At 38.8% G+C, this 51514-nt stretch overlaps 4 protein-coding genes across 6 annotated transcripts; 2 read left to right on the top strand and 2 right to left on the bottom strand.

Moving 5' to 3' along the window:
* Positions 1-5712: 5712 nt before the first annotated feature.
* Positions 5713-6371, bottom strand: MEE9 (maternal effect embryo arrest 9). Its single transcript, XM_077393980.1, has one exon. The coding sequence runs from the start codon at positions 6320-6322 to the stop codon at positions 5873-5875; it is 450 nt and encodes a 149-aa protein (XP_077250095.1). The 5' UTR covers positions 6323-6371; the 3' UTR covers positions 5713-5872.
* Positions 6372-12114: 5743 nt separating this feature from the next.
* Positions 12115-19531, top strand: LOC143889683 (WAT1-related protein At1g44800-like). Its single transcript, XM_077393979.1, has 7 exons — positions 12115-12533; positions 15238-15300; positions 15384-15500; positions 15866-16103; positions 16518-16676; positions 16866-17017; positions 19018-19531. Exons 1-7 carry the CDS (start codon positions 12334-12336, stop codon positions 19238-19240), a joined length of 1152 nt encoding a protein of 383 aa, XP_077250094.1. The 5' UTR covers positions 12115-12333; the 3' UTR covers positions 19241-19531.
* Positions 19532-22492: 2961 nt separating this feature from the next.
* Positions 22493-26589, top strand: LOC143890776 (F-box protein At1g10780-like). Of its 3 annotated transcripts, none has more exons than XM_077395459.1 (4): positions 22493-22663; positions 23398-24179; positions 25208-25488; positions 26048-26589. In XM_077395459.1, exons 2-4 carry the CDS (start codon positions 23444-23446, stop codon positions 26282-26284), a joined length of 1254 nt encoding a protein of 417 aa, XP_077251574.1. In that variant the 5' UTR covers positions 22493-22663; positions 23398-23443; the 3' UTR covers positions 26285-26589. The 3 variants fall into 3 exon arrangements, with proteins under 3 accessions (XP_077251574.1, XP_077251572.1, XP_077251573.1); XM_077395457.1 differs by having other exon boundaries at positions 26018-26589; XM_077395458.1 differs by having other exon boundaries at positions 22493-24179; positions 26018-26589.
* A 1741-nt stretch (positions 26590-28330) lies between these two features.
* On the bottom strand, positions 28331-46790 carry LOC143889682 (transmembrane emp24 domain-containing protein p24delta3-like). Its single transcript, XM_077393977.1, has 4 exons — positions 46327-46790; positions 29159-29368; positions 28673-28749; positions 28331-28586 (listed from the first exon to the last, which is right to left on the bottom strand). Exons 1-4 carry the CDS (start codon positions 46528-46530, stop codon positions 28442-28444), a joined length of 636 nt encoding a protein of 211 aa, XP_077250092.1. The 5' UTR covers positions 46531-46790; the 3' UTR covers positions 28331-28441.
* Positions 46791-51514: the final 4724 nt, after the last annotated feature.

Raw genomic sequence — 51514 nt, 5'->3', positions numbered from 1 at the left:
GAGCATCCATCAAAGTTCGAATAGTGGTGGGACTAAGATATAGTTCTTCCTTTTTCCCCAACCACTCTTAAGATCAAGGGCATCTTCATAGGGGTGCAACATGGGTTCAACCCGATTTTGGCACGGGTTGGGTTGGCATTTCCTTGGGTTGGGTTTTGTTATGTTAGGGTTGGGAAAACTAACCCAATTTATTTTCTTGTTGGGTTAGGGTTGTTGCCTCGGCAACCCGACCGGAACGCGACCTCCGTCCTCTAATTTTATCTTGATTTTTGTTGGGTTATTGTATTTTTTCTGTTTGGCCCAAGGTGGACGTGAACCTGGGTTGGGTTTGGATTGAGAGATTTAGAGGCGGGTTGGCTTAGTGTTGAGGGAATGCTATCTTGGGTTGGGTTAGGGTTCACCTCAACCCGATCCAACCCGACCCGAGTTGCACCCCTACTTCTTCAAACCCAATGGTTCCCTGCAGCACTCGGGTTGTTTCAGTTGGCAAACCAACGGTTCCCTGCAGCATTCGCTGGCTCAATGATGATTATTAGGAAATAGTTGTTATAATACTAATGTTCTTAATCAGAATAAATATTCTCATGCAATAGATAAAGGACTACAAAAAATCAATGGTTTAGTTTCCCCTCTAACAACTATAGGCTTGCTGTTTGAATCAAAAGATCAACCAAGGCCCGATAAGTCTCATTTAGGAAGATTCTTAGCATTTTTGGCTATTCATAAAAGATACCTCTTGGGCTGTCCTCTGGCCATTAGGCCCGTTTGGATACCCCTTGGATTTGGAGGTGAATTTGGATTTAATATTAAATCCAAACCTGGCATTTGCAAGCCTTTATAATGTTTGGATTTGGATTTCAGCGAAATCCACAAGAATTTCAAATTTCTCAGCCTAGTGTAATATTTTGGATTTATAAATCCGTTTGAGTGGTTATTTATAAATCTAAATCAGACCTTAGGGTGTTCCCACTATTTAAAATTTGATTGGAATTCCATGAGCATGAAATAGAAGAGGTTTTTACATGAATTAAATTACCGGTTTATTCAAGGATAAACTATGCAAGCAAGGTAACCAATTCCTAAAACAATTTATCCAAGGATTTCTATTTCCATGGAGAACGGCCCCATTATCTTGATCCAAGTAATTTTTAATCTCTTCATGAGATAGCTGGGATATAGCAAACATACCAACTAGATAGGTCATACGAATCCCAAGAATAGCTTATCCAAGGATCTAGTTGGCCACCACTAGTTCGAACAATTGATTCTAATCTCATCGAGATCAGATGATCCTAGCCCTTGATCAATTGATTTTTGGCATTTTCTATGGATACGCGCAATCACCTGTAAACCGATCATTTACTAGATGGACCTTGTATCACTCTGTACATATATCGGGTCCATGAATATTGTAGTCATGACAAGTCCGGCCCATTGCCCTTGATCCCACCCCCATTAGATGGTTCTAGACCTTTCATCAAGCATGATGAAAAAGGCGTTGTAAAATCTGTTTAAGCAGTTGATTTTTACACGCCTTAATGTTGCAAATGAGATCTCCATTCGGCTTCATATCTAGACGCATTGGTCACCCTATGATAGCCTATCGGATCAACGGTCCTGATCACCAAGCACACATGCTACATGCATGTGCATGTGAATTAGATCATGGCCACTTTGTTCATAGGGTTCGTTTTACTAGTTGATCTCTTAATTTTATCTTGTAAAATGGTATTGTTGGGAAAGTTGCCATGTTTCACCATGTGTGGGATGCTGGTGAAGGCAAAAAGGTCAAAATAGGAAACTGACTTTATTTAGGTTTTGGGAGACCTATCTATAGGGATGTCTCTGGTCAACACAAGGAGTGGCGGCAAGAGGTTGGGCGTGACTAGGCTCTTTGTGTGTCTTGCAGCAAAGGGGAGAGAGAAGTGGGTTTCTTCCTCGGATTTTTCCTCTTGGGTTTTCTTGGGTTCCTCTTGGGTCTTCTTCTTGGTTTTCTCTCGGGTTACTCACTTGTACAATATTGGGTTTGAGAGAAGCAAGGAAAGGGTTACAGGCTGTGGGTTTTGGGTTTATTTTTTTAATTCTTGTATATTCTTTTTCTCATAGTGGAAGATCGTGTTTCTCGCTCGTGGATGTAGGCTTGGCTGAACCACGTAAAATCTTGGTGTTCATCTTGTGGCTTGTTTCTTATTTTACTCTCCCGTTTAATTTGTGCACGATTGTATCGGATTTGCCTGGTGAATTTTCTCAATAGGCATGATTAATGTGGTATGTAACAGATAGTAACCCTACTTCACCCCAATCGTTTTACTTGCCTCTTAAAAAAAATCTATCATTAGGGTTTCCCTCCTAGGGATCACCCTTGAGGTCCAAGTAGGGTTGCAACTCGGGTCGGGTTTTCCAAAACCCTACCCTTCCCGAGAAATTATCCCGGGTTGTGTCTAATTTTCTTTGGGAAAACTTGGGATTCATAAACCCGAACCTACCTGAGATAGTTTCCCATGTTGGGTCAGATCGGGTTTTTATTTTTTAGCGTAGAATAGTGACTAATTTCGAAGATAGTAGAAAACAACAAATCTTCACACCAAAAATCTCTAAATTTAAGGAGGAAACTATATTTTCATATCACAAACTTTATCACCGCAAGGAAAACAATGATAAAAATATATTGGAAAATAATTTACCATGTTAGTCAAGTTATACTTAAGAAAGTCATAGTACACCTATATGAGTCAGCCAGGGTTTCGGGTTTTTTTTCTTTAAACCCGACCATACCTAAGATTGGATCGGGTTTTTCAACCTTAAGCCCGACCCAAGCCAAGACCCCTGATTTCTAAATCCATCCCAGGTTATTTTCTGGTCGGGTAAAACCCAACCCATGTTGCAACCTTGGCTCCAAGTATCCATGTAGATGTGATCGGCTCCGTCGATTCAACTGATGAACACAAGTCTGGTCCATACAACTGTCCTTACCTTGATAAGATGAGCCTGGACCCTTGATCGAAAACACTCCTTTGGAATTCCCCTCAAAGGGTCTCTTTGGAGAAAATTCTCACTCTCATATAAAGAAAACGACAGAATGAGAATCTCGGAAAGCGAATCCGCCAAGCTTTAGAAAATCCCATTCGCAACCGCAATTTAGCATGTGTTTACTATTGGAGATATTTTGGGTTTTGTAGATTACTTCAATAATAATAACAATGTAATTTGACAAATTCAAATAACTATTTTGAAGATTATGCAATCACCGCAATGACAATATATGTTAACCACAGATCCATATGTAAGATTAAATAAAATGGCTAAAACAAGAGAATGAACTTATCGATAATAGTTGTGTAAACAAGACTCAACCAAAATATAAGGGCCCGTTTGGATGCTGAGAAGATTTTGATTTGGAATTCTCACATTTGCAGCCCTTTTTGCGTTGATATTTGGATCCGGATCAAATCCTTGAATTTCCAATTCAGCAACTGACAGTGAAAAAAATCAGATTTCCAAATAATCTGTGGAAATAAGTAAATGAAAATCCAAAGATATGGCAGTTTCCTTCAACCTCTTGGCTCCTCAACCTCTTGGCTCCTCAACCTCTCCCCTGCAATAGGAAGTTCCCCCTTCCCTCTTTGTCTCCCTCAACATGAGCTGGCAGATCTATTCATTTTGTACTCAAAACTGGATTCCAAATCCAAATACAAACTATGAGGTATGCAAACGGGCCCTAATGGAATTGAAAATCAAATTTGAGTGGTAGAGGCACATTACGGATTAGCGCTGCACTTAAGATATATTATTGCTCCCACCATAACAGGTATGCAATCCGGTTTCTTTGTGACCTATCTCCAGGATACAACACCACTTCCTTTGTCTTTGACGATGTGTACGCATCGGTCTCAAACCTTGCGAACGTGATCTAATCCGATTTGCCCAAATGAAACGAAATCTTTCTAAAGCTTAGAAAGCTTGAAACTTGTAAAAAACACAAGTCCACGAGAAAAGAAAAGAACAAGTCTAGAAGAGAGAAGAAGCAGCTGCTATATACATCAAAGAATTGTATATAGCTGACAAATCTCGCATTCCTCAATGTCTCCCCCATAAAATATAAATCCCAATATTTACAGCAAAAGGTGTAAACATATAAAACATCAAAGTGGCTATAAAACTTACTAAATGCATTAAAATTTAAAACGTTATAAAACGATAAAAAGGTGCAAGAAAATATGTAATGGCTGGACTTCGAAATTTGATTCACACCACATAAACAAAAGCTTTTAAAGCTTTAAAGAGTATAAAATTCCAACATTTACACCCTTTTTTGGGCTTGATCAGTCATGAAAGACCGAATTGCCAAGTGGTAACTCATTTGGACTCAGTCCGTAGAGTTACTTGCTTGCCAGGCTGGCATTCGATGAGAAGGTAGGGGAACGTGCAAGTAGCGGAGTGTAAAGGATTGAACATTATGAGAAATTCCTTGTAATTGCACTTATCTTTAAGCCCAATCGATCTAGTGGGACCGTGTTAACAAGTTACTATCTGGATGGACTAAGTCAAAGAAGTGGCATTGCAATTGCCAATCGAGGGAAGGTGGATAATAACCACCTGGAAGAATGGAGGATGTGGAAATAAAGGATCTTAGTATGGAGAGTTGCCAAAAAGTTCCCTCCAAGAGAACGTGGGGTAATGAGGAGTGGTTAACCGAATAAAGCTATATAAGGAAGCATCTGTCTCCAAGGTAGAGGTCTCAGAATCAAATCCAAATATGTTTTAGTATTTATCTTATCTTTACTTCTCATGCACTGTATTTTTTACATTTTGTCGCTGGAGCTTATCTCCGGATTAAGGAAGCAATGAATTCATCTTCCCAAGTAAGTCTTTCTCTTTAATTCAACTATCCCTCGCACTGACGCTTTGTTTGTGTCATTTTGTTGTTTAGCTTGAATCGAACAGTCTGTTGACCCTGAGAGTCATTTACATTATGCTTGCATCGACGACGACATTTATGTTCTACGCACATCGAGGTTTCCTAACCAATCGTGAGTCGTTCACGTTCTGCTCGTGTCTACGTTTCGTTCACATTCTGCGTGTGTCAACATCCCCACATTTGGGGTTGCGTCTGTGCTGAAGGCAGATGAACCCAAGGAAGAAGTGCCGCCATCCCTTCTTCTTCTCAATCGCCTGAAATCCAATCCAAGCAGATGGAAAACTGGAAATGTTTCGGTCGTTGAACCTCTTGAATTGAGTTCCCAATTTCTTTCCTACAAGGAGGTTGGCACGCCAGAAAAGCACACACACTTACACACACCTTGCACACCTGGTGCACTGACCGCGCTGGGCATTTTAGGCCGAACATAGGATGATTTTTTGGAATCGGGTCGGTGTCGTGGGTCAGGTTTACCCAATATGATTCTTCTAATTCTTTCATTCTTTTCATTCTCCATCCCAGATAATCTGAAGATGAAGAGTTGTTGAATGCAATCTAAAGTGTTCAGTTTGAATCCTTAATCTCATCGGATGTGATTACACACCTTGTGGGGCCAATCTTGATGCTTAGAATTCAAGCCAGTCCAAGTCCGACTACCACTTCAAAAGGGTTCACAATAGCACTCGCTAAGGTAAACTTGAAGAACTCAATAATTGCAATTCAAAGAAACTAAACATTTCTGAGAGATTCATGATAAGCATGAATTCCCAAATTTCACATTCCTAAACCAGACCTCTCCAATCTCTCCACTTCACTGATTTCCAATTAAAGTTCACTTTTGATAGAAATCAAATACCAACATCAACATTACACAGAAAGGAAAAGATCCATGTTCAACTATTTAAAGAGAGCTCTATATGGAGACCCATTTATTCATACAGCAAAAAAAGAAATCTAAGCAGGGTGAACCTTAGAAGGGGTGATGGAGAATCCATTCCACGCTGATTTCATCGAAGCCATGGCCGACAAATTTGCTGCATCAATGTATTTCTTCGAAGCAATCGCCGCCGACTTTCCAACCGAATCACCCAGCTTCTTCACGGCCTTTGCGGTACGAACAAGGCTATTCAATTCAGCCTTGTAAGTGTGTTCCACTTCATGGTTGAAGCTATGGAAGTCTTCCATGGCCATGTCCATGAGTGACTCTAGGTGTTCCTCGGCTTCTCTCATCGAGATCTCGGCTTCTTCAGCTTCTTTCTTCCCTTCGACTTCCATGGCGGCCCACGAATTGTAGGCCTCTATGTCGAAGAGCTTCATCAGCTCTTCCATTCGCATTGGATCAAAGTTCTTGTCCTGCAATGCCTGTTTGGCTAGGAAGGAGAATTGGGAGAGAAGAGCGTCCATGTTTGTGTGAATTTTGACTCACTAGTGTTCATGAATGGTTGTATTAGAGAGGGGGGTACATAAAGGGGAGGGTATTTATGTCATTTTGAAAATTTAGGGATGGATCAGTCAATTTTCTTGAACTGTAGTGAGGGAGATGGGTCAGCAATTCTCTCACATAATTTCGTTGAAAATGACCAAAAAACCCTCTAACAACCATTATGAAGAAGGAAATTTATGGCATCTTAAGAACAAAGGGTTGGATCTGTAATTTTACTTGAAGTATACTCAGAAGTTGAGTTTAGATTGCCGGAATCGGAAATTGGAATCGACATCATATTCTAATTCCTATTCCAATAATCCCTAAAAAAATAACTTGAACCTTTACCCGTTAAAAAAAAAAGAAACTTGAAACAGCCCTATTCAATTTTTATTTAGAGGGACCTTCAATTTATAATGATATTCTACAGAAGTAATCATAATCATATTATTTCAAAAAAAAAAAAAAAAAAAATTTCCTAGAGAAATATATTCCGTTGGAAATGTTTTTCTTTCACTCCAAATAGAGCATAAACGGAATGAGAAGAAATTAAAATTAAAAAAATTCATTAAATGGGTAACAGATTCCGACGTTTTGCCCTCTAATTCCGGCCCGGTGTCATTTCCACCGCCTTGAATCCGTTCATTTTTATAAACCAAACGTTGGAATTGGGCGTAATTGGAATCAGATCCCAATTCCAACCACTGATTCCCGCAATCCAAACGCACCCAAAGAGGGATGAATGTCAGCATTTCTCAACTTAAATGGGTTGGGCAACTAAGGAACTGACTAAGAAGCCCTTAAACAACAAGCAGAAGGCATCAAGGGTATTTATGGTATTTTGAAAAATTAGGGAACTAGTTTGTAATTTTTCTAAAAATGTACTGAGGGAGAATGCCCAGCATTTCACAGCTAGGGGCTAGCTGTGAAATGACAAAACCGTCCCTACTACCCTTATGTAAAAGGTAATGGAAAAATGGGGAAAGTTAAAATAAGGTTTCATTGGATACCATGGCCTGGAATCTAAATGAGTGGAGTGTGGGGACACAACTTTATGCATTTTTCTCCGTTTTAGGAACACCCCTTCTTAACTTTTGATCACAAGTTGGTGTCGTGGTGGGACCCCAATAAGTTTTTCTTTTCCTTCATGGACATGGACATCATGAAATATTCATCCCCTTCACATTTAAAACCAAACACATGACATGGGTGGGCCATAGGCCAATGATGGAATTGGTCGAACAATCCTAGCCGTCCAATTGACAGACTACGAAATATACCCCAGTAATTACTGGTCATGATCTGCATTCAATAGCTAAACCTCTTTTGATCGAACAATTTAATTGATGTAATAACTATACAGTTCGATTCAAGTTATTCAAAAATTGTACATACCTAAATGACATGATTCATTGAATAGACTCGGCCTGGTTGGGTTTGATTGAGGCCAACCCTAGCCCAACCTTAGGACCCAAAACCACAACCCTAACCAGACCCAAATGACCCTCAGGTCGCGGAGGGTCAACCCTACCCCAATATGCCTTTAAATCTCTTAGCCCATGGAGTTGGAGAGAATTGGGTTTCGGGTCGTTCTGTGGGAAAAACAGGAAAATATACAGGAAATTGCAATAAAATTAGAAGGACGAGTTCGGGTCAAGTTGCCCTAGTCCTCAACCCTATCATAAGTTCTTAACCCAAAATTTAAACCGAGTTGGCTTTTCCTAACTCTAACAAGACCCACCCAGCCTGTGGAAATGCCAATCCAACCCAGACCGGAAACGGGTTGAACCCATCAGGTTCGGGTTATGCCCTAGCCAAAATTACACACCTATCATTTATTTGAATGAAAATTAGATGAGAGCCAGATATTTTATATGATACATGGCGTGTAAATATAACGGGGTAGAGGGACTCCCACCTTGATCTAAACCATTTATTTTTTGTCTCTACTAAAGATAGGTCGTGCCCCAAAAGTCTTCTGCATAAGATGATCCTAACTCTCAATCTCTCATATGTGTTTGATGGCCAATAGTTCAAAAAATGATGGAATAGAAATCTCGAGGTTTTATATGGTGTAAGCCCTTATAGTCCCCTACTTTTCAAAAAGCACTGTACAGACCACACTATAGGATCATCCAAACCGTAAATGTGATGGCCACAACATAAATAGGTTGTGCCCAAAAATTCATTTCTATAGGATGATACCAACTCTCAGATCTATAGAGGAATTGCATATTATGGAAACCTCTATAGATCAGAGGGCCAGGATCATCCTATGGAATTGAGTTATGGAGCACAACCTATTTACTTTGTGTTCCATCACATGAACGGTTTGGATCATCCTATGATGTAGTCCTTACAATAATTTTTAAAAATACGGGACTATAAGGGCTTACATCATATAAAAACTCAGAAATCTCTTCATAAATCAAAGAGTTATATCATCCCATGGAGAAAAGTTCATATAGATAGGGATGTTTATGGTGGGACCAGCACATTAATGGTTGAGAGAGAGAGAGAGGGGGGGCACTTTTTTCTTTTTTCCTTTTTCTTTTACTGGGTAGACAGTAATAAGACCATCCTAGAGAACTTTTTCTTTGTTTCCCTTTTCTTTTAAAGGGTTAAGACTTAAGAGAGAGACTATATCGACCCTGAGGGTCTTCCACGCTCAGAGCGCGTGGGAGCACGCCGCTCTCTTCACTCTCTACTCCAATTTTATCTTGTTTCCTGGGTTGCCTTAGGTAGATTGACTCTGCACTCCCCCATATAAAAAGTCCTTTCCATATGTGTAAAGGCATTGGAGTCCAAGGAAGAAGTGTTGTTCCCCTCTTCTTCTTAATCGTCTGAAATCCAATACCCGGGTTACAAAAATGTTCCGGTCTTCGGACCACCCCTTTCGATTTGAATTTCGGATCCTTGCCTCGGAGAGAGGCCGGCATGCCTGCACCTACACGCACGCGCACACACACCAGGACCGAAGGAGTGCCGAAAGCTACCAACACCATATACTTAGTAAGAGTTGCCACAGAAGCATACAGGGTTACATTTTTTTGGTCACAGAAGACAAAAACAAATGAAGAAACTTCGACTTTTGGACAATAAAGGTGTCGGAACAACCCATCAAGGTGGGTATGATGGAAAAATCATCTGCTTTCCCATCTTTTTTTCTGAGCTAGGCAAGTGAGGCAACTATACGGAGCCTTGGAAAATTACAACAAATGAGTGGAAACTTCATTGAGGTCTGCATCATCCACAATCGCAAGAAGTGTGAATTGCTAAAGTGACATACAAATAGAAGCATTCCATTGAAGTTGTCTAACATGTTATATTGTTGATGTTGATTGACAAAACTCACAACAAACATCGACAAACTCACTCTCAAGTCTCAACCACCCAAAGGACCTCCACAAGATTCATTTTCCTCCAAACTTTCTACTTCCATTCCAAGGTGAAACACATATGTGAAATGCCATGGCTGGCTCCCATTACTCCATCAAATTCGATTGGGTTGAATATGTCCATTCAATTTTGTACCTGATAAAATGCTAACAATTTAAGCCCATGTAAGCTGACGCCACCTTGATCTAACCGTTGATTTTTCCATGCCTTTATCATACGGATGGGATCTCAATTCCCCAGGGGACCTAAATCATGTGGGTCGCCTCATGATGTGGGACCCAAAAATTAATGGTTTGGATTGATCCGTGACTATTGGTCTGCTCAGACTTGCACTTACATAATCGGCCCACTCTTACAACTAATCAGACTAGAGTCTCTTACAAGCTAGAATTTGAGAAAGACTTAAGGACGTTTTCACAAACCATTGTAATAAGGAAAGGGAAATTATCCCAGCACTCCACTCTTTGATATGTGGCGAAAGCTTCTTGTCAGACTTTAAAGGGCTGTCAAAAGGTTATTTACAGTTTCCAAAAAGCTCTAACAAGGTCAAATAAAAACAAAACAATATATTACTTTCACAACATATCAAAATAGTGGAGTGCAAAATTCATTTCCCTAAAAGGAAAACACTTCCAAAATGGGAATCTGTTCTGAAAATAAAGATGAAAGTGATATTGATCAACGATTTGGCCTTTTTCTATGTGTTTTTGGTGTACGTGTGTAAATACATAAATAATGAATTTAACATATATAACACCATATATTAGGAGGGTCAGGTTTCTTTGGTTGCAAGAGCGTATACCCAAGCCAACCTAACTTTAACTTGGGCTTTGGACAAAATGCCCAAGCCCAAACTGAGTAAGCTTAAAGTTGATTGAATCCCAAACTACGGTTTTAAATTTTGGTTTCGGTTTCGGACGTCAAGGAAATGGAAATGTTCCGGTTTCAGTTGGAAATTTCGGTGGAAATCCTATAAAATCACGGAAACATTTGGGAACAGATGCAAATGCCATGGTTCAACTTCATTGGTTCCTATGCTTTAATGCACATAAAGAATTTCCTCTGTTTTTAGATTCCTGTTTTGCTGTCAACCATCTTATTATAATGGCTTCCACAGCTTTTTTTAGGTGTAAAGAATTAAAAAAGCAAAAAATCTTGAAAATCCATCTCGCTATCCCTGACCAGGAAATCTCCAGGTTTTCTTTGTTTAGTGTGACTAAGATTTGAGATTATTCGGAGTGACCCGGAGTCGCTTCACAAATTCTCATCAATCCATTTCCGCCTTTTTATTTTGGCCAGAATAAGTATCTGTTACGTACCTAGATAGGCCCCTGCTTCGGGTAGCATAAATTAGTTTAGATATTTGTAGTTTTTAGATTTTGCACTCTAGTTGTTTAGTATAGGTATAAGTCTTAGAGATGAGAGTTATCTAGATTGGCTTGGGTAGGCGTTTTAGCGGAAGGCGTCAAGTGGATTTTCTATTTATAAATAGCATGTAAGAAGTCTTCAGAAATGTGTCAAGAAAATATCCTAGAAAATTATGTTTTTGCACACAAAGGAGGGCATACCCTTCCCTCGAAGTTCGAAGTTCGGAGTGCAACTCGGATAGGGTGGAGGACTTGAGGCCAACCTGAGGAACCATTTACTCAACTCAAACCCAACCCGACCCAAGTTCCAACCCGACAAGGTTCAACCCAACCCAACCCAACCCGACAAGGTTCAACCCAACCCAACCCGACCGAGGAACCCTTTTTCCCAACCCAAACCCCACCCGACACGAGTTCCAACTCGAAAGCTTACTAATAACTTTAAAAAATGATAGAAAAACGATGGGTTTCACTCGGGGGGGGGGTCGGTCTGCTTAGGCATGGGACTAGGTGTAGGACTAGGTCATCCGCTTGATCCTATGGTTGAACAGAATGGGGCTTACAATCTCATGGCTCACCCAATTTTAATCTTTCAAACAATTTTTAATCTTGTTAGGAATTCATTCAAATCCTAACTATGTAAGCCATTGTTACATTTGACTGGTTTATTAGAGATAATGGATTTCCACGTTTGCCTTAATTTGAACGTCCACTTTTGCCTTTGAACATCACACATCTTTTCTTTTCAGATGTATATTAATATTTACACAAACCCTTCTTTTTGGGTGCGCATCAACCCCCTTTATGTCGGATAAGTTGATATGGAACCACCCCTTGCGATCCTATAATGAGCGCACCATAGAAACAGGCCAAAATCCACAAGCCAAAATACATCAGCATGCACTGAAAACCTACTAATTTCATGAGACTTGTAGAGTTCCTTTTGTTTTAACAATGAGAAAGAAAAGAAAAGCAATCCTATTGACGTACAGAGTGTTTTGAATGAGTGAGCTACTTTAAGTTGTGGCCATACAACTATTGCAAATGGGTTTTTGGTTAATGGATAAGGGAAAGATGAATCTTGTGGGCAAGAAAGGTGGTGAATTGAAATGGGTTCTTGTTTTTGTAGTATAAATGTATGAATGTTCTCATGGAATGTTAAGGCTAAGTTTTGTTGTTGTTGTGATTGAGTTCATTTTTTGAGGAGTTTTAGGGTTGAGAGGGAGATGGAAAGGCAGTCATGGTTTGTTGTTTTTAGTAAGATGAGGCCTTACATGGCTATGGTTTTGTTGCAGTTTGGTTATGCAGGGATGTTTATAATCAGCATGCTTTGCCTAAAGCGTGGGTTGAGTCACTATGTCCTTGTTGTGTATCGCCATCTTGTGGCTACCATTGTCATGGCACCTTTTGCATTGGTCTTGGAAAGGTATCTTTCTCACTGTCTCACTTTCTCTCTCCCTATCTATACATCGATAAATTCTATGATGAATGAGTGGGCCCAGGAGCGGAGGGACATACCCCGCAATGACTTGCAAAATCCCTTTTATAGTACTGATATGTGCAGAAATTATTACAGAAACTTAGTAAGCCCGCCCCCCACCCCGAAGATCAATGCAGGCAAAGTGTAAATTAGCCCCCCCCTCAGTGTAAATTCTTGTCTCCGCCCCCAAATGGGCCAACAAATACGTAACAGTGGTACGATGGAAGTACCACCCTTGATATTTCATCCAATATCAGCTTCTTAGAAACTGAGCTGGTGTTGGATGAAATATGAAGAATGGAATGATGAGTACGAGTTTGCACATCCATTCATCATATAATTTCTCATATACATATATGTGCTGTTGATATCGGCACTTCAATGTTTTGATAGGATGATGAATATGAGTTTGTACGCCCATTCATCATACAATTTCTCATAGATAAGCTTATCTACTCCTCCCTTTAAAAAAACACAGTGGGCCCACGCTGTTTGGATGATCCAAAGCATTCATTTGATAGGTCCTAACATAGATAGGGTGTGCCCAAAAAATCAGCACCAAAGGGTCATCCTAGAACTTCGTTTTGTGGGGCCTTGTGGTACCCAGAATGGACACTCCACGTTTATATGCGTCCATTTTGGACACGGTGTGCCCCACAAAATGAAGTTCTAGGATGACCCTTTGGTGCTGATTTTTTGGGCATACCCTATCTATGTTAGGACCTATCAAATGAATGCTTTGGATCATCCAAACAGCGTGGGCCCACTGTGTTTTTTTAAAGGGAGGAGTAGATAAGCTTATCTAGGGGAGAGACTAGAGACACTTTCCTCTATATATATATATATATATATATATATATATGTATATATATATATATATATATATATATATATTAGGTGAGCGTACTCGGTCGAGTAGATAAGCTTATCTACTCGGTCGGGTTAAAAACAGTGGGGGCCCACATTTTTTGGGTGATCCAAACCATTCATTTGAAAGGCCCTTATCTAGATAGGGCGTCCACAAAAAATCAACCCCATAGGATCATCCTAACCCATCCAAATGTGGAGGGAAAAATGGGAAAAATGGACAAACACAGTTTGTCCACAAATCTGCCCATTTTTCCCTCCACTGTTGGATGGGTTAGGATGATCCTATGAGGCTGATTTTTTGTGGACACCCTATCTAGGTAAGGGCCTTTCAAATGAATGGTTTGGATCACCCAAAAAATGTGGGCCCCCATTGTTCTTCACCCGACCGAGTAGATAAGCTTATCTACTCGACCGAGTACACTCACCTTTCCCTATATATAGTGTTGCTACTCAGTCTTGTAGCTAAGTTTATCTACTCGGTCGAGTTAAATACAGTGGGGGCCCATATTGTTTGGGTGATCCAAATCATTCATTTGAAAGCCCCTTGCCTAGATAGGGTGTCCACAAAAAATCGGATTGATAGGTAAATGATAACCTATCCAACAGTGGAGGGAAAAATGGGCAGATTTGTGGACAAACTGTGTCTGTTCATTTTTTCCCATTTTTCCCTCTACTGTTGGATGGGTTAGGATGATCTGGTTTTTTGTGGACACCATATCTAGGTAAGGGGCTTTCAAATGAATGGTTTGGATCACCCAAACAATGTGGGCCCCTACTGTATTTAACCCGACCGAGTAGATAAGCTTAGCTACAAGACCGAGTAGCAACACTTTTCCATATATATATATATATATATATATATATATATATATATATATATATATATATATATAGAGAGAGAGAGAGAGAGAGAGAGAGAGAGAGAGTTTATATTATATCCACACATGCGTAACTATTTTTATTTAAAAAAAAATATCAAAGTAGGTCCCATGTGGTTGGACGCTCCAAATAGGGGTGCAACTCGGGTCGGGTTGAGGCCAACCCGACCCAACCCGATTTGTAATTTTCTCAACCCGACCCAACCCGATTTCACCATTTGTTTGATTTCTCCATTTTATTTTTTTATTTTCATCTCATCCTAGTCATTAGATGTTCCCCAACAATAGGGTTAATTAGGACAACTTTCACCAAGTTTTTTATTTCTTTCTAGATTTGAGTTATATAATGACAAAACAAACATAGAAGTAAAATTTTTATACATATCGGAATTGGAAATCGGGTTTCGGGTCGGATCGGGTTGCCCGACACCCCAACCCGACCCAACCCGATTTCCAATTCGGGTTGATTTTTCCCAACCCAACCCAACCCGATTTTTAAAAAAACTTAACCCAACCCAACCCAAATTCGGGTTCAACCCGTCGGGTTTGGGTTCGGGTTGAACCCAACCCAAGTTGCACCCCTAGCTCTAAACCATTTATTTATTGCATCCTGGCTTATATAGGTTGTGCCCCAAAACTTCTTCATAAGATGATCCTAACCCTTGGACCTATAGAGTGATGGAATATTAATTATGTAATCCTCTACAGATCGAAGGGTTAATATCATCTAGAATAGCCTAATCTAAGTCAGGGCCTACAAATGAATGCTTTGGATCATTGAATCATATGGGCCTCACTTTATTTTTATTTTTTATTTTTATTTTTAAAATACTTGTGACTATGAGCCTCCCTATATATGTGTGTGTCTTGTGAGTCCATTTTTGGTTTATTTTTTACTACAGGAAAGTTAGGCCGAAGTTGACACTCCCCATCTTCTTAAAGATAACTGTGCTGGGATTACTAGAGTAATGTTCTAAACCATCTTGAAACTAATTTCTACTTCTCTTACATCACCCACCTAACAAAAGAAATGTTTTCTTATGTGTAGGCCAGTAATTGATCAGAACTTATACTATGTGGGCATGCAGTACACCTCAGCAACCTTTACATCTGCAATGTTTAACATCCTTCCTGCCATCACCTTCGTAATGGCACTCATCTTTAGGTAAGCTCATATAAAACTCTTTCTTTCAAGCCAATCCACAAAAAATTCAATATATCAGGGGTTTTCCTAGGCAGTTTCGCTGAAATCCATTTTGTGGCTCACTTTTGCATGAGAGAACAGCCACCTAACATGAATTAAATGAATAAGACAAAATCTGCTAAAAAGTTCTCTTATTCATTTAAGTCATCTGAGGCGGCTGTTCTCTCATGCAAATGTAAGCCGCAAAATGGCTTTCCGCAAATTTCCCTAGCAAATCTACATATACTACATATATCTATTATACACACAAGTGTATATATGTACGTATCATGTTTGTCATTTTTTCATATTACTAAGGACTGATCGATTGCAAGCTCGTAAATTAGGTTAGAGATAGTAAATATTAAGAAGGTACAAAGCCAAGCTAAGGTTGTCGGAACACTAGTGACGGTAGGAGGAGCGATGATCATGACATTGTACAAAGGCCCCATTCTAGAGATGGTGTGGTCTAGAGGACGGAGCCACCACGGAACGAGCAATGTTGCAGCCGATACAAACTGGATCAAGGGGACGATTATGCTCTTAGCCAGTTGTTCTGGTTGGTCTGGTTTCTTCATATTGCAAGTAAGTTATTAACTAATTGTCTATCTAACTTGCCTAATCTAGAAAATATTCATACCTGTTGACAAAATTATCTAAGTTGGATTTGTTGAAGTATAAAAGAATAAATAACACCTTCTCCAACAGCTTAAGCTTTCTGGTCATTACACATGGTATCAAAGCAAAGGTCCTGAGTTCAAACTTCTTTGATGTCAAAAATCCACATGCAATGGTCAGCCCAAAAGTGAGGGCACATGTATGTGCCACGTGTAGGCCAACACCCCCCCCCCAAAAAAAAAAAGGGGCCACACGTGGGGGGAATGTTAAAGTATAAAAGAATAAATAACGCCTTCTCCAACAGCTTAAGCTTTTGGAGTAACTTGTTCTTTCACAGGATTGTTAAATGATCTAATACATACTCTAATTTTGCTGGCTTAGTCATTCACATTAGAAGCATACCCTGTGGAGCTATCTCTTACTACATTGATATGCTTGATGGGCATGGTGCAAAGCGCAGCAGTGGCTCTCGTGATGGAACGCAATCCTAGCGCTTGGTTGATCGGTTGGGACATGAGGCTCCTCGCCCCTGCCTATACAGTAAGATTTTTTTATTTTATTTTTTTTTAAAAAAAAGGTCGTAGAATTCTGATTTAATTTCTAGAAAAATGAAGAAATTGGACCTTAAATATTAGAAAATGACTTACTTTCTAACTAATGATGTATATATATATATATATATATATATATACTTAAACTGCTACCTAAAAATTTTTCTTCTGAATGCAGGGAATAGTTTGTTCTGGTCTAGCTTACTACGTACAAGGAGTGGTAATGAAGGAGAGAGGACCCGTTTTTGTTACAGCTTTCAATCCTTTGTGCATGGTTATAGTTGCCATTCTGGGATCCCTAGTCCTGGGTGATGTGATTCACTTAGGAAGGTATGCATCCATGTCTCTTTATAACTTTATATTACAATCCTAAATGATTCTCTTGACTACCCATGGTAAGGAAGCATAAAATAGGTAATATCAATATCAAAATGAGGGATTTTCTAGGGACCATCACCGAAGGCATTTCGTGCTTGGGCTGTTGCATGTGAGAGCAGCCACATAAGTTCAGATTTTGTCTTATTCATTTAGTTCACCTGAGGTGGCTGCCCTCACTCGCAACAGCCCAGGTGCAAAATGCCTTCTGCAAGGTACCTAGTAGGGCTGCAACTCCGGTCGGGCGGGTCGGGTTTTGGAGAACCCAACCCTACCCGAGAAATATCTCGGGTCAGGTCGGGTCGGGTTTTTTTTCAGAAAACCCGCGATTCCCAAACCCGGCCCTACCCATGATAAATCTTGTGTTGGGTCGGGTCGGGCCGGGTCGGGTTTTTTCACGTTGACGCAATTTTTTAAGGAAAATTCTTGTTTGGCAAGGCAACTCAACTCATAAAAGCAGAAATTACACTCACATTACACTTGAATCAAACAATGATGTAATTACACTCACATTACACTTGAATCAAACCAAACAATGATGTAATTACACTCACATTACACTTGAATCAAACCAAACAATGTTGTAATTACAATCAAACAATGCTGAATCAAACACTTGAATCAACTCAACTCATAGAAGCAGAAATTACACTCACATACAATAACAGTGGGTGCGTGGGTTTTCACTTTTAACTTTTAACTAACAATAGAAAAAAATGTACATATAACTTATGTAACTCGGGTCGGGTCGGGTCGGGCCCCTTCAAACCCGGCTCGACCCGAGATTCATGCGGGCTTTTGAATGCTCAACCCGGCTCGACCCGAAACCCATGAAGCCTGAACCCAACCCAGGCTATTTTCGGGTCGGGTCGATGCGGGTCGGGTAAAACCCGGCTCGAGTTGCAGCCCTAGTACCTAGGAAACCCCTCAAAATGATATTATGTTAGTATACATTATTATGAAAAAATATTGCCTACGGGGCATTACTTTGATTGTAGTAATAATTAATTTAGAGGAGTGATAAATCGATCCCCCAAATGTGGGGTCGATTTATCACTGCCCTTAATTTAATTCCAATTGAAATTATATTTTAAAAATTCATAATTTAGAATTCATATTTTATTATATTTGAACGTTGTAACAAATATTTATATATATGGCAAAATGATATCAGCACAACCATGTTTTAATAATTGCAGAGACCCAGCATGTCTTTTCTGTTTTAATTGTCTTGTGAGGGCTTCCTGGGAACTGTTCTAACCTTTTTACAACTCTTTAAATACTAAGAGACAAGATGGGCTAGTGAAAATAACAAAACATGGTTGTCCTGATATCATTTCCCTGTATATCTATTATTTGTAATCAGTTTAAACATTTCGTAAAATAATTATTTATTATAATATTTTTTTAATTTAATATAACATTAACATTAAAAGAAGTTCCTATAAAAATTAAAGTTTATGTTTATCCATCTTTAACAAGAGTTTTTATATGATGCCCAACCGTGAAAATTACAAAGGCAGGGTGTCAAAACCTTGCCCCTTGATTTTTGATCTGGTCAAACCACCTTTTTTGACTTCCCACTTAGATCAAAAATCAAAGGGGCAGGGTTTTGACACCCTGCCTTTGTAATTTTCACGGTCGGGCATTGTATAATAACTCTTGTTAAAGATGCATAAACATAAACTTTAATGTTTATAGGAACTATTTTTAATGTTAATGTTATATTAAATTAAAAAAATATTATAATAAATAACTATTTTACGAAATGTTTAAATTGATTACAAATAATAGATATACAGGGAAATGCTATCAGGACAACCATTGACCATATCAAAAATCAAAGGGGCAGGGTGTTGAGGGTGTCAACACCCTGCCCTTTTAATTTTCACGGTCGGCCACCATATAAATTCTCCTTTAACAATATTTCTTACCTTTTTTCTTTTCTTGTACAGTGTAATTGGAGCAATTATCATAGTCCTTGGTCTTTATTCTGTCGTATGGGGTAAGAGTAAGGATCCAGTTACGCCATTGTCATTGAACGAGAAGATGGGAGCAGGACCCAAGTTACCAATGGCTACATCCGATGTTGTTAAGATGAAATCCGGCGATGATAGTGTTTCGAGTGACATTTTGATGCCAGAGATTTCAATAGAGAAACCCCTACAAGATAAATAGTTCTTTTGTATCGTAAATCGGTTTTACTAAGGCTCACTTTCTTTCGCCGTAAAAATGGATGTAAAACAAATTTTCTGCTCATTTTAAAGTGTAAAAATGGATGTAAAATTTGTTTTTACGCCCATTTTACGTCAAAAGAAACAGAGCCTAAATGTCTTATGTTTAGATTAATTATGTGTGATTTACGAAATTTCATGCAAGTGTGCAGCTCCGTCATCTATGTACAAATGTTAATTGTGATTAGAATACACATAAATAATCTAGTAATCTGTTTTCTCTTATTCTCAAGAACATGGGTTTTGGAAATACCAAACCATTGAGCAAGTGAGTAAGTCAAAATGAGTAAATATTCAGCCATTTCACTGCTGTTTTTCTGTAGGAGAGAAGAGCAAACAGGCAACTTTCTAGAAGATTTTGTCTTATTCATTTAATTCATCTGATGTGGCTATTCTCTCGAGCAAAAGTGAGTTATGATATGGCTTTCCGCAAAATTGCCTAGCAAATCCCTTGTTATATAATGGGTCCAATCATCTAGATAGATCAACCCTAAATTTTGGACCCACATGAGGAATATATGTATAATCGAGACCATGAGAATGACGACTGCCAAAATCAATGTGGTTGATAGTAGGGATGTAATCCTAGGTGTTTCTCAAGACCTTGTGGTTCGAATTCCCCAAGATCCTTAATTTTGTTCCTAAGTGAACTTTGATAGAGCTCATCAAATAAGGTTTGATTTAATGTTTCATAGACACATGGCCACCAAATCAAGCACTAATGTGAAATTTCGAGACTGAGCCAGAGCCCCATTCATGTTTTCTCAAATTGTATTGAGATAAAATGCCTCGTATTATCTGGGCATGGGGTCAGTGCATGACCCAGTTGGGGTTGATACATGTTTTGGGAAGAACCTAGCTTGCCCAAGATCAGTTCCATAAAATTGATTTAGCTGAGATTTATAAAAAGAAAAAAAAATTCTGGTTGTTTGCCTCATTTGATTAGTATAGCATAGGATACATTAAGGCTATAAACTAAATTCGGCATATCAACTTGTTGTTCCACTGAATATGTAATGGCCAAATTAAATTCAACCTAGAAATACAATTTATCTAAAATAGAAATACAACCTATCTAGATAGAAATATAATCCCATTCTGAAGACCTAAAATCTTAAATAGATTATAAGAAGAGATATAATCTACCTAAAATATCAGAAATCTCTTACTTTATTTACACAAGAAGAAAATATATCTCCAACTCGGCCCTATTTAATTTTTAGGGAAAATTAACTTTCTGACACATTCAACGATAACCTTGAAGTTTCAAACTCATCAACTACACCCCTTGACTTTTCAATGTGTATAAGGTAGACCCCCTCTCTTGAAACACTGTCAATGTTAATTAAGATCTCGTCTCTAGTCCGCCGACCAAAAACATAGTGGGCCCACATTGTCTGGATGATCCAAAGCATTCATAGATAGAGTGTGCCCAAAAAAGCAGCTCCATAGGATCATCCTAACACTTCGATTTGTTGATGGACCGTCAACCGAAGGCAGGCAACATCTACCTACACAAGCTCGATCAGGAGATAGGGAGGATCTGACAGAAGCACGAAATTCCGATTGGAAACACTATCAATGCTAATTAAGATCTCATCTCTAGTCGGTCGACTAGAGAGCCTTCTCTAGTCCGCCGACCAAAAACATAGTGAGCCCACATTGTTTGGATGATCCAAAGCATTCATTTGATGGGCCCTGACATAGATAGTGTGCCCAAAAAACAGCTCCATATGATCCCTAACACTTCAATTTGTTGATGGACCGTCAACTGAAGGGGTCTACCTTATACATATTGAAAAGTCAAGGGGTGTAGTTGATGAGTTAGAAACTACAAGGTAATCGTTGAATGTGTCAGAAAGTTGAGGGGGTGTAATTGTATTTTTCCCTAATTTTTATGGAGAGGGATGGAGAGGGGTTTTCAATTTATTATGAAATTCATCTAAATTAACCTTAATCATATCATTTAATATGCAGGGAAAATAGTTAACAGCTTGTTGAATGATCTTTGATGAAAATATTGGGAGAGATGCTATTTCCATTTTATTTCGTAATTTTTGCCAACAAATAGAAGGAAAATCTAAAATGGGCTAAAACAGCTTAAAGCTTGGGAGTGTTAAATTTGTCATTTTAAAATTTTTAACCGACTAAATTGACTTCTATTACTTTTAGAGACCTTTTAGCAATTATGTTTTAAAAGTAGGACCGGATAATATGATCTTCTTAGGGACATTTATTTTGCCAAGTAGGGGCTAATCGGCAAAAATCCCCTTTTTTTAAATAGTTAGGCCTGCATTATTCGATGATCTAAACCAATGCATTTCATTTATGATGCCCAACTTAGCTTCAATAGATTGTGCCCCAAAAATCATCTCAGTAGGATGATCCTAACCCCATGACATGTAGATGGATGAAAACCTCCACTAATCGGAGGATTAGGACCAACCTGTGAAAAGAACCTGTTTTATTGGTGTGTCATTTAAAACTCTGTTTAAAACTTTTACAACAAATCGAACTCCATTTTTTTTAGGGAAAGGTTTTAAACACGTTTAAAATGCGTCTTAAACACGTTTTTTTGGCCAACTTTCCAATTATACCCCAACCATATTTTGTAAATGACAAAATTCTAAACTCAGTTTCTTGTATTTACATTTTTTTTACTACGGTTTTTTTTTTAACCAGTACAGTATTAAACTCGAATTTTCGCCGTCCCTTTTTTTTGCCAAATCACATTTTGCTAACTATGAGTGAGGCCCATTGTATTTGTTTTTTTAAAGAAAAAAAATATTTGAGCGTACCTGGTCCAAAAAACAACAGCTCAACTCTGCTCACATGTGGGGTACAGGGAGTGTCAAATGACCATTGGATCCTGATGGTATTGACACCAATGGACTGGATTCAGGGGGCCTAACGAGATTAGCGATCACTTGGCATGTCCCACTAATGCAATGTTCATCTGGTGGGTCCCACATTGAGGTGATGTTTAAAGTTCAAACTTGAAATCCTAGCTAGGTTTGTACTTGTCCGTATCGGTTTGGGATTAGCTTTTTTCAAGTTTAAGAAACCCCGGTTTGAGAAGACGGTCGAAAAATTCAACTTTTTAAGAAGCGGGCCAACCTCTAACTTTGAATTTTGAATAGAAAAATACCCCCTTACATAGACGCGCTCTCTCATTACCATATAAAAATATCATATATTACAAAACCTACCTCTCTCCCTCTCTCATCTTTACTCCATTTACCATTTCCTTCAAAACCCATCTGCAAAACAGCCAAAACAAGGCTCACATCTCTACATTTCAGCTTCTCTACAAGGCTCCCATCTGTTCTTCTATGCTGTTCTTCTTTTGATCTGTTATATTTCTGAAGTGGGTTATTGCTCTTACTTGTAGACCTTTACTTGACTTAGTTCTAAATCGTTTTTCCTGTCCAATTTTTAACTTTAAAAAAAAAAAATTGTACGTTTCTAGAAAAACATGATGATTTCTTTATTGGGTTTTAATGGGCATATTTATCTAATTTCTGTAAGAAATTTCCCTTTTTTGATTTATTTATTTTTATTATTTAGCACCCTTTTGTACATTATGCCTACCATGGGAGATATTGAAAAACTAAATTTCCAGGTTCTCTAAAATTTCTCATAGGTTCTGTTTGGATTGCAGGAATTCTCTGGAAAAGTTTGGAAAGGAAAATTTTGATGAGTTTCTACTTTTTTAACCCATGAAAAAAGATAATTTGAACCAACTGTACTCAATTTTTATTTAGACGGACCTTCAATTTATGATGATGTTTGTTCAAATTAATTTTAATCATATTATTTCCCTCTAAATTGTGGTAAGAAAAAAATTTCCTTTGAAAAAAGTTTGTCAGAAATGTTTTTCTTGCAATCCAAACATGTACATGGCCATAGTAAATCCTCATTGAAGTCTCTTCTAGAGTTTTACATTTTCAATTTTTTTTTTTGGAGATACATACTTTAGACTAATTATTTGAGGTGTTTCACGCTGGTAGTTTAGGTCTTCTCTAAAGTTTATATGTAGAAATATTTGTACATTCTGATTGTTCTTATTGGGTTTCTTATCTCTGATTGATCAATTGCCAGATCTAAGAAAACCACCTTAATCTTAGTCGCCATAACCGCCAGAGTCATGGATGATTTACCAGATGCGCTTTTCCAGTACATCCTCTCCCACATAAGCAATGCTAAAGACATAGCCACATTCAATTGTATCTCAAAGCGCTGGAAAGAATCCACACCCTTCATTCGAAAACTCTACTTCCCTCGCAACTCATTCGAAGACAATTCCCCAACCTCCAATACCATTATCGAACGAATGATCTTATCCACTCTTTGGTTAGAAGAACTCACCATATACTGTCCTTTCTCTGCTACAAACCTTGCATTCTGGTTGTCAGTCAAATCCCAATCTCTTCGCCATATCGAGCTTCGAATGGACAGTCTAACTGAAAAAAGACTAATGCCTGAAAACCCAAGAATGCTTGATTGTATTGGGTTGTTAAAGGGATTAGAAACCCTTAAGCTTTGGGGTGTTCTGTTAACACAGTCTCCTAATTGGGGCGTATTTGAAAGGCTTCGGACTCTCGAAATAGTAGGAGCAAGGTTAAAGGATGATGTGTTGTCTGATATAATTCGAGCGTGTCCGAATTTAAGCACTTTCGCATTGCTTGGTTGTGATGGGGTGATTTCAGCATCGATTGCATTGGAGCAATTGGAGCAGTGTAGATTGGATTTTTATGGTAATGGGGATTGTTCGCTCACTCTTGTCTGCCCAAAGCTTCAACTGCTTGACATCCAAGGTTGTAGTTGGATTTGCCTTAATGAGAATCATTGCTTGAGGAGTCTCTCTATTGCCAATAATGCTGGTAATTATACGAATTTTCATGTGGGCTCTCCTTCCATTACTATATTTTTTTCGTTAGAATTGGAAACTTTAATTTCATGGGATTTCCTAGGGTCCATTGCAAAAGGCATTTCACAGAACGTCTGTTGCATGAGAGAGCAGTCACATAGGCTCACTTCCCAATAGATTGTCATTATTCATGAAGTGGCTGCTCTTTTATGTAACAGATGTTCCGCAAAATGCCTTTTGCAATGGACCCTAGCAAATCCCTAATTTCCTATGATTTGGCCGACACTTTGAATTTATTATTGACACATGTGTCGTGTCGTGTCCGACACTTTTAATTGTCTGCTAGAAGTGTTGGTAACTTTATATGCATGTATGTGCATGGGTGTGCCACTATATCTAGATTTTTAGGGGTTGCCATGTCAGACACCCCATATCTGTATTGAAATTCGGCACACAAATCTATATCTACAAATCAAAATTATATATACTTTCTATTTTAGCCGTGTCCCCGTTTCTAAATTTTGGGAGTTTGCCGTGTTTGACACTCCATGTCCATGTCGACATGCGACACTTGTGTCCGTGTCCACAAATCATAGCTAATTTCATATATATGGAAGATGCACAATCCTAATTAGGAAGTGTTGCCAAGGTGGTTTCTCTAAAGCTTCCTTACCTTTCATATGAAGCAAAAAGTCTAACATGGCATTTAAGCCTCTGTTGCATCCCAGATTTTCTCATGATTCAGACCGGATAAAATCAAAGATTTCTATAAAACTAGGTTGATTAAAATTGACCCTAATGAGTGTTTATATAGAACAATCAAAGGTACAAAGTTACAAAGAGATTAACAGAACCAAGGAAAAGGATAATGATAGAAATCCTACCTACTACATCTAGCTTAGACTAATTACTTATCTCAAGATTTAGAATAGCTAAATTTATATATCTCAAAGATAGTAGGTTTTAAAGCAAGGATTACAAATTTATCAGCCCTGTTTCTGTTTTATCTCTTTTTCTGATTTTGTTTGTATGATTTTGTAGGTAGAATTGAAAAGGTAGACTTTGGGAAGCTTGCTGGTCTTGAGTTCTTATCCGTAAGGGGTGTTCAGTGGCGTTGGAGTGCCATAAGTTCCATCCTTCATTGTGCCAACGAGGTGAAACATCTGGTTATGAAGATTGAATTCAGTGGAGATACCAACTGTTTAGAGCCCTTTCCAGAAATTAATTTTGTCAAGTTCTTCAACAACCACCCAAAGCTTCGCAAATTCGAAATCCATGGGGCAATGTTTGCTGCATTATGCCACAAAAACAGCTTAAGAAGTGTAAGTCCATATATAACAACCCATGAATTGTACTATTAGAAAAAACCCATGAATTGGGGTGTAACCATAGTTAGCAAAACACCATTTTATAGAAAAAATGGGTTTTATTGGCTTGCTGTTTAATACTCCATTTAAAACTTTTACAGTAAAAAAAAAATCCGCATTTTATTTTGAGGAAAACATTTTAAACATGTATAAAACGCATTTTTTGGCCAACTTCCCAATTTTTCCCTCATTATATTTTGTGACTAACAAAATTTCAGATGCATTTGCTTGCGTTTCTTTCTTTTTTTTTAACCAATACCATATTAAACTCGAATTTTTCCCATCCTTTTTTGTTTTTTTGCCGAACCATGTTTTGCTAACTATGGGTGTAACAGGGGTCAATTTTTTGTAATTCGAGTTGAGCTTTTACCTTAAATCGGGTTGGTTTCAAGTTAATTCCAATTCATATTTTACAAAAAGCTCAACTTGACCACCAACCCAAGTTGCGCCCTACTACGAAAATTATTCAATATCTATGTTTCAGGGAGTGATGAAAACAAACATTTGGTTGCAGCTGGATTCAAATTTTATGATTCCTTGCTTAGAAGAAGTCCTGGTCACTGTGAGATCCCCATTAAATGCGGAACAAAAGATGAGCACTCTCGAGTCACTGGTTAAGTACTGTAGTAAGCTGCGAAGAATTGTGATCAGGGTTTCACAGATGAAGAACTGCCATAGCAGCGCAGATGATTTCTTCGAGGAGGTTTGTCGATTCAGACATATAAATCATAAGATTGTCCAGATTGAATAAAACTGGACAGAGTTGATTCATGTTAGTTGTTCTCTCCAGTGTTGCCAATGCATTTTTGTAACTACAATTTCAAATGAAATTGTTGATATTTATTTGTTCAGTAGCTTTGAACAAGATTTGATCATTTGCTTTAGACAGATAGAAGGCATACTAGAAGTAATTTGTGGCCCAAAGTGATTAATGATTTGACTGATTGTCTTGCCAAATCAGGAGCTTCTAGCAGATCCTTTTACATGGGCCAATCTTTAAGCTCTGAAGTACCCTTGTAATCCATTATATTGAATCAAATTGTTATCTGTTGTCTTCATTCACGAGGTGGCTGGTCTGATGTGCGACAGTCCAGCCGCGAAATGCCTTTTGCGATGGACGTTAGCAATTCTCTTATCTTTATAGAAAAAAAGGGGTAGAACCATGAATCAGTAAACTACTGTTTTTTCACCTTTGGTTCTTTTGGATTGACCATTACTCTCCCCTTGGTGGATTGATGGAACTCCATGAAATTATATGCATTCATATCAATCCAATGGTCTTGACTTAGAACCCATTGCTTCCACGAATTGGAGCTGGCAGAACAGACTGTCTGCACCATTATTGTTGAAGCAGTCCTTTCAAATTTCTTATGTCAAAATTGATAGATACACCCCTGCTCGAAGATAAAACATGTTCAAAAAAGTTGTCATTTCTAGTATTTCATTTCTTGGATACAAAACTTAAACGGAATGATCAGGGTTCTTCTGTGGGTGAATTTTTTCACTGTCTCAATTGCACTTGGTCACCTTTTGGAGTTTCTAAGTTCGTGGGATCAATTGGACAATATGTTGCTATCAATCTACTGAAAACAAAGGAGGTGATAAAAAGCTACATTTAGGGCATGTTTGGCTACCATGCATCTGTTTTCATGATAAATCAGTTTCTCCAAGTGGAGATGAGGGGTGAAGTCCTAAAAATCTTGGATCGTACATGGACAATAGTTGGAGTCAGCGGTTGGATTGTAGATTCGTAGGTGTGGATTTACTTCACGGACGAGGTCTCTGGTTCAAGTCCAGGATGGCCCAGTTGCGCCAGGGAAAAGAATCGAAGAAGCATTTGACTCCTTCATGCATGCTCCACTTGGCTCGGAGGGTTAAACATATAACGATTAAGCACCTAGCCTATTCCCTTGCCTTAAGGGAGTGAAATGAACGTTTGTGACTTACTGGCGGGCAACATTCAACATTGTTGTTGTTGTTTAGTTGAGTGGTTTTGTAAATTCACTTTTTTTTTTTTACTTATAGATGGGTTGGCTGTTTGCTACCCTAATCCAGGAAACTAGTGTCTCCTGCTATGAGATGCGGCTAAAATCAGGAAACAAAAAACTCTACTCAAAATTGGATCAACCTTTTGTTTCCTGATTTTTAGGGACTTTACCGTCATCTCCACTTGGAGAAACTGATTTATCATGAAGGCATGTTTGGCTGCCATGAATTATTTTTAATGATAAACTAGTGTCCCCAAGTGGTAAGAGAGAGGGGTAGGACAGGTGCAGTGGCTAAAAATCATGAAACAAAAATCTCTACTGAAAAAACCTCTGTTTAGGCCTTGCTATGGATAGGCCATGCCATACTATTTCCTAACTATTACTTGCAACCCCGTAAAAAGATAATTCAGTATTCTTCTTCAATATGGTAAGCATCTAGAAGATGAAAAAAATGGCAGACATTTGCAAGAAAGTTCACCTCTCTCATAAGCATCCCTTAAATAGATAATGCTCCAGATAATCCTGTTCAATCAGTTCTGAAGTTGATCAACCAACGAATCACCCCAATTAAACACAAATTAAGCGAGAAGTCACAGTTCATACTCCATCCTTGAAACCCACAAAGTAGAGTGGGTTTACACCAAATCTGGTAGCCATGGATTCTGCTGTTAGGATATCGAAGTTCTAATTTGGTTATACCCGAAAAAACCCAATCTGAGTGAAGAGCGTTTATAATCTTCCAAACAATTTATGGGACCTGCCATTTTGTGGTTGTAAACAGATGCATCAATACAAGACCCACATGAACATGTGATCAAAATCTCCCCTTAAAAAAAACCTCTGATACATGAAGATATTGGGTTTTGAAGTTTTAATCTAACATTGAAAGATTTAACATAATTGGAGATGAAAATGATTGTTTAAATAAGCTTCTTCTTTTGAAAGAATCCCTTCAAGTGCCACAACTGCAAAGCTGAAACCACTATGCAGACACCCAAGGACATGATACCGAACCATGCAACTCTAGCATTTGTTAGTTCACTCACTTTCCTCATCTCTGCTTCCCTGTATTCATATATTAAAAGTAATCAAAATTAACATAGCATATATGAGAGGTATGCTCAGAACTTGGAAGAAAAATGACACAGTACCTGTTCTTAAGATATAGTAAATTCTCATGGATGGCCTCTACAACTCCTTCTAGTTTCCTTAGCTCAAGCTCGACACCCTAAATTACCAAACCACAATCAAAGATCCATACACACATATAATACATTAAGACCCTGTTTGCTTTGGATTTTGTGAACTGATTATGAGTGATTATTGGACTCAAATTTACGTATAAATTTGAGTCCGATAATAAGTTTTAGACTCACAATCGGTTCTCAAAATCCAAAAAAAAACAGGGTCTAAGATAAAACCACGATGAACGTATAATGTTACAGTAAAACAAGCGTAAATTTGAGATAAAATCATGATGAACGTATAATGGTACAGTAAAACAATCATAAATTTGAGTCCAATAATCAGTTTTGGACTCACAATCCGTTCTCAAATCCAAAATAAACATGGCCTGAGATAAAATCATGATAAACGTATAATGTTACACTAAAACAAGAGTATTGGAAGTGTCTTACCTCAATCTTTTCTTTTCTTGCAACGGAATCCCAGTCCCTTGCCGCAATTCCAATTTTCCAGTCAATGTTAACACTCGCTCCTCCGGCTTGATGGTGGCTATCAACCCAAAAACAAGCAAGGTAGTTGCCAGCCTCACTAGTCGTAAATGCAAACTGACCTGCCGTTGTGTTTTCTTTGTGATGAAGTGTGTTTCCGAATGGTGATGTTACCTGGAGAAGAACAGACCAGATAATGCTAATTAAGAATTATCAACAACAACAACAAAAAAGGCCAACAAACATGCAAAGTACACAAAGGATTGCTGGCTTCAAAATATCCTACTTCAGAAGAAAAATAAATGTCTCTTACTTTTTAATAATTAAAAAATGTACTAATAATGGGCTGATGCAAATTGATAAAGATTTGACGAGGGTTTCATGTCAGAATTTGATAACTGACACTGGAAACCCATTCCTCAGCCATCATCAGCTAGGGTTTGTAAATTAAAATCACCTTGTTGCGAATGAATAGCATGGTAGATTTTTAAACACAGGTCAACAACTTATAGCCTGCATCAAAAACTCAGAAGTTTAACTATCACTTCCTTCTCCATAAAATTATGGAGAAGGATAAGCAGAAGGCTACCTCCTCAAGTTGCCTAAATACCCAATGCAATTGGATGCCAGCTGGCATTGGAAGTGCCCCACGTGATGTGGATTTCTGATTAAGTCTGGCTTAGGTGGGGCCAACTAGTTAAGTGTAATCCAGAAACCATGACCCACATAAATCAATCTTAGAAGTTTGCCGTGCCTATTTGTGTTGAATATCCATGTGAAGGTTAGGAATTTATTTCTGTAATGCAGACTCTACTGTGTTATTGTTTATCCAGAGAGTCTGCAGAGGCGGTGCTTTGGGGCTAATGAGACATGATGATCCCGTGGAATAGTAGCTTTTTCATGTGGGCAAACAATCTTCCCGTGGAAGTGTGAACTTTCTCCCACTGTTTCCAGATCTCTTATCACTTTGATTGTGCAAGCAAAATGCATCATCTTTTAAGCAATTGTGTCAATTTATGTTGACGTTTTTTTTTTAAAGGATACAATTAGCAATTTTCATACACAAGCTGTTAATCGATAGGTTTGAATCTTTGAGAAATCAACATATCTTTTATCAATAAGACTTCCACTCCTTTTCTGCCTCCGGACAGTCTTGTCTTCTATCTAGCCATCACATTTCTACTGGTGTTTCTTCATTACCAGCCACCACCGCCCAAACTGTCCAACCTTTGATCAAACCTAGTCCTGGATCTGAGACTTTTTCTTTTCTTTTTCTCTTCATCTATAGGCCCAAAGCATAAACTTAGACCCAAACTTTGATCCGAGATTTAAAACCTCACCTTGATCCATTTCAGACCCTAATCTTAACTCTGAAATCAAACCCCGTATCTACTTTATCATTTATTTATTTTTTGTTTTTTTTTCGTGTATTCCCCTCTCTGCTCCTCCTGTTTAAATCACAGTAAGTCACCAGACACCTTGGTCCTTCCAATTTTCTGGTCGTCAAAGGAACAAGTCAACCACATCACACTTGGACCCAAACTTTGATCCGAGATCGAAAACCTCACCTTGATCCATTTCAGACCCTAATCTTAACTCTCAAATCAAACCCTGTGTCTACTTTTTAATTTATTTATTTTTTGTTTTCTTTTCATGTATTCCCTGCTGTTCCTTGTCTTTAAATCACAAATTCACAAGAAGTCACCAGACACCTTGGTCCTTCCAATTTTCTGGCCGTCAAAGGAACAAGTCATCCACATCACCCTTAGTTAGGCGGCTGAGCCACCTTGACAGTATTGATGAACTCTGCTGGAATTTATTTATTTAATTTTTGAATGGGGGCTGGAATTTATTTTTAAAGAATTCACTGGTCTCAATGGGAATAAATCCAGCGACAACATAACAATCCTTCACTTCACAGACGAAAGAATAGTTGCCTAAATCCAATATTAACTCTTTACATTCTTTCTCAATAATAAGAAACCTTGTCTTCGTTGACTTCATCAGTCCTACTCGCAACACGATACTTTTAGAAAATTCAGCTTCTTCCAAATTACGTATCTAAACTATTCTGAAAAAAACCAAATCATAGCACTTTGATCAGCATGCCACTTAACAGATCCTGTTTTTTACTAAAACCTTCTCTATTCCTCCCAAGCCTTACCTGATGAATATCAAATGCATGTGATATTGCTTACCATTACAGAAAGAGATCCTGTCTTGAACATTTTCATGTGAAATATAGGTGACTTAAATACACCATTACATGGTGTATATTTTGTATGGGAGGACTTTCCATCCACCTGTATTTTTTTAATTGGTTCTCTATCCACTTGTTATACCCTTCAGCTTATGTATGATAATTGTAAATTAGTTTAAGTTGATTATATTTAAAGGAGAAGACAAATCATGAGTGACATTGGAACTCTTTATTCCTCATTTTCGTGTGCACAAGTTTCCTAGTTGCTTCATTTCTTTTCTATTATTTTGGTTTTGCAGAGTTTGACATGGTATCAAAGCTAAGAAGATCAAGAACTTAAGATTATTTTCATCCCCTAATAGAGATTACCAAGGATTCAAGCAAGAGAAGACCTCTTCTCCTCACTCTTCTCCCATTTCTTTTTTTTTCCTGCCTTCTCTATCATCGAAGTCAAGCACCAAGGTGCTTACCTTCTCTACTATCAGAGTCGTTGAGGCATTTACCCAACCCATTCAAAACCCAATCATTGGATTCTCCTCACCGCAAGGAGTCCAACGGATCTGATCGTGCACGATTTGGAGTCCAAACGAAGGAATTATGGTCTTTCAAAGTTCCCGAAAACTCCCAAAAAATGCTGGAAACCCGATTTCGGACACACAAAAATTGCCCACACCACTTCAAAGCATGAAATTAAACCAACCCATTCAAAAAACAATCCTATTACTTGACCAGTTCTTTGGCTCAAGTCTAGTCCTGCTTCACGTATGTTTCTAGCTTTACTTTGAGGTATTATTGGAGGGGGTATGCTCAAGGGTAGAGAAGATCAACATTCCTACATCACAGTAGTCCCCTCCCGAATCGGGCATTTTGAAACTGAACTTCTATGGGTCAAGTATATAAGTAATCTGGGTCATGCAAGAGTGGGGGAATCATTGTTTTCAAAATCTTACGATTTACAATTCAAATCAACCTTATGGATTTCAATTTGAATCTCATGATTGAACCCAAATTTGTGAAAAACTTGTGATTTTTTATTGAATCGTATGATTTATGCGATTTATCAGAATCAAGTATAGCATAAAAGAAAATAGGGCTTTCTTTCATAAACCTGGCTTTCTTTCAAAAACCCCCAATTTTCTCCTGTGTTGAAGAAGCCCTCTAAAACCCTCTCGTGAGAAGGAAGAAGAAAGAGGAGTTCAAAGTTCAAACTCAAATGAATCGAACCAGTTTGAACCGCCATGAAGGAGAAGAATACGCACAAAATAAGACAAAAAGAAAGAAGGGAAGGACCAGTTTGAACCAATTCATTGAACAAGTTTGAACTAGTAGAACAAATTTTATAACTATTTCGATCCATCGGAGAAAGAAGAAGAAGACGACAAAGATAAAGATGAAAGAGAGCTTACCTGGGGACCGTTGTCGGGTTTCATCTAAACAAGTCATCTTTTGCCTACAGTAACTCATCGCCTGAAGCAGGAGAGGCGAGTTCATTATTTTTTCTCCACAATTGGTTGAGATTAGAAGTAGGTGGGGACTACAAGTCGGCAAATGCACTTTGTCCTTGTTCGTCAAAATTTCTCATTTTTCCTCTTTCTGAGTAAATGAAACATGCAAAGACAGGAGAATAAGAATTGCATGAAACAATTCTGCATCGCTTCGAAAAAATCATGCCTATTACCACTCAAGGTGGGATTTGTAGAAGCAGGTGTCTTGGCTCAGGATTACAGAACACGTTCTTTCTTCTATTATAAGGCCTAGGCCCCTAACTCTAGGGGTTCATTTTGAGTCAAATCTTTCTATAGATACATCATACCTCCCAAGCTGACACCTTTTCAATGGAGAAAGTTTCGATTGGCTATGGACCCACCAGAATCCAATCCTTATATTCAACAGTCATGCTCAAGAAAATCAACAAGACGAATAGGCTCAAGAAGCGTATGTTCCAGATGGCGGACAAAGGCATTATGTGTTTGAAAGAGGAAGAAACTATCATCATTTGATTCTTTACAAGTAAGTGGTATCCACTATCTAGCACTAGGTACATGATTGATCTGGAGTTTGGACTCTACTGCGTGACTCTGAAGTCGGTTATGGATTTTCTAGAGTGTTGACATATTGGATGGATTGGTAACTTGGGAGCTCGTTCCTTTTGTTGTGATGTGGCCGCTCTTCAGTAACCTGGATCGCTTGGAAGATTAAATACGATGCAGTCGCTTGGGCGACAGCTATGAAAGAGTTTTGGGGATGCACTTCTAATCTGATTCTTAGGAATTGGGGAACTATTATGATGTCTACAGTCGCGACCAGACGACTCCCTCCTCATCCTAATACCATGAAGCTGAATGTCGATGATTTCTCTCTTGCTAACCCTGGTTCAACTGACTTAGGTGGAGTATTTAGGGATAGGGATGGTGATATCCTTTACATTATTTTGGATCAATCAGTCAGATGCTGCTTGTCAGAGACGATGGTGAGAGTTTTGCACTATGGTTTACGTACCTTCACTAGCCTAATGGAAAGAAGAATGGAGGTAGAGGGTGATTCCTCTAATTTAATTTCTTGGCAAGAGGAAATAGTAGTGGACCATGGAGACTAGTAAGGTATATTAATGAGATCTTAGAGATGACAAGGGAGCCTAAGATTGCTTTTCCCCACATCCCGTGGAGTGCTAATGATTTAGTTGATAACTTAGATAAATCAAGAGCTTTGAGACCTCAGATGGATTAGGGACATTTTTTGTTAGTTAATACCCGATCGAACAAGGGACCAAAGCGCAGCAAAAGCCTCGGATTGAATATAAAACAAAAATTTGCAGTCCCTTGTTCAAAATCCAGGATCCATGGTATCTAGATTTTCCTTGGTGATCAAAAGTAAATACAATAGAGAGAGATGAACATCCCGATTACCCAACTGGTAATCTCTACTTGATTTACTTCCTGCTTGGCTTCGAATCTTCTCAAGAAGTGAACGCCTCGGAAGTCGGAATGATGGCCCCTCTTTGATCGCTTGGACTATGGAGGATTTCATGAAGAACTTTTCTTCAAGTGATGGAGGAAGAAGATCTTGAAACACGAGAGAGAGAGAGAGAGAGAGAACTTGAGAGAGAAAAGAGAGATACGTGTAAAACTTACAAGAGCAACAACCAACCTTCTCTCTCTTCCCATTCAACTTTTATAGATGTTGGAGACCTAGGGTTGGGCGTCCAACATGCTTTGAACATCAAACTCTAGTTTTGTTTCCTTTTTCAAAAATCCCTTTTAATAATTAAAACCATTTTAAAGGAAAACTCCCTTTTAAAGGGCGAGCCTTGGCACAACGATAAGGTTGCTCCATTGTGACCTGATGGTCACGGGTTCGAGTCATGGAAACAGCCTCTCTGCAAACCAAGGGTAGGCTGCGTACATCTAGCCCTCCCTAGACCCCGCAATGGCGGAGCCTCTTGCACTAGGCCGCCCTTTTTAATATAGAATTATCCAGAGGAGAGTTTCAAACTTTTCATCCAATGAGAATTAATTAAGTAATCTAATTAACTAGTTAATCACCATACACCACTACTACGATATATACACCTAAGTGCATACACCACATTTACGGTGTAAATCCTCCTTGAATCTCATACAGTCGATCCCATCCGTCCATGCAATCATCAGAGTTCCCTTCTATTCTACGGGAATTTATTTACTTAATCTTTCATATCGACTGTACTTAGGAGAAGCCTGATTCTCAGAGTCCAATTTATCTATAAAATCTGTCACCCAGATTCTCCAATAATCCTTAGGGGTCATATGAGTAATGAGTGGATCGTTGTAGGGATCTGTCGATCCTGCATGAATCATAGAGCCCCACTGCAACCACGCTCTGTAGTCCTATTACGGTCGCATTTAGGTAAGTGGCCCACAGCAAGATGTTACCATGCAGAAGACCGTCAGATCATCTGAATACCCCTAATCACAACACCAGGATGTTACCCTGAAGAAGACCATCAGATCATCTGAATACCCCTAATCACATCCTATGTGAACGACTCCTTCCTTCATATCCTCACCTTCCGGACTAGGCCCCACGAGGGGTGAACATTTACTACCCCCTTGAGCCGCACAGAGGTATACTTTCAATCTACACGCTTGGGCTCAGAAATGCATTTGCAAATTCCTTTGAAAACATAATATATATCATATATGCTAGCCCCTTGACCTGCACAAAGGTTTACCTTTCAATCTACACACCCGGGCTCACAAATGCATTTGCAAATTCCTTTGAAAACATTATATATATATATATATATATATATATATATATAGAGAGAGAGAGAGAGAGAAAACGGTTTCTACACACAAGTGTAGATAAGTTATCTACACACTAGCTTAAAATACAGTGGAGGCCCACATTGTTTGGGTGATCCAAACCAAGGTTACCTGGAACGCGGTACGGGAAGGAGTACGCGGTACGATGGTAGTCCGGTACCTGGTACGATGAGGGTATATATATATATATATATATATATATATATAATTTCATATATTTTTACATGAATGTCATTCCATAGTACACACTACACACATTTAATACACAAAATATAAAAACCTCGTGTATGTCATACATATTTTTTCAAAAAGAACGTTCTCGTTGGAATATATGAATATCCTTCCATAGTCCATACTACATCCATTTAATAAAAAAACAAAAAAACCTCATGTATGCCCTACATATTTTTTTCAAAATAAAGCTCTAGTTCCAATTCAACCCAAAATATATAAAATTTGTAGCTCTCTCCATCTCTCTTCTAGTCTATATGCATATCTCTCTCTTTCTCTCCCGCGGGTAGCCGCGGTTCGTCATTTTTGGCGATTCGGGTCGTTAGTGAACCACGTTTCGGATCGTGCGACCCCGGATCGCGGATCGGAGGGCGGATGGTGAATCCGATAACTATGATCCAAACCATTCATTTGATTGGCCCTCACATAGATAGAGTGTCCACAATAAATCAGCTCCATAGGATCATCCTAACCCTTCGAACCGTGGAGGCAAAAAATGGACAGATTTGTGAAGGTTTATACACGTCCATTTTACGTCCACAAATCGTAGTGTTGGGATGATCCTATCGAGCTGATTTTTTGTGGACACCCTATCTATGTGAGGGCCAATCAAATGAATGGTTTGGATCACCCAAATAATGCCCTTCACTGTACTTTAAGCTAGTGTGTAGATAACTTATCTACACTTGTGTGTAGAAACCGTTTTCTCATATATATATATATATATATATATTTCAAAAGGGGGCGCAGTTCGTGAGCTAGAGCTCAGGCTGAGCTAGAGCTACAAATACACCTTTTGATAAACAATTTATCAAATCTGGCCATGCTAATGTAAAGGCACGTGTTGTGATTAGAACTGTAAGACACATTCTTCTATATAAGGCGGAGGCTTCCATGTCAAGCATCCCTATTGACCTCGTGATTTACCCTATGAGTCAGTACCACCCTCAAGTGATCCCAAGCTAGAACAGCCGTTAGGTAGACCAAAGCCATAGAGCAGGCCCAAAGACCAATACGACCCTTCATGTCTAAGGACATATAAAGGGTCTTGTCCGGGTAGAATAGCCTTATCCTTGTTTCTTGTCCAAAGGCTATTCTAGAATATGATCTCGTTCAGTGCGTGAACCATTCACTGCACCCATTCTACCTGCTTAGGTTCCACTACCACAGTGATCGAGATTGGCCACCCCAATGCGTGTATGGAGACAAGGTCTGATGCTAGTTGTGTAAAGGAAGCGATGTCCAGTCTCAACCCCAACCAGGAACCTTTTAGGTCTACAAAGAACTGGAATATCATATCTCGCCGCCCCTTAGGATCTATGAATCCATGGGCATGATATTCCATCGATGCTACCTAAGGCCAAACATGTGTCAATGTAACAAAACACTCAACACTTTCCTTTAATGTAACCATTAGTTGTCATGAAATTCATTAATTTAATCTTATGCATTACATCATGACTAGCTTTTAGGGCGTGAGCATATAGTCTTAACACCTTTGCCCCCACATCCCTATGAGTGTTAATGATTTAGTTGCTAACTTAGCTTCTTCTTTTTTTTAAAGTTAATATAAATATAATCATTATTATATAAGCTTTGTCATCTTCCTAAAAAAGAAAAGAAAAGAAAAGAAAGATTACTAATTGTAGTTGACCTACCAATTTCTATTCATAGTCCTAATTGTTTTCAATTATTCATGTGAGATCTCAAGGAGGCCCGGGGCTTGTTTAGCGAGGGCATGAAGAAGAATGAATTAGCAGCTATATCAGATTTTCAGGTGAATAAATTGGTAAAGAGGACCCATTCAAGGATGATATTAACCATTTTGCTAAAATGTTATTAGTCTTTCATCTACAATAATTCACAAGTCATTATAGTGAAAATACAATGGAAAAATATGAGGAAAATGTGTCTCGATCAGGTGGAAATTCTAACGGAGTATTTTTATTTCTTTTGAACAATAAGATCGATTTAAGAGAGGTTCAGCTAGATGGACCAAAAAAACATAAAGTGGAGCTATGAAGAAAAACAAAAAAAGAATTAAGTCGCTCGACAATTAGGAAGAGATCAATAATGATCAAAGATCCCTTGTCAATCCAAAAAGGAAAAGAAGGTCCCCTGGCTACCCCTTCTTTGGCTACTGTATGCCTCCATCTCCCTCTTAATATGATAGAAAGGTTTCTGCAAATATGAGGTGAGATCAAGGGCCCCTTATATTTAATTTGCCATCCTCCGTGGGAAGTCTTGCCTAGATTGCATCCACCTTATTACATTCAGTGAATCACTTTCCAGCTATGTTGCATGGATTCGGATTCGTGTGTCAGGATCCGACACGGATTCGAGGTGTCAGATTCAGCAAACCCCAAAAATTAGGATTCGGATTCCGTAATTTAAAATAAAATAAATTTTTAAAAAATAAAAATAAAATTTTTAGATATATATGAGGAATAAGAGTGTGCGGTCAAGGGCCTAAACACATGGCTCCCACACTTTTTGTAGTGATCAAAACCATTCATTTGCAAGGCCCTATCATAGATAGGGTGTGTACAAAAAATCAGCTCCATTGGATCATCCTAACTCCTCCAAAAGTGGACGGCAAAAATGGGAAGATTTGTAGCAAACGGTGTCTGTCCATTTTGCCCTCCACTTTTGGATGGGTTAGGATGATCCTATGGAGCTGATTTTTTGTACACACCCTATCTATGATGGGGTCTTGCAAATGAATGCTTTGGGCCATCCTAACAATGTGGGCCCACATGAGTTTTTGGCCCTCGACCGCACCTAAGCTTGGTGCGGTCGAGCGCACTCTCTCATTCCTCTCTCTCTCTCTCTCTCTCTCTCTCTCTCTCTATATATATATATATATATATATATATATATATATATATATATAGAGAGAGAGAGAGAGAGAGAATAGAGCTCCTAAGGGTGCCCTCATATAAGCTTATATGAGGTGGCTCTCACAAAACATAAGGGGCCCACATTGTTAGGATGATCCGAAGCATTCATTTGAAAGGCCCCATCATAGATAGGGTGTGTACAAAAAATCAGCTCCATTGGATCATCCTAACCCCACCAAAAGTGAGGGCAAAAATGGATAGACACGTTTTGTCCACAAATCTGCCCATTTTGCCCCCACTTTTGGAGGGTTTAGGATGATCCAATGGAGCTGATTTTTTGTACACACCCTATCTATGATGGGGCCTTTCAAATGAATGCTTCGGATCATCCTAACAATGTGGGCCCCTTATGTTTTGTGAGAGCCACCTCATATAAGCTATATGAGGGCACCCTTAGGAACTCTATTCTCATATATATATATATGAAGGGTTGAGGCCTTAGAGTTTTTATTAAAAGAGTACGGGTTGTGCTTTCATATAAAAAAGTTAAGAAGGAAACACGTTTGAAGGGAAAATATACAGGATTCGGATTTTAAAAGAGATAATGATGAATCGGATTCACCCGAAAAAAGTAGGATTCATTCGGGACACGGCTATGCCAAGAATCCAGGTGTGTCCCACGTGAATCCATGTCCGATTCGTGTGTCGAGATGTGTCGACACGGATTCGGCATAGGGGGACAAAGAATCCATGCAACACAGCTTTCCAGGATAAAATGGCCATTAAAATGGAAACTAATATCTCAATCCCTTTTGCGAAGTGCCTCTATCTCCACTTCAGTGAATTCTCCAAAAAATCCAACTATAAGAAATTTCAATGTGATTAATATGGAAAGATTTTTTCTGTTGTTATTGTTGAAAAGTACTATGGTAAGAGTTTAACAATGGAATAAATCGTCTTAAATCTCATTTATCAAAAACAAAAGGGGTACTAAGGGGTGTACTAATATGCCTAACAAGGAAGCAAAATGCATGAACTCTTAGAGAGATTTTTCATAACTAGCTCCTCCATTCCTATCCAGTAATGTCCCTTTCAAGCACTTACAGGGATCTTTCTTGACTACTCTATGCTTCGACTGTGGGAATGTATTTGCTATATACATCTTCAAGCCTCTACAGGTAAGAAGATTTTCCCGAAGGTTATTGCTCGCATCTTTGTTGTCTACAATGATGAGCATTAGAGATATCAGTGACACTCTGTCTTCCCATAAGATTCCAATTCCACGCCATGTCACTTTCGATGAGTCACACCTTTATGATTCTTAGCGCACAAGACATGTAATTAAGGAGACAATAAAATTGTCGATATATGTATTTATCCCATCTACTCCCATCACCAATGATACATAGTCCGCCTGTACTATTGATAGCGGCAGTCAGTGGCGGAGCCAGGATTTATACATAAGGGGGGCAGGCTTCAAATTTTAAAGGGGGCTGGGCCCAATTGAGTTGGGCCTATTAAGGAGTTTGGCCCAGCTCAACAGAGGCAGCTGCCCCCCTTATGCTACATGTAGCTCTGCCCCTGGCAGCAGTGACAGAGGCATTATGCCACCATATGAGAATTTGTGTACTCTCCATCACAAACAAAAATAGGTTGTTATTGCTCAAGTGGTCAAGGTGAATCATCATCTTTCGCATAGTTGTAGCCAGTAAAATGGAGGTTGAAGCCATGGAGAGGAGATGAGTGCCCTTTATAGAAATGATATATAGGACATGGTTGTCAAGCCTACAGATAAAAAGTAGTAGGATGCAAATGAGTATATAAACTAAGGAAGAAGGGTGATTGGACTACAAACAGGTACAAAGCAAGATTGGTAGCAATTGAACTACAAACAGGTACAAGGCAAGATTGGTAGCAATGTGCTACAATTAGTAGCACAGATTGGATTACGACAAGACTTTCAATACAGTCATCAGCACAACTGTAGTGAGATTTATTTTGGCATTAGCTAACCCTTTTGGCTGGCACTAAAAAGAAGAAAGTTTGAAGTCGCAAATAGATATCATTGTGAGCAAGCTCAAGAAAGCTGTGTGTATGTGTGTGATGAAACAGGCACCCAGTGCTTGGTTTAAAAAACTTCATCAAGCACTAAGGAGAAGAAAGTTTAAGACGAGAAAGACAAATAACTTGCTCTTCATCACACACAGTCAAGTATGGTGCAAGTTCTAGTCTACGCAGATGATATTATAACCACGGGTAGCAATAACAATGAGATTCGGATGCTGGAAATTAGTTTAGAAGGAGTTTTAATAAGATAGAACTTCGGGAGCTACATTCATTCCTTGGTGTCGAGTTGACAGAACCAGAGTTGCCAGAGTAGGAAGCGAGTGCGAGAAGCGTAAGCGGGAAGCGAGAGGTTTCGAAAAGAGAGAAAGCGAAAAGCTCTAAAGAAAGTAAAGATAAAATGTAGGAAGAAACAATCATCTAAATACGAAGAGTACTCTTAGTTAGGAGGAAACGTGTAGGAAGCGTCTGGGAAGGGCGCTTCCCCTAAATTTGGGAAGCAAGAAGAACTTAGCTTCCAAAGCGAGCTTCCCATCCATGTAGGAAGTTTCTAGTAACTATGGAGAGAACCAAGGTATGTTCTCGAAACAAAGGAAGTATGCCACTGATCTTCTCAGTAGATTCCATAAGATGAACAGTAAGCTTGGTAGCAATCCTCCATATACAATAAGAAGATTAGTGAGAAGGAAGTTGAAAATGTGAAAGAACCTCTGACTTATTGCAGCAGGTTCGTTAGCATCTTCAGGATCGAAGGGAAGAGGAAGAACTGCAAGCAGGTACGCATGTTATCAGATACATCAAGGATACACTAGGTCATGGAATATTTATGGGACACATTAGGACAAAGAAGTCAGTGTTGAAGGCTATCTAGATCCTACTTAGATGCATATTGGGTATATGGCCTTGATACAAGGAGGCCATAGGATATATATATATAGATATATATATATATATATATATATATATATATATATATATATATGAGGAAAAGGATTGTAAGCTTGAGCGTACCAACCTTATGGTATGCTCGAGTGCCCAATCACATGGGTCCCACCTTTTTTTGTGGTGATCCAAAGCATTCATTTTCAAGGCCCTATCATAGATAGGGTGTGTACCAAAAATAAGCTCCATTGAATCATCCTAACCCCTCCAAAGTGGAGGGCAAAAATGGGCAGATTTGTGGACAAACAGTGTCTGTCCATTTTGACCTCAACAAATGGATGGGTTAGGGTGATCCTATGGAGCTGATTTTTGGTACACACCCCATCTATATAAGGGCCTTTCAAATGAATGCTTTGGATCATCCTAAAAATGTGGGCCCACATGTGATTGGGCACTCGAGCGTACCATAAGGTTGGTACACTCAAGCGTACAATCCTTTTCCTATATATATATATATATATATATATATATATATATATATATATATAGAGAGAGAGAGAGAGAGAGGAAATGAAGTATGTGCAGTTGCACAGAAAAGCTATCTGTGCATGGGTATAAAAATCAGCCCTATTGGTTCATTTTTTGGGGTATCCAAAGCATTCATTTGGAAGGCCCTTCCATGCATAGGGTGTGTACCAAAAATCAGCCCTAGGGCTGATTTCTGGCCCCCCCCCATGCTTTGGATCCCATGCACAGATAGCTTATTTGTGCAGCTGCACATACTTCATTTCATCATACATGTATGTGTGTGTGTGTGTGTGTGTGTGTGTGTGTGTGAGAGAGAGAGAGAGAGAGAGAGAGAGAGAGAGAGATAGAAAGGAAATGGTTTGCGAGCAGCTACTCAGATAAGCTTATCTGAGCAGAGCTCACAAACCATTGGGGAGGGGGGGTAACGTTTTTTGGGGGATCCAAAGCATTCATTTGGAAGGCCCTTCAATGGATAGGGTGTGTACCAAAAATCAGATCAATAGGATCGTCCTAACCAAATCAAAGGTGGAGGGGAAAATGGACAGACACTATGTGTCCATGTTTCTGCCCATTTTTTCCCTCCACAAATGGCAAGGTTAGGATGATCCTATAGGGCTGATTTTTGGTACACACCCTATCCATGGAAGGGCCTTCCAATTGAATGCTTTGGATTTCCCCCCTCTGCCAAAAAAAAATGTGGCCCCCCCATGGTTTCAGCTGCTCACAAACTATATATATATATATATATATATATATATATATATATATATATATATATATATAACTTTCAAAAAAATAGAGATAGATTATCACTTTGTTCAAGAGAAAGTGGAGCGTGGTGAGGTTCTTTCTCTATTTGTTTCTAATTGTGAACAGATTGTAGATATCGATCGAACAAAGGGCTTTACCACAAATCATCATATGCACTTGACTAGCAAGTTGATCGTGTTACTAGTTGATCGTTTATGTTAGTTATTTTAAGGACACTAGATTCATAGAAGAGAGTACGCCTGACATGGATGCATTCTCTGATTTTATAAATAGGCATGAGGTAATCGATCTCCCTCTAAGTGGAGCGCAATTTACATGGGCTAGAAACCGAAGAATGAGTCAAATTGACAAGTTTCTTATTTGTTTGGGACGGATATGTGAAACATCCAGCTACTCCAAAAGCTTAAGCTGTTGGAGAAGGCATTATTTATTCGTCACTCCCCCTCACGTGTGTCCCCTCTTTCTTTGGGCTGGCCTACACATGGCACATGTGGCCCCACTTTTGGGTTGACCATTGCATGTGGATTTTTAACATCAACGAGGTTTTTTGTCTATTTGTTTCTAATTGTGAACAAATTGCAGATATCGAACAAAGGGCTTTACCACAAATCATCATATGCACTTGACTAGCAAGTTGATCGTGCTACTAGTTGATCGTTTATGTCAATTATTTGAAGGACACTAGATTCATAAAAGAGAGTTCTGGACTCTGGAAACAGGAGTACGACTGACATGGATGCATTCTCTGATTTTATAAATAGGCATGAGGTAATCGATCTCCCTCTAAGTGGAGCACAATTTACATGGGCTAGAAACCGAAGAATGAGTCAAATTGACAAGCTTCTTATTTGTTTGGGATGGATATGTGAAACAACCAGCTACTCCAAAAGCTTAAGCTGTTGGAGAAGGCATTATTTATTCTTCACTCCCCCTCACATGTGTCCCCTCTTTCTTTGGGCTGGCCTACACATGGTACATGTGGCCCCACTTTTGGGTTGACCATTGCATGTGGATTTTTAACATCAAGGAGGTTTGAACTCAGGACCTTTGCTTTGATACCATGTGAAACAACCAGTTACTCCAAAAGCTTAAGCTGTTGGAGGTGTTATTTATTCTTTTATACTTTAACAGGATCAATAGGAATCCTCATGTCTATCAATTTCCATTACCCAGGATGATTTCGGAACACTCCCCTATAGTTCTTGATCCTCGCTTAAAGTCTTGGGGCGCCCCTCACTTTCGCATTGAGCTAGCCTCGCTTGAAATCCCCAAAATTGCAAGAAAGACAAGAAGTGTGGCGGAAAGACGCTTCTGCCTTGGATGCGGCCGATGTAGTAATTCTTAAGAAGCTACAACATGTTAAATACAAGCTTAAAGAATGGACAAAGGAAAATAGTAGGGAAGCGACGATCAGAGTCTAGCCTCTTATCTCAGATGTAGGATATCTGTTGTAGGGAAGATGAGGGTATGATTGATCAAAAGGAAGCGGAGAGGATGAGATCCACAAAAGAGGAGTATAATTGTACTTTAATTCTAGAGGAAATCCATTGGAGGCAAAGATCTATAACCAAATGGCTTAAAGAGGGTGACAAGGGCACAACTTATTTACATGGTATTGCTAGCGCCAGAAGAAGAGGGAATCGGCTAAAAGCCATTCCGGTGGATGGTACCAGACATGAGGATAAGGAATCCATAATCAAGGAAATAGTGAATTTCTATCAAGAGCTTCATTCGTCATAAAGGGGAGAACGTTCAAGGCCGGAAGGGGTCACCTTCAATTCTATTGATGAGCATGATAGAAACTCCCTAGAGAAGCCTTTTGGCGAAGAAGAAATCAGGGCAGGTTTGTTTCATTAAGTACGGATCGGGCTCTAGGGTTGGACGGATTCTCTTTAGCTATCTTTAAGTGTTGTGGGGATACAATAAAGGATGACATTTGTGCCTTTTTTTAAGGAGTTCTTTGAGGGGTCTGAGTTGGACAATAGCACAGGTGTCATCTTTATATCTCCCATTCCCAAAATAAAAGGTGCCATCAAAATTACTGACTTTAGGCGGATTAGCTTGGTGGGATGTCTCCATAAACTGTTAGTAAAAGTATTGGCAGACAGGATTAAGAAAGTTCACCATCAACCAATCAATCGGCTTTTGTCCTCAGGTGTCAAATATTAGATAGTGCCCTTATAGCGAATGAGGTGGTGGAACTATATGCTATGTTAGGAAGGAAAGGGATAGTGTGCAAGTTGGACATGGAAAAAGCTTAAGACATAGTAGAATTTGATTATTTAAATTACTTCTTAGGGATAATTAGGTTTGGAACAAGGTGTCGATCCTGGATGATGGGATGTATTTCTTCAGCATGGTTCTCCATTCTAGTTAATGCGCCCCCCACCCGCTCCCACCCCAAGGAAAAAGAAAAAGGTTTTTTAAGTCATCCCGTGGATTGAGACAAAGAAATCCTCTCTCCCCCTTTCTGTTTGTGCTTGTTGCAGAATCCTTGAGTAGAATGATAAAAAAAGGAAAGCGCATGACCTACCAAACTGTATGCCATGATGAAGTTTTAGGGAATTGAAACAGAAAGCATTTCTCGACACAGACAATACAGATTTCTCAATCCACATTTCACACTCATGTGCTTTCAGTTTGTGATCTGTTGGACATAGATCCAATTTTTCAATTTTTTTGATTCCTTAGAATTTTTTTCCCGTTTGTGGTCGTAACTTCTGAAATAGGAATTCTCAAGTTTCTTATTAGTGAATGATGAAATTCTTCATCATTCAAAAAAAAGTATAAATGATTAAATAGCACCAACTCTAACAGCATTAAGCTTTTGGAGTAATTGATTGTTTCATAGTGAACATCATCATTCTCCTCAAATTAATAGATTTCAACCCAACTGTCAATTTCATCATAAATCCAATTGGACCAGGTGATACCCACCCCAATTCCCTATTCTTACTAATCAAATATACTTCTCAGCCATAAGCCAAGTCCATGATTTCAATCCCATCAAATTTAACAGGAAAGCATGCAACTCATCTTCTCTAAACTGCATCCCTAAAACCATAATTTTGCAAAAAAACTTTTCCCAATTCTATCTTAACAAAAGTAAATATATAAAACCAAGTTATAAACACGAATAAAATCTAACCCACGAGTGATCAATCAACCAATCCCAAAATATTCAGTCAAAAGAAACAAGAAAAAAAACTAAATCAGGCAAGAAAACCCAGATTAAGAACATACAAAGCAAGTCAAAATACCATCTAATAAGAAGCCCAAGTGGGGTCTAAGGAATTTTTTTTTTTTGGGTACCTTGGCAGAAATTGTGGGAACCTCTTGGCCTACATCTTGGGAGATAACAGTGTAATCAGCCAACACAACCACGTTTGTTTGGATTTCTTCTGATACACACTTGGTTCCTGACGAAGGAAGATTCAACCATATGCCTTGAGATGAAGGAATACCCATCAAACAAAGAACAAAAATCAGGGTGCGCAAGATAATATCCTCAGACATCCTCGCGCACAATAGAGAAAGCCCACGAAGAAGAGAAGACAGATAAATGAAACAAAAGATCGCGCACAATAGAGTTCTCTTCTTCTTTTTTCTGGGTTTCTTTGGATTTGATCCTACATTGCTTGTGAGTTATAACTTATACGGTTTCGATTTGAGGCAGTGCTGAATCTGAGAACCCAGGAAGACATTTACCTGTCTTCATACTGTTTTGACTGGATTGTTTGCCCTCTAATTCAATCAATTAATGAAAGGGAAATGGTATGAGCACAACCATGTTTTAATAATTGGACAAACTCAGGTTGTCTTTACAAGCTCAGCTTGTCTTTTCTTTTAATAATTGGACAAACTCAGCTTGTCTTTTCTTTTCTAATTGGCATGTGTAGGGGTGTCGACGGATCCACTTATATCTCAGTCATGATTCATTCAAACTTGGATGATCTCCCACATTTGAGCAACCAAACATAGCATTATATGGGTCTGATAGGATTCAGAGCGTTATTCGGATCCTACTTACCAGGAATCTCCTGTAAATAGTAGGCCCTGCTTACATTGTACACAGGTTAAATTTCTTACAAGAAGGCTAAGACAATGATAAGTGCGAGCCACAGTGTGCAGTGGAGGGATAGAAGTAAGAAAAGAGGGTGAAATGAATGACAAAATACTAAAAGGGAAATGTTATAAGCACTAGCACTCCTCACTTTATTAAAAGTATAGTATGGCCCGCACCATAGGATGATCCAAACCGTCCATTAGATGCGCCACACCCTAAATAGGGTATGCCCCAAAAATCATTTCCATACATTGATCCTAACCCTACGATCTGTAGAGGGATCCACTTCCCTAGGTTGATCAGTACCCTATGTGGCTATGTAGATCGGAGGGTTAGGATCAACGTATGGAAATGATTCTTGAGGCACAGCCAATTTAGGTTGTGGCCCATCTAATGGACGGCTTGGATGATCCTATGGTACAGGCGATACTGTACTTTTAATAAAGTGAGGAGTGTGATCATCGAAATACAGTAGTGCTGATAACATTCCCTACTAAAAATAAGAATAGTTTGAAAAACATATAAATTATTTTTACTAAAATACCCCTTAAATAATACCTAAATACTTAAAGTTATAAAAAAGTGTGTGGGTATTTTGTAAAATAGCATAATAAATTCAGATTTAGGACTATCTTGCGGGCTTTTGTTAGTTGTCCAAATCTCATTGAAAAAAATCCATTTCTAAGGATCCTACATGTGTAATGTATCCATGGATCCTAAGAATGTGCTTAGATCCTGTCTGTTTAAGTTCGGATTAGGGTGATCTATCTTCCGACGGTCGAATACCGTCTAATCGTCTATATAATAACCTACGTAGATGATATTATAACCACAGGTAGTAATAACAATGAGATTCGGATGCTGGAAATTAGTTTAGAAGGAGATTTTATACGATAGAACTTTGGGAGCTACATTAGTTCCTTGGTGTCGAGTTGACAAAACCAGAGTTGCCAGAGTGGGAAGCGAGAGGTTTAGAAAAGAGAACAAGCAGAAAGTGGAAAGCTCTAAAGAAAGTAAAGATAAAATGTGTGGGAAGCGTAATTGAAAGCCAACATGAAACATGGTCTACAGAAAGAAAAGATAAAATGTGTGGGAAGGGTAATTGAAAGTCAACATGAAACATGTAAGATGCCTCATTCGAAGTGAGCAAGAAGTACATAGAAAGTGTAAGATTGCAGTAGGTTAGGGAGGAAGGGTTAATATAGATAAGGTATACAAGTAGAAAAGAAGACTTAGCAACTAATTAGAATTATAAATTTTAGGAATTTACAGTTTCACATGTTTTGTACATGGATATATATATATATGGGAAGTGATATTTACGCCCCTTTTGATCACCAGGGTCCAGGGACACCCAACGTCAGTGTATCAATGGCAAAAAGGGAGATGATGTACTTTATGTCAAAAAAATCCAGTGGCTTTGATTGCAAAGTACACTAGCACAAATGGGTGTCCCTGGTGATGAAAGGGGCGTAAATATCATTTCCCTATATATATATATATATATATATATATATATATATATATATATATATATATAGAGAGAGAGAGAGAGAGAGAGAACGGTTCCTACACATGTGTAGATAAGTTATCTACACACTAGCTTAAAATACAGTGGGGGCCACATTATTTGGGTGATCCAAACCATTCATTTTTAAGGCCCTCACATAGATAGGGTGTCCATAAAAAATCAGATCCATAGGATCATCCTAACCATTCGAACTGTGGAGGCAAAAAATGGACTAATTTGTGAAGGTTTAAAGACATCCATTTTACCTCCACAAATCGTAGGGTTAGGATGATCCTATGGATCTGATTTTTTGTGGACACCCTATCTATGTGAGGGCCTTAAAAATGAATAGTTTGGATCACCCAAATAATGTGGCCCCCACTGTATTTTAAGCTAGTGTGTAGAGAACTTATCTACACATATGTGTAGATAAGTTCTCTACACACTAGCTTAAAATACAGTGGGGGCCACATTATTTGGGTGATCCAAACTATTCATTTTTAAGGCCCTCACATATGTGTAGATAAGTTCTCTACACACTAGCTTAAAATACAGTGGGGGCCACATTATTTGGGTGATCCAAACTATTCATTTTTAAGGCCCTCACATAGATAGGGTGTCCACAAAAAATCAGATCCATAGGATCATCCTAACCATTCAAACTGTGGAGGCAAAAAATGGACTAATTTATGAAGGTTTAAAGACATCCATTTTACCTCCACAAATTGTAGGGTTGGGATGATCCTATGGATCTGATTTTTTGTAGACACCCTATCTATGTGAGGGCCTTTAAAATGGATGGCTTGGATCACCCAAACAATGTGGGCCTCCACTGTATTTTAAGCTAGTGCGTAGAGAACTCTCTACACATATGTGTAGGAACCGTTTTCTCAATATATATATATATATATATATATATATATATATATATATTAAAAGTAGTGGAATATATTAATTAAGAGCAACCGACCGAGATGGTCAAGTACAGAGATAGCCCAAAGGCTAGAAAAAAAAACAGATAAGAAGGCAAACAATAAAAAGAGATACATAAAGGGGGAAGCTCATCGAAAAGAGCTAGATCATGCTTGGATACTCCTTTCAGGGCAAGCCTATCCGCAATATCATTCGCCGATCTACGAACATGCCAATATATCATGGAAGAGGATCCTACTCGGTCTGAGATTACATCAAATAATCTATAAAATCTCCACGGATGCGATGATGTTCCCTTCAACCAACAGATGACATTAAGGGAATCTCCCTCAATCACTACCTTCTCAAGCATCTCCAATGACAATAACATTTATGCCATGATGAGCCGCCCGAACTTCCGCCTCTGAATCATCCGTGACACCAATTGGACCCGCAAAGGCCCATATAACAACACCTTTATCATCACGAAGAACACCTCCAATCCCAGATGGGCCAGGATTACCAAGAATAGAGCCGTCAAAATTAAGCTTGAGAAAACCCAAAGGTGGTGGTTCCCATCTCAGCAAAACTTTTTTTTCCCTCTCTTCGCCATAGCAAATCTCCTTCCATCCATGCCAAAGTTCATATGATGAAACAAATCTAAAGAGAGGGAGGGTTTTCACCCAATAAATAGTTAGAGCTACTATTTTAATGAACAAAAAGCAATGACTTTTAGCAACTCCATCAAACATTCTAGCATTCTGTTCTTTCCACAAAACCCACAACGTTGCTAGGAGAGACATATGCCAAAGACTCTTGCCTTTTCTTCGCCACGGAACCAATGGCCAACATTTGAATAGATCAACCAATTTTTTCGAGAATGCCCACTCGATGCCAAATCTTTTGAGGACGCATCCCCATATAGCCCAAGCCAATTACAATGAATAAATATATGGTCAATCGATTCACCTGCCTCAATGCATAGAGAACAATGATAAAATAAATCCACATCTTACGCTAACGTAAGAAGTCCATTGTCTGAATCCGTCCGTGACGAGCTGCCCAAACAAAAATACTCACTCTTGGTGGAGCATGAACAGTCCACACTCTAGCTGCAATGAAAGATGCCAGACTTGATATTAAAGAATGATAGAAATATTTGACCGAGAATTCACTAGATGAGTCCCAAATCCATATAATCTCATCCTCCCCACGATGCTTCACATAATTCCTTTCCAAGATCGCAAGAAATCTGGTTGCCATATCTAGTTCATCCTCAAATAATTTTCTTCTAAAAAGAGGTCCCCATACAACTCCATTCTCATTTTTCTCCATACAGAATAAAGAGGGAAACATAAGTTTCAAAGACCGATCGGAGCACCAAATATCATGCCCAAAACTAATCCTCTCCCCTGAATAGACTCTAAATCTAATACCTTCCAAAAACTTAGGCGAAGATGCCATTATATCCCTCCAAACAGTAACTCCCTTGCAACTAAGAGTATAATCCGCCATCCAAAGACCACGAGTATCATCCAACTAAGAGTATCATCTCCCTTCCAAAAAAAAGTGTTCTGCTTAGAGAAAGGTTACTTGTGGTGCAAGAAAGGTAAAAGTGCCAAGTGTAAGTAAGTAGGAGACGTGTCACGATATGCATACACTTTGCTCAGAGAAAGGTTACTTGTGGTGCAAGAAAGGTAAAAGTGCCAAGTGTAAGTAAGTAGGAGACGTGTCACGATATGCATACACTTTGCTCAGAGAAAGGTTACTTGTGGTGCAAGAAAGGTAAAAGTGCCAAGTGTAAGTAAGTAGGAGACGTGTCACGATATGCATACACTTTGCTCAGAGAAAGGTTACTTGTGGTGCAAGAAAGGTAAAAGTGCCAACACCGACCCATAAGATATAAGCTAATATCTTCACCTTCTTTCCAACCCCCCTTATTACTTGGACACCCCACCTTTATAAGCAATATCTATCACCCCCTTTCTGTACCCTGAGCACCCCTTTCCTTT

The sequence above is a fragment of the Tasmannia lanceolata genome, unplaced genomic scaffold (genome assembly GCF_043159265.1).
Source record: "Tasmannia lanceolata isolate RefF3 unplaced genomic scaffold, GAP_Taslan_0.1 ptg000013l, whole genome shotgun sequence".
NCBI lineage: Eukaryota > Viridiplantae > Streptophyta > Magnoliopsida > Canellales > Winteraceae > Tasmannia > Tasmannia lanceolata.
The sequence above is the reverse complement of the archived record's forward strand: the minus strand, read 5'-3'. Positions and strand labels throughout refer to the sequence as shown.

Bases quoted from the DNA above. Each gene is read 5' to 3' on its own strand.
- MEE9 (XM_077393980.1), bottom strand. From the start codon at position 6,322: ATGGACGCTCTTCTCTCCCAATTCTCCTTCCTAGCCAAACAGGCATTG.
- LOC143889683 (XM_077393979.1), top strand. From the start codon at position 12,334: ATGGAAAGGCAGTCATGGTTTGTTGTTTTTAGTAAGATGAGGCCTTAC. The intron at 12,534-15,237 runs GTATCTTTCTCA...TTTTTACTACAG, and splicing joins TTTGCATTGGTCTTGGAAAG to GAAAGTTAGGCCGAAGTTGA. The intron at 16,104-16,517 runs GTAAGTTATTAA...TTGCTGGCTTAG, and splicing joins CTGGTTTCTTCATATTGCAA to TCATTCACATTAGAAGCATA.
- LOC143890776 (XM_077395457.1), top strand. From the start codon at position 23,444: ATGGATGATTTACCAGATGCGCTTTTCCAGTACATCCTCTCCCACATA. The intron at 24,180-25,207 runs GTAATTATACGA...ATGATTTTGTAG, and splicing joins CTCTATTGCCAATAATGCTG to GTAGAATTGAAAAGGTAGAC. The intron at 25,489-26,017 runs GTAAGTCCATAT...TCTATGTTTCAG, and splicing joins ACAAAAACAGCTTAAGAAGT to GGAGTGATGAAAACAAACAT.
- LOC143889682 (XM_077393977.1), bottom strand. From the start codon at position 46,530: ATGTCTGAGGATATTATCTTGCGCACCCTGATTTTTGTTCTTTGTTTG. The intron at 28,750-29,158 runs GTAAGACACTTC...TTGGTAATTTAG, and splicing joins CAAGAAAAGAAAAGATTGAG to GGTGTCGAGCTTGAGCTAAG. The intron at 28,587-28,672 runs GTACTGTGTCAT...ATATGAATACAG, and splicing joins TTACTATATCTTAAGAACAG to GGAAGCAGAGATGAGGAAAG.